This window comes from Nicotiana sylvestris, chromosome 2, assembly GCF_000393655.2.
Source record: "Nicotiana sylvestris chromosome 2, ASM39365v2, whole genome shotgun sequence".
Lineage (NCBI taxonomy): Eukaryota > Viridiplantae > Streptophyta > Magnoliopsida > Solanales > Solanaceae > Nicotiana > Nicotiana sylvestris.
Window position 1 is genome coordinate 154,987,817 of NC_091058.1, and position 72,089 is coordinate 155,059,905.

The 72,089-nt window shown below is 38.7% G+C and overlaps 4 protein-coding genes and 1 non-coding gene across 5 annotated transcripts; 2 read left to right on the forward strand and 3 right to left on the reverse strand.

Moving 5' to 3' along the window:
• The first annotated feature begins 3,294 nt into the window (after positions 1-3,294).
• Positions 3,295-4,770, forward strand: LOC104231193 (uncharacterized). Its single transcript, XM_009784146.2, has 3 exons — positions 3,295-3,437; positions 3,516-3,880; positions 4,351-4,770. The coding sequence occupies exons 1-3, from the start codon at positions 3,377-3,379 to the stop codon at positions 4,597-4,599; spliced, it is 675 nt and encodes a 224-aa protein (XP_009782448.1). The 5' UTR covers positions 3,295-3,376; the 3' UTR covers positions 4,600-4,770.
• A 228-nt stretch (positions 4,771-4,998) lies between these two features.
• Positions 4,999-9,577, reverse strand: LOC104231202 (RNA demethylase ALKBH9B-like). The gene is made up of 6 exons (XM_009784156.2): positions 9,359-9,577; positions 7,037-8,107; positions 6,316-6,401; positions 5,760-6,070; positions 5,614-5,685; positions 4,999-5,515 (listed from the first exon to the last, which is right to left on the reverse strand). Exons 1-6 carry the CDS (start codon positions 9,528-9,530, stop codon positions 5,230-5,232), a joined length of 1,998 nt encoding a protein of 665 aa, XP_009782458.1. The 5' UTR covers positions 9,531-9,577; the 3' UTR covers positions 4,999-5,229.
• Positions 9,578-24,248: 14,671 nt separating this feature from the next.
• On the reverse strand, positions 24,249-25,202 carry LOC138885822 (uncharacterized). Its single transcript, XM_070166806.1, has 2 exons — positions 24,798-25,202; positions 24,249-24,671 (listed from the first exon to the last, which is right to left on the reverse strand). The coding sequence occupies exons 1-2, from the start codon at positions 25,200-25,202 to the stop codon at positions 24,249-24,251; spliced, it is 828 nt and encodes a 275-aa protein (XP_070022907.1).
• A 1,176-nt stretch (positions 25,203-26,378) lies between these two features.
• LOC138886622 (small nucleolar RNA R71) lies at positions 26,379-26,484 on the forward strand. The gene has a single exon (XR_011405672.1). It is a non-coding gene; the product is annotated as a small nucleolar RNA R71 (small nucleolar RNA).
• A 4,443-nt stretch (positions 26,485-30,927) lies between these two features.
• On the reverse strand, positions 30,928-32,147 carry LOC104231211 (L10-interacting MYB domain-containing protein-like). Its single transcript, XM_009784168.2, has 2 exons — positions 31,849-32,147; positions 30,928-31,554 (listed from the first exon to the last, which is right to left on the reverse strand). Exons 1-2 carry the CDS (start codon positions 32,089-32,091, stop codon positions 31,099-31,101), a joined length of 699 nt encoding a protein of 232 aa, XP_009782470.2. The 5' UTR covers positions 32,092-32,147; the 3' UTR covers positions 30,928-31,098.
• Between the last annotated feature and the right edge of the window lie 39,942 nt (positions 32,148-72,089).

A 72,089-nucleotide genomic window follows, 5' to 3' on the forward strand; every position in this document is an offset into this window, starting at 1 on the left:
TTCACTTAGGCATTTTCGCAAATACTTGGTGGCATAAAGCTTCATAGTCCTTATTAATGGTGTTTCTACACCCAATAACCCATTCTCTTGCTCCTAAATAAATTCTAAAGTCTCAAATGGTTATAATCAACATTATTCTTTATCACCCATAAGGTAAACAACACCCTTAACCAATAATCAACAATTAACACCCCAAACCTATAATCATTCATGTTTTTCTATCAAACCCATAAACTCATATCTCATGAACTAGAGTCTATAATCATTAATCCAATGCTAGAATCAATTAGAAGGTGAAGATATTACCTTTGTGACGTTCTATCTTTTTGAATTCAAGTTCTAGGATTTCTTCTCTCAACAATGGTGTCCCAATCGAATATCTAATGATATGGAGGGTTTGCCCATGTTAATAAGATGTTGGAAAATTGAAATTAACTTAGAATCACCATTAAAACTTACCTTGGGTGGTGGAGGGACCCTTAAGGAGTTGGGTTTTTGAGAACTTTCCTTTCTAGGGCAAGTTTTTATGTTTTGGGGCTGTGGGAGAAGAAATAAGTCTAAAAAAATGACTTCCCAATCGTCCATCGCGTCCCAGTTGGCACTACCGTAGTCCCGACCGCAGTAAACGCTGGGACACTGCCTCACCACCGCGGTCGCGGTAAAAACGCGGCAGGACCACGGTGGTCGCACACAATTCTGTAAAACAGGTATAACCTTTTGCACAGAGCTCCGTTTGGGCTCCACAATATATCGTTGGAAAGCTATTTCAAAGGTCTACAACTTTCATGCTTTGAGTTTTCCAAATTCCTTACACATTTTCGCTAAAACCTGATGGAACGCGAACCTTCTGCAAACTTAGTCAATTTTGTCAAATCTTATGCACCTCACTTTCCATCTTGATTTTTAAACAACTATTTTCACCCATAATCATCCCGATAGTACTTCATATGTCCAAAATATAACCTTACTACTTCTTTAACTCATTCATATCTAATCCGAATGTGTAGGGTGTTATAATAGTAACTTATTGGATTTAGCTTTGTACATTATCAATGCATTTTAACCTGTTATGCTAAATCATTTATCTAGTTTTTTAAATTACTAATTCTACTAATGATAAACTTATTATCTGTACAAAAAATCAATTACATGATAGCATTAAACATGCTGAAGTTCAACAAATATAGAACAAAACTTCAGCTAAAACATGCTGAAGTTCAGCAAATAGAGAACAAAACTTCAGCTACTAGAATGTTTAATTTCAACAATTACAAACAAAAACTTCAGCAAATAGAGAACAAAACTTCAGCTACTAGAATGCTTAAGTTCAGCAATTACAAATAAAAAACTTCAGCAAATAGAGAACAAAACTTCAGCTACTAGAATGCTTAAGTTTAGCAATTACAAACAAAAACTTCAGCACACTTGGTTCAACAATTTTTGCTACTTTAGGCCCGTCTACTAGAATGCTGAAGCTTGCGTGATTGCTTTTGCTACTTCAGGCCCGTATGCTGAAGTTACGCGAAAAAGTGGGTACCTTTACCATTTTTTTGGCAAAGCGGGTACAAGTTAAAACGTGACACAAAAAGCAGGTATAGATGAAAATGCCCCAAAATATTACCCTTTCTCTGATGCGTTGTCATAGTAAAAATAGCACGGGCTAGCCAGTTTTCGGACTTGTCATTCAAAAATAGCCAGCGTTTGCAAGGTTATTCAAAAATAGCCACTATTTTGCTTCAACACGGAAAGTTTCAACATAATATACCGGAGATCGATGCACCTATGTATGAACTTCCAGCATATTATGCTAGAACTCCAACACACGGAAAGTTCCAGCATAATATACTGGAGATTGGAGCACCTATGTATGGACTTCCAGCATATTATGCTGGACCGATATATTATACTGGAACTCCAATATATTATGCTGGAATATTTTCTGGATTTTGAACAGTGTTTTGTTCAGATTTATCTTTACATGAAAAATGGTTAAATTTCGATTACTTTTGAAACTGTGGCTATTTTTGAATGACCACTTGTAAATCTGACTATTTTTGAATTTCTCCCGTTGTCATACCATGCCATTTTCCCGAACCGTACACGTAAAAATTGTACGGGGCGCCCTATTTAGTCTCCCCCATTTAACCTATACCTATTTTTTTAAAAAGTTTTAACTTGTACCTACTTTTTAAACATCTTCAGCCCCCTTTCTCCTCTTCCTTCTCCCAGTGATCTCTATATCCCTCCGGAATTTAACATTGATGTAACAATATAATGGCTCGATTTATCATGTGTTTCATTGTTTTGGTTTTTTTACTAGTCTGTTGTGCACACAGTTATGAAGCAAGAAAAGTACTCTTGAACAACATGGAAAAGAAGAAGACTGATCCTAATCATCCTTCTTTAGAAGCCAATCTGCTACTAAATGCCCTTCCCCAAGGCAATGTTCTGCCTTCTAAGTTTCCAAAAAATGGAATTCACGCCAAATTTTTTAACAAGAAGTATCTTAACAGTCATCGACAAATTTAATCATATTTACCTATTTCTGAAGAACTGCCAAGCTTTTAGTATGCATAGGTGATTGTGGCAGGACACCATTTGAAGGAGGCAATCCAATCAAACCAAATTGACATCGAATCATATGGAAAGTCAGTTAAAACTTCAACTCTAAGAAGGCTGAAGTTCGTCAGTTACAAACAAAAATTTCGACAGTTACAAAACAAAAACTTCAGCTCTAGAGCTGAAGTTCGCCAGTTACAAAAACAAAAACTTCAGCAATTACAAATTAAAACTTCAGCAAATAGATAACAAAACTTCAGCTACTATGCTTAAGTTCAGTAATTACAAACAAAAACTTTAGCACATTTGGTTCGGCACACTTGCTATTTCAGTCCCGTCTACTAGAATGCTAAAGTTTTGCGTGATTGCCTTTGCTACTTCAGCCCCGTATGCTGAAGTTACGCGAAAAAGTAAGTACACTTGCAATTTTTTTTTGCAAAGCGGACACAAGTTAAAACGTAACTCAAAAAGCAGGTATAGATGCAAATGCCCCACCGTACACCCCTAAGGCAAAGACTTGCATTAAGTAGGCCAATCAACTGGACCAGAAAAATTACCCAGATTATGCAAAAGCCCATAAAGAACTTTGGGCCTAAAAGGCCTGTAGACCCAATAGCAGGAAACCCATCTCTAAATCCCAACGGCTAGTTAGTATAGCATGCTTCTAACGGTCGCATTTTGTTGCCCACTCTCCAACCATTATTCCACTACTCCTATAAAAATACTCTTATCTCTTTCCACCATTTGAGTCCTTTAATTTCTCTTAATCTGAATACAGCCAGCGCATTAGGAAAGCCAATAATCTGCCATTTTTCTAATGGAGACTCCATCATCAACAAGAAGAGTAACAAGATCACAAGTCCTTTCTGCTTCCAATAGTAATGAAGATTCAGCTTTTTATAGCAAAATTTCTTTAACTTGTTTGTGCCTATACTAATACTATCTTTTTTGTTCAGAGATGAATAAAGAATCTGAAAACAAACAAGTGACCACCAAATCAAGATCAGCTCTCATTGATTTAACAAATTCACCCATTGTTGGGCTAGCAAGTGGGAATTTGGAGACCCCATCATCTGCAAAAGGAAGAGAGTGTTGTACTCCAGGGTCAGGGGAGGCAATATTGAGGTGTCAAGTGAAGAACTTGTTACAAATGGTTGAGGAAGAATCTGAAATATCATTGGCAAAAAGGCAGCCTCTTTTTCATGTAAAAGGTCATTTTGTTATTGCTCCTGCAAATACACCACTTGTGGATCTATCTGGTAATGAGTTGCTGCCACCTGTCACTGCATCTCCTGTACACGACAACTTTGTCATCTCTCGGGTATATTATATCAGCTTTCACAACAATTTAGCTTCTATACATTGATTGATAATGTATAACAAGTTATTGACTACAACGATATATCTATAATATTAGAATTTGTAACCTCGAAATAAGAAAAGCAACCTGCTAGAACAAGTTAAAATTAAACCAATAGTGTAAGGATTCTCTGCATTCAATGTCTATAAGTTAAATAAATGCGAGTCAACAAATAAGTTACTCTCAAATAAGTCATATCATTTTTTGACTAATATCTTTGTATACTATATTTTAAAAATTCAGTTATAATAATATTTTATTTATAAGGCATTTTATGTTGTTTCAAAATATATATAAAAGATGGTATAAAACTCAATGATTTGACTGACCCCATGCACGACAAAAAAAGAAGGTTTTTCTTCATTTACCTCGATTGGTGTTTGATATGAGATATTAAAGATTTTGAATTGTTTGTATATATTGTATGTTAGATAATGAATGAGATGTTTGAAGTGAAGAAAGAAGAGAGTAGTAGTAATATTACAAGATCTCTACTACTGGATTTTACTGAAAAGTCAGAAGAAGAGGATGAAGGAGTAGTTGATGAAGTATGCGAGACAATGAAGAAGATCAATGTTAATGGAAAAATAGGTGGAAAGCACACTCGGTTTGTGTATGATGAGTTTGAAGGAGTAGAAGAGTGTGCTGATTTTGCATTTGAAAGGATTGCCTACTCCTAGAGGAAAGCACTTGCATTTCCCCGAGGATACCGAATGAAAAGCTTTCTTCTTTTTACACCAACATCTGAGGTGTTTTATTATTTACTTTCTCTAACTTCTGGTCCATATTTGATTTGGACCATTGAGAATTTGCTGCTAACTGAAATAATTCAAAAATTATCTCTTTCCCAATCTCTCTCTCTCTCTCTCCCATGACAGTTTATCAATATAATATAGTGAATAAATTAATCTAGGTAAGTATCAAGCTGTGTAGTGCAAGAAAAAATAATTATGAATTATTAAAGATTTAGCATTCGAAATGGAATGGTGAAACAACCAAGCTCACTTAAGCAGATTCTGATGAAGTGGATACGAACAAGTAAATTTTGTGGTAATCATGTTGAGAAAAGAGCAAAAATATCAAACAAGACAAATTTTGCATAGCAAAAAATATCACAGTAGTAAGTAGAAATCAAAACTTCTTTTTCTTGAGGAAACCAATAACTTCTTTTTCTTTTCCATAAGTAGAAATCGACTCTTATGAATATACTTTTTATCTACATCATATGAATTGAACACATATAAGCGTCACTAATAAACAATCAAGATTGGCCTTTCCCCCCAAGCAATCAAAATAGTCACAACATGCATTCACTTATCTACAGCCACCCAGACTTTTCGCGTATCTACAGGTCCTTGTCGATTTCGACCAAAGTAATGTGGCTTGAAATTCCTCTCAATTGATATCTTTACTGTTTCCTTATTCGCTTCTCGTGTTCCCAATTGTTTTCTGGTAGAATGCCTTGGTTTAAACGTGTTTGAATTCTCATATCTATCTGCTTCGTAGGATAATGGCTGAAGACCTTGTAAATCCTGCTCGGGAACATATCCAATTGGCCGTTTAGATTCATCCATTCTCCTAAATGTAATTGAAATCCTGCACATTGTAAAAGGTTAATGAGATGTTATGTCTAAAGCAAATGTTTGACAGAAGATTCACCAACAGGAAACTAAAGTTCCACTTTCAGCATAAACCTTTTAGTAGGAACAGCTGGCACACAATGTTTAGCCACATCAGCTCCATTTCCATTCAAGACAAGAGCAGACCTGTAGGAAGGTTATGTCACAATTGATAGTAGTCGAAATCTTGCAAGGACAAAGCTAAAACCCAGAATACTTACCCCACTGGCAAGGGAATTGCAATTGCACCGGCAAACTCACCAGGAGCCACTGTTTTCAAGTTTGATCCAAACACTATATTGCACTCGCTAAGGAATGAGACAGTACAAAATGGACGAACAAACTCATGATTGTCGATATGAGGTGGTATGCAATCCCCCTCTTCATAAATATTGACTATACAGCTGTCTGGAACACAATTTGGTGGCATAACATGCCATCTTACGAGCCTTCTAATCATGACCTTAAGAAGATTAGGCAATGGATCAACAGTTTCAGTCTTGAGAATCCCTGGGGGGTTGCCTTGCTTATCCTGCCATAAAGAAAATTCAGTTATAGATATCTACATTCCCTTTTTTAAGTGATCTACCCATATCTGTCACAACCTAATTGAATAAAGTCAGAAATAAAGCGAAAAAAGTTTTCTCCAGAGATGGACTAAAATCTAAAGCATACAGGCGATGATTCTGAACCTCCTCTTTTCTTCTTCCCTGGCCCCCTCCCACTTGGAGCTTGGGGGGAAGGAGAGATTAGGATAATTTCAAGTCAAAGACTTACCTTAGCATAGTTGTAGCAACAACCAAATTGGATTGTCACACGTCCTTTACCCCTCATCCACTTCCGTGGCGCTGTATAAGTTCGCTCTAAAACAATCAAAATAGAGCAGGTCAGAGCACGCTAACGCACGGAATTAATAACTGAAGTACAAAACAAATAGGTATTGAAACATAAGGAGGAAGTAGATAGAAAATTTTACCTTCGTCCCACAATCATCAAGGAAAAGGTAAAACCACATCAAATTGATTTGAAGATGTGAGTGGAGACGGAAAAAATCCTTAAATCATTATGATGACCACCAGAAGTGGAATTAAGATTCAAAACTGAAATTTGAAGACAAGCATAAAACATTTGTGCAAAATGCACATGCCTTAACAAAGTAACTGACACACTTTGCACAATTAACTTAAAATCCCCGTAGAGCAACTCTAAATTGATGCCTCAGTCTTTGATTTTGGCTTTGCTTCCCATATTCCATGCTCAATAGAATTCTGGAATACCTTATCTAGTATTTTTTCAATCAGGGAACAATTTCTAAGTTTTAACAGGAAATGAGTAACTAATTGTGTAATCTACTTCATCCAAACGAAACATGAACAAGTTTTCTCTGTTAGATTTAGCAAGGGCTAAGGCCTCATCATAAATTACTGAGTACAACAGTAACTTTCATCTGGAAAAGAAAGAAAAAAGGGTTCGCAAAGTTAATAAAGAAAAAACTGACCTTTTAATTGCCCATTCTTCCCCATCTCCTCAAGCTTCTCTACAAATTTAACAATCCTATTTTGCTCAGCCATGCTAAAGACACCAGTATGTAGCTCCAAGCCATCAAGTATATTCACAACTTCCCCATTAACTCTTTCCAAGCATATGAAATCCTTTTTCCTCTTTACATTACAAAACCGAATGTGCTCTCTTTCCTCCCTTGACAGTTCCATTTTTCGCTTAGTCTCCTGAATAGAAGTTTCCTCTTCATTCACACCATTGCCATTACCTAACTGACTACTCCAGCTAGTCGACTCACTAATATCCTCAGCATCAAGCTCATCCTCCTGAGCCATATCTGCCCATGACATTTTCATCCTCAGGCTTGCTGCAGGTATGGGTGAGCTGAATGCTTTACTTCTCGAGGCCTCTTCAACAGGTCGTGATGAGCGATCTGCACCACCTACATAACTATCTGATCTATTCCTACGCACCGATGCCTCATCAAAACGCTCAGGCCCATCTGCACCGTCTTTCCAACTACCCAATGAGTTTGTATCTGCAGTATCATAAAAGTCAGCACACTCTTTCCAACTCCCAAGTGAATTGTTGTCACAATTGTCAAGTTTTCCGTTACAATCATTGGAATCAGGAAGTTCTGGAGTAAAAACTGTGAAATTCTCTTGTTGCTTAAAATGTTCTGCACTATCTGCGCCGCCTTTCCAACTACCCAATGAGTTTGTATCTGCAGTATCATATAAGTCAGCACACTCTTTCCGACTCCCAAGTGAATTGTTGACACAATTGTGAAGATTTACGCTATAGTCATTCGAATCAGGAAGTTCTGGAGTAAAAACTGTGAAATTCTTTTGTTGCTTCAAACGTTCTGCACTATCTGCGTCGTCTTTCCAACTACCCAATGAATTTGTATCAGCGGTATCATATAAGTCAGCACACTCTTTCCAACTCCTAAGTGAATTGTTGACACAATTGTCAAGATTTCCGTTACAGTAGTTCGAATCAGGAAGTTCAGGAGTCAAAACTGTAAAATCCTCTTGTTGCTTTAATCGTTCTGCATCACCAGCAGCCTCTGCAGTCATAGCAACAAACTCTCTGATCAGAGAACTCACTAAATCTATAATTTCTTCTTTATCAGAATCCACAACATAAGAATGAAAAGATAAAAAAAAAACAGTTTGCTACACCACATCATTATCCACCTAAGAAATTTCAAGCTTTCACAACTTATCTACAAACTATATGCATACTATGTTGAACCAACATGTTGAGCCATCTAATGTTATGTTCCACACTAGATTTATAAGGACATCCAAGTGGGTTCATAAAAGTCTTGGTTACTCCACATATTGTGCTTTAAGCTCTTCCATTGGATGCTCAGGTTCTTTCATATAGTATCATAGTCAACTTTTGTTATTCATGCTTTTACACCCTTAAGTCCCCATTAAAGTCCATACTTGAAACTAGGTCGAGTTATACTTGCAGGAAACTGGTATATAATATCAAATCTCACATTGGTATTTAAAGACACTTAGATGAATTTACAAAGATCTTGAACTACTTCACCCATTGACTAAAATGCTCTAGGGCTACAAAGATACTTATCAAATCATTAACACTACATGAATCTTGGCTGAATTTTGGTACTCTTGGGTAGTTGTAACAGTGTGGAGATCCCAAGTTCAAATCCCAACCACCACATTCAGTGTGAGCTCATATGCTCAAACCTTGGTGGACAAGATTCTTGCTCCCGTGCTTGTGGTAACAGGCCCAAGACAGAGTCAGGAATTTATGCAAGGAGATTTAAAAGGAAAGAAAAAAGCTAGAATGTCACACATGGAATTTGAAGTTGTGACCTAATGCAATTTTTTAACACCCTTTGCCACTACACTAGAATCTAAAATCTTACCTAATGTCAAGGGGATTCAAACAGTTTACATATAACCAAAAAAAAAAACTCATTTTTGCCCTATTTGCACAATATAATTTTTCGACGGAGGGGATTCAATTGAACCCCAATGGCTCTACATAGCTCCGCCCTCCCAAGTTGGCTGGTTCACCAACGTATCAAAAGCCAGAAAACCCATAATGGGGTTTCAAAAAAAAAAAATCACAATAAGGAGGAAAACCTAAAAGCTGGAGAATTTATGCATATGGTGAGCATTGTGTGTAAGTGTATTGAGGTAATGCACAAAAAGCTGGGGAATTTATTATATGCATAATGTGAGTATTATTACTTACACAAGGTACGAAAATTACCAATTCCTTAAACATGTTACAACATTATTACAAAATTTTAAAAGGGATAAGAAGAGAGAGTTACCGAGGTCGAGGGATCGAATGCAACGGGAGAGTGTGAGCGTACAGCTTTGGCAGAGGCCACGAGAGAGAAAGGGGAACCAATTAGATAGAAACTCAGAGGCAATTAGGAGTTCGTCGGCGGTGTAACTGAGGAGAAAAGGGTCGATTTTTCGGCTTCGTTGGTGATCGGACATGGCGGCAAGTTGACTCAGTGAGTTGGGGTGGTCGAGTCAATGAGTATGGAATTGCAAGTAATGCAAATTATTTATTTAAAATAAAGGAAATTTTCACATAATAACAACTACTCGGCTCCCTGCTTTTTAATTTTATAGCTTATATTTCAATTTACAACCAACTAGCCTAAAAATAATAAGCTAAGATTCAACATACAACTCCAATAGGTTCTCGAAATTACTATTTAATTTTTTAAAAAGATTGCTCAGAGCTTTTACGTTAATTTTTGAATAAATAATTATGACTCAAATATTAGTTGAACAAATCAAACACATTTGGGTGGTAAAAATTAGATTTTTAACAAGCTTAAATATGTGGGTTTAAATTTTGAATTTGATTTTGTGAGAAATTTGGAGTGGGTGTTATTTAGACTTGTTAGAAATAGTATAAGGAGGTTGTATATAAAATTTGCAGTCATTTAATGGAGATTTGGACTGGTTTTGAACAAGAATTGCAACTGAAAATTGTATAAAGGTGTATAACAGTGTATAAGATGTGTTTATACACTATTATACATAATTATACAAAAAATTAACTTCGTCTTCTTCCTTGCGTCTGTTATGAAATTTAACTCAAATCATGCTCAAAATCTACTCCAAATCACTTCAGATTTAAATTTTGAACTTCTTTTGATATTTTTAATAAATTGGAACAACACCTAATCCAAACATCTAACAAACTCAAAAAATCCTATTTTCTAAAGCAAAGCTTTGAATGACCTTCAATTATGGACTTCTACTCTTCAATTTTCTTACATTGCAACCAGGTGACACAGGAGGAGAAACAGTAATAGCGGACAACGCCTTGAAGCATATGTAGAAGATGTGAGAAGAAAAGAGAGTGAAAGCAATGGTTGTGAGAATACAGATTTAACTCCATAGGTTTTAGAAACAATGTTTGTAAAAATAAAGATTTTGAATTTGCTAGTGCTTTCAAAATATGTACAATATGGGCTAGGTCAGGTAAAACTTAAAGATATGAAGTTACGAATATTTTCTTGTAATTCTTTCTTAAAATAATTGTTTCAGCTTAATATAGACAGTAAAATATTACTCTCTCCGTTCCAGTTTATGTGAACCTATTTCCTTTTTGGTCCGTTCTAAAAAGAATGACCCATTTTAAATTTGAAAACAATTTAGCTTAAACTTCCAATTCTATCCTTAATAAGAAGTTTTTATAACCTCACAAATATTCTGGACCCCATTTTGACTTGTTTAGGATTACAAATTCAAAAAGTTTTTATTTTTTCTTAAACTACGTGTCCAGTCAAACAGGTTCACATAAATTGGAACGGAGGAAGTATACTACTACTCAAAAAAGAACTAGATTGGAGAGTAAGTTTAACTCGAAAAGGGTAGAATTGTCGGTTCATGTTAGAAAACAGTGGCAGTTGAGGTTCGAAGCACACCCCGACATTGATTTTCGTACCTCGACTAAAGGGCAATGGCCAATGAGAGTTTCTCTTGAGTTTTTATATTTTTTCCACTTAAAATTGAAAGACTTGGATATTTAATCTTAGTTTTCTTAATTTATTCAATTCTTTACTAAATCTTAATTGTACCCTGATTTATATTATTGGTTTAATTGCATCAAATATTACAAGGAAGGTAAGTGTGTTTTATTTCAGAATGAAAAAAATATCTTTACAATTGAACCATACATATGACTGTTCAATGTACCTCACCCTATATGTAAGATTAGCTATAAAGAATAATGTTAGATAAATTGTAGGAATTCAATGGAGAATTCGAGGACTTAGCAGCTAAATCAAGAGCTTTACAGAGAAGCTCGAGAGGATCAACAATGGCGATAGAAGAAGATGATGAAATTAAGAGGCATGAAAGGATTGAGAGAGAAATTATAATATCGGTATATTGATGACTGTGATATGTAAAGTACATTAATTTATAGAGAATACAAGCTCACACAATTCAGTCTTGATTCTCTCCACTCTCAGCTATCAAGTTGACTACGTAATTACTAACTCCAACTAACTTTTAACTAACTCTGTTGGCGTGGCATTCTTATGAACTAACACTAACTAATTTCCGAAAGAACTATATTTGTGTATCAACACTCCCGCTGCAGAAGATCCTTGACTACAAGGATCAAAGGTTGGAAATCCTGTCTCGAGCATATTAAAGTATTCCCAAGTAGCATGATCTGATGATAGGCCTGACCACTTGACCAAGACCTGTGCAACTGCTTTATTACCCTTCTCCATCATCTTTCTTTGCAAAATAAATTCAAGGTCGGGGCAATGAGGCTAGCAACATCAGTGATAGGAGGGTATGAAATCTGAGCAGACACCTCATAACACTTCTTCAATAAAGACACATGTATATGTATCTTTACTGAAGAAGGAAAAAGAATAGTGTAGGCCACAGACCTCACCCTCCTTATGATCTGAAAAGGGTCATAATACTTAGCAACTAGTTTGTGAAATGATTGTGTTGATAGGGTAATCTGTTGTAAGGTTGGACTTTCAAATATACCCAATCTCCTATTTTAAATTGCATGTCACTCCTATGAGAGTCAGCTTGCTGCTTCATTCTGAGTTAGGCTCTCATTAGGTGATGTTCAATAGTTGCAATTTGAATTCTCTATTCAGAAATGTGTTACCAACATCAGCTGATGCATATTCACCTGGAAAGTAAGGCAGATATAGAAGAGGTGGCCTTCCATAGAGTGCCTCATAAGGGATGGTTTTAATAGCAGAATGATAAGATGTATTGTACCAACAGAGGTTGTAGATGACCACTCGAATCCATCTTTCTTCAGAAGGACTGTTAGGGATTTGCTTATGATGGAAAATCCTTGTACGAATCTCCTATAATAACCAGCTAGACCAATGAATCCGCTTAATTGTTTAACAGTAGTTGGAGTTGGCCAGTTTCTTACAGCTTCTACCTTTTGAGGATCAGTTGATACTCCTTCCTCAGTGATAAAATGGCCCAAGTACTCTATTCTGTACTCCAAAAAAATATTTACTTTTCTTAGCAAAGAGCTGATGCTCTTCCATTTTAAGGAACACTGATCTAAGGTGGTATAAATGATCTCCATGCTCTTGCTGTAGATTAGAATGTCATCAAAGAATTCCAACACATATTTCTTAAGGAAAACATGAAAAATTGAGTTCATCAAGCCTTGAAAAGTAGCCGGAGCATTTGATAATCCAAAGGGCATCACTAGGTATTCATTGTGACCTGAATGAGTCCTAAAAGCAGTCTTTGGTATATCTTTTGTTGCCATTCTTAGTTGGTGGTAATCAGACCTTAGGTCTATCTTTGCAAAAACTTTAGATCCTCCTAGTTCATCCAACAAATCTTCCACCACTGGTGTGGAAAATTTGTTTTTTTACAGTGTGTTTATTTAGGTCCCTGCCATATTTCTTCCCAACTAAAATCACAGGTGCAACAAAAGGGCTATAGCTTGGTTGTATTATCCCTTGATCTAACATTTGTTTGACCAAAGACTCTATCATATCCTTTTTACTGAAGAATATCTATAAGGCCTCTTGTTTATTGGTTCAGTTCCATTTTGCAACATTATTCTATGATCAAATAACCCTCTAAAGGGTGGTAGTTAATAATTTCTTAAACTCATTCAATAAGGCTAACAATCTAGGATCTTGATTAAGTTCTCCTTTTGATTCTTCGGGAACTGAGGATGAGCTTGAAGAGAATGATGATGAAGGCCCAGGTCCCGAACCGACGGCTGATTCGCCCACTTTTCCCGGGAGGGGAGGGGCGTAGATGCCTCTCTCCTCCCGAGTTTCAGTGGCGATAATGTTTAGATTTTTCCTCTTTTCTTTTGCTATTTTCTTTTGTACTTTTGTACTTATGCCATTTGATAAATAAAGAAGACTTTTGCTTAAGTATTGCACAGAATTTATTCTTTTTGTGTCGAATTAGATAAGACTTCGGGTATATTTTTGTCCGATAGCTTTTGGTTCCGAGCATAAACCCTTCCAGAACTAACCTTTACTATGAGGGTTTCATAAGAGAGGACCCTCTTATATTTACGGTGCTTTTGAAAAGGATGTCTCATGTTCATTCCGGCACAAGCATTTGAAGTTTTCTGTTAACTTTCAAATGATAAAACTAACCCATCATTTGGACAAGAAATAAAATAAAAACAAAAGGACTTTATTTTATTCCTTCCATCTGTAAAAGTACATAAGTATTCAATTGCTAAAATAAAGAAATTTCCAATACATGTGGCTAAATCGTACAACTTATTTTTACGGAGCTGATCATGCAGTCCTCGATCCCGATAAGACATTGTTGTTCCCGGGTCTCGTAGTCCCGATTTTTGTGAAATCCTTACTGCGTATCAAATATTATTCCCCTTAGTGTTAGAATGCGAAGTATACAAATTGGAACACTGGAGGTATTGCTATGTTGGTTAAACACTTGTGAATGGTTGGATAGTCTTTGGTTCGATGATAAGTTTTGTTTCCCATTAGGAACTTGTCATCGATCCAAAGATTATCTCCTATAGTGTTTTATAATCTCAATGCCTTGTTATTTAAAGGTCTTTGTTGCTACCTCGTTAAAAATTGTGCCAGAAAAAAATCGATTGGGACAAAAACTAGTTCAAAAGAAAAAGAATGCAGCACATACTTTCAGTACAGATAGGATCCATCAGTAGTAATACCTTTTGAGGTGAGCCACGTTTCAATTACTGGGCAATTTGACTCCATCTTGATTCTCCAGCTCGTATGATCCTTTACTGGTGACAACTGAAATCCAGTAGGGGACTTCTCATGTCTGACCCAACTTCCCATCTTTGATTTTCCAAGTGTTCTGAGTCACTTTCCTCAAAACCAAGTTTCCTACTTTAAAGTAGCAGAGATTGGCCCTCCGGTTATAGTATCTTTTCATCTTTTGCTTCTGGGCCACCATCCTCATGTGTGCCAAGTCCCTGCGTTCATCGAGCGGTTCCAACTTCACTAGCAATGCCTCATTATTTGCTTCTTCATCTGTTCGGGAGAACCATAAGGTTGGTTGCCTTATTATTTCCATTTGATTTCTCTAGCTTAATCTTTCAATATGAGTTTTTTTATCTTTTCTTCTTTATTTTCTTCTATACCCACTATAAGTAGCTAGATTTTTACTAGGGTTATGACCCAACCCTAGTGTGTAAACTTTATAGGTGATTGATTTTATGTTTGTTTTTGAATTGGTATTTATTATTTAACTAGGTTTATGCTTCAATTGTGAAATTAATGGTTGCAAATATTGATTTATGCCTATTTTGACTTAGCCTCTTCTCGAGAAAGAGAGACCTAGTCTAGGTTAAATTAGCTAATAAGGAATTGGGTCAATTAAGAGAATGATTAACCCAATTAAAGGATTCAACCTAGAGATAGGAGCAACCCGACTTGAGCTTTTATCAACTGTTTTGGTACATACCCAATTGGTCTTGAGAAATCCAAATTAGGCAAAACCACTCTCTGACCGAGAGGTATTGAGTGGGCAACGTAGTGTTGTAAGCTATAATACATCCTAGTTAATAAAACAGCATAAAAATCTTTCCCATTAGGCAAACACCTAGGTCATGGTCACAATCCTATGCCTTTTTATATCTTTGAAAAATATTCTAAAACAATCATCTCTAGTTTTATACCTTTAGATTTGCAATCCTTAGCTTAATTTTAGAAGTAAAAATAATACCCTATTTGTGAAAGTACAATCTAGATACTTCACTTACTCTCTCCAAATATATACTACTAACTCCCATCTCAGATTCCTGTGGATTCGATCCCGACTCCTTATTGGGTTTTATTATTTCAAACGACTGTGCCATACCTCGTTAGAGGCATGCTTTTGGACGTGATCAAGAACCAATGAATCTGCACCCGGAATGGTTCCCGCACATTCCTTCATGGACCTCTCTCATCACGTGGTCCACCTCCGAGGCTCCTAAATATCGGGCCAATGGGCCTTGGTACGATCTCATATATAATTATCGATCCAAGAGGCTGTAGCGAGCCGGTTTGGTGCATAGTGCAAGAGACGCCTTCGGGTCTTCAGGCAACTTGCCATACCGAAGATACTCGATGAACTCATTCCTCCAGTTCCAGACTAGGTTGGTTATATTTACTTCAAAATAGCCGTCCACATCTAGTACCGAATGCGGAAGTTGAACGACAGTACCGGAATCGAATCCTTTCATCTTTGTAGACGACCCCAAATTAGCCAATGCATCTACTTCCACATTCTCTTATCTCGGAATGTGTATGATTGACCATTCCCTGAATCGTACAAGCAATGCCTGGACTTTATTCACATACTACTACATGCGTTCCTCCTTTGTGTCGAAAATACTATATACTTGGTTTACCACCAACTAGGAATCACAGTTGATCTCTATGACCTCAGAGCCAAGTCCCCCGTCCAGTTCGAGTCTTGCAATCAAAGCCTTATACTCAACTTCATTGTTAGTTAATGGAACAATTTTAATGGCTTGCCTCAGGATTTCTCCCGAGGGCGTGATTAGAACCACCCTGAGCCCGGACTTTTTCACATTGAAAGCTTCATCCGTGAACAAGGTCCAGGTTCCTGATGTTGTTTCCGATACCATCACCGCTACTTTAGTAGCCAGGAGTAATAACCCAGGACTGAAATCGGCCACAAAGTCGGCCAAAACCTATAATTTGATCGCAGTCATAGGCTTGTATTCAATATTGAACTCACTAATTTCGATTGCCCATTTGGCCAACCGACTTGACAACTCAGGTTTGTGAAGAACATTCCGCAAGGGGAAGGTTGTCATAACGGCTATCAGGTGGCACTGAAAATAAGGCGTAAGCTTTCGAGAGGTGACTATGAGAGCTAAGACCAGTTTTTGGGGTGCAGATAACGAGTCTCTCCTCCTGACAAAATTTTGCTAGCATAATAGATAGGAGATTGTGTACAGTCGTCTTCCCGGACTAAAACGGTACATTTGAATTTGTTACCTGGTTTATAGAAAAGCGAACTGATTTGATCCAAAAATGATAAATAAACTAGATTAAAAATAAGACTTAGCATTTAAAATCGAAGAAAATAACAAGCTTGGCTCTAAGAGCAGTGCCTCCGGGGACAGAAATAAAAATAATACAAAGAGCAAGTAAAGTTTTTTGATTTAGCTTCAGAATAGAATGTAGCATAAGTTTTGCCAAGAATTTTCTGTGTTACAATGGCTATTGAGTCTACTATTTATAGCTATACCTAGGGAAACAAGATCTTAGGATCAAGCCCCTCTTAAATGACAATAAAGAGGGCCATTAATGAATATGTAACAGCAGACCATGAATGTAAATATTCTATGCAATGGCTGCCCATTTGATGCCAAGGAATATTCTTCATTGAATGTTATCCGATGACAAGCAATTGATCTGCTCACGTTGATCGTGTTCCCTTCGAGATCTATCCGATGTCAATTGTAGGTGTTGTTCCCGTTACTGGTTATTATGCAATTTACTTTCTACCTGTTTCCTATTTCACGTGTCACGTTGGCATTCGATTATTTAATGTAAACCAATTTTATCCTATACAGTTCGCCAACTTAACGAGAAATTAAGACTACATACTGTTGGGTGGCGACTTAGTTAGGGAATCACCAATATGTTGCGCTTCTACTAATACCCGTTTAAATTAGGGTACTGATATCGCCCAACTATGCCTTATAAAAAGACACGCGAACGTTGCAAATATAATCTGAGTAATTCTACCCAGAGTCGAACCACAGAGAATTATCCTATCAATTACTTTTGTCGGACTTACTAAATTCACAGAGTCAATTTCCCCAAACTTTGTGATTAACAAGTGATAGTATTTCTAACAGCTAAAAACTGAAAATAATTAACAGCTGAAAATTAACTATGCTTGATGTGTAAACAATTGGAATAAGGTTTAAGGTAATGGTTTCCCTCGTTGTTGATTCCCCTGGTTGTATATGTCTTATAACTGTGATTTAGCTGTCTCTATCAATCATGAACTCTCCAGCTATCATAAATCTTTCTCAAGCATTTATGATAGTTTACCAGACGTACTCTCTCAAGCTACGCTAGCTAGATTCGCATTAGAGTTCACTTAGATTGCAACCGAGGTATCGTTATCTCTAATCCAACCTCTAAACCCTCGGTTATGACTCTCGTCTATACTCTGGGAGTGATGTTGTTCAAACAACTACCTAAATATGCACTCTCTCTCAAGCAGATACATACTAAATAGGGACGGATAATTGAGGGCCGTTTCAATTAACCACAATCAAAACATAGATGAACAAATAGAGATTAACAACCAATTCAAAACTATATTAATATAACAACCAAGTCATCCCCAATGGGTTTCACCAAAACCTTACATTAAAGTATTTAGCTACTCATAACAACGATAAAAACTACCAAAGATTTCATAGTCATTGATAGAAGAATAACGTAAGGAGATAAAAAAATTGTTATCCAAGTTGCCTCTCTTGCCTCTTCGCCAAAAACTCGAACCCCTTCTCTATTGGACATGTTAAACCTTTTATAGATTATGTGGATTTGCTTGGACTTCCGAAATTGCCCTTTTTAAAGCATGGCTTCCGCATCTAGACTAGCGCGGGCATGCTACTGCCTGCGCTAGTGGGGTTTAATTCTGTTTTGGATTGCTGAACTAGCGCGGGCTCGCTAAGGCCGCGCTAATGCCCGCGCTAGTGGGGTTTTCCACTGCCAACGAGCTTTATTCCCTTTTTTGTCCATTAACTCTAATTTTTGCCCGGATCACCATCATAAGTCCTCATTTGATTATTGCACTCCTGTGAAACATAAAAGTCACCATTAGAGCCAATTTTTGCATTATTTACACACTTACAACAGTAAAGCATCCTTAAGTTAGAGCCCGAACGTAGGCCAAACTATACATTTTAGCCTATTATCAACACCCCACACTTAAATCATTGCTAGTCCTCGAGCAATCCACTACATCCTACAAGGTTTCTTTTCTAAGCTTTTCCCTTAACGACTCACACCATGAACATTTTACAAAATTTGCAACTAGTAGTGAGCACTTTACCTCAAGAATCAAATCTTTCGTACCATGCAATATTTGCACTTACTCAAACCACTTTATACGAGCGTCAAGACTTACCTTCCCGTTGTGAATCATATGCCCTTACATCACACAAGAGAGTAGTTCCATATACAATGATATTTCGGACAATTAGGAACTAAGATAGAAAAAAAAATTCGCTCGCTCTCAAAAAGAACATTCACATGCCACAAAGATGCACCATAGGCTTGCCCGTAGTGTAGTACTCTACTAATCGAGCCCCACTCAATCTAAGATCAATAGGTCTTTATGTGGTTGTAATGTAGGCTAAGGGACGGGTAGGATATATTTGGATATAGTGACTAACCTCCCTAAGCACTTTTAATACAATTACCTTAAAATTTAAGATCATCATTTTGGCGGCCGACACTCTACCATATTTATTCAAACATCCTCATACATTAGGTGCAATTTGTTTTTTTTTTCCGACTTAGTCCCTCAAGAACTCCGTCGAAAGAGATCCGTCGTCAGGACATGTCATTTACTATTTTCACTTACCTAATGACTATTGTTCTAACACCAACACAATCAAAGCAAGATAAAACAATCAAAGAAAAATAGTTAATTGTTACAATTACAAACATACAATGAAGTATCCCTATCCCCACCCCACACTTAAATTGAGGACATGTCCTCATGGCCAAGTAAATCAAAAGAAGGGAAAGGGAACTTCCCTGACTGATCAATCCTGGTCAGAGACAGAGTCGGTGTTGACATTGCACGCCCGACCCAATGCATGGAGCCAACCCATGATGCATTTTTCTGATTTCTTCTGCTGGGTGGCCATCTCATCAACACGAGTCCCCATGTCAGTCACTGAGGTTCGTATTTCAGTTATCTCCTGCTCCATGCAATCTAACCGCTGTCCCTGACTGGCCCTAGACGGGCCTGCAGCATCATCAGCCTATAGTCGAGCGGGTTGCTCATCACCTACTATCTCCACATCATCGGCTACCTGTTGTTGTTCCTCCTCCTCTACGTCATCACCATCTTCAGAATCATGTCCAATAAATTCCTCATCTGCTACCACTTCCTTGCCTGTGGTGACCCTCTCAGCCGTGAAAGGATTTACCACAGGAACTCGGCCATCTAAAGCAAGGTTTCTCAGCACATTAGCTTGAAGGCACAACCGGGTGACAAGAGACGGGTAGTATAACCCGTAGCGTTGAACCCGGACCTGCTGGAACATTTCATCGTGTATGACTCTGGCCACGTCAAATGGGGCATTATTCATGAAGCACCAAATTAGGCACCCTCGAGGGATGTTCACTTCTGACAGATTCTTGGAGGGTAGGAGTCTGCTATTGATAAAGTACAACCAGCGTTTGGCCTCAAACTTGAGGGCCGAGGAGTGGAATTTATTTCCATATTTGTACCACTGTAGAGTGGCTCCCGGTTGACAGATGGTGTCAGTGAATGTGGACCAGGAAGTATGTTTGCCACTATATGATTGGTATACATCCACGTACCCCTGATCTAGTGGAGGAAGCCTGTATAGAGTCCGGATAGTCTCCAAAGAAGCATTGACCGGTCTCTTGTGCACTGTGACCGTGTAGTCATCATGTTCCGGGAGGTTTGCATAGAATTCTCTAACAAACATGGCATTTGCAGTGATAGGCTCCTCAAAGAATATGTCCAGGTGCCGCCGCCTTAACTCGAATGGTATATTGGGACACGTAGTCCCAAGTGCATTAGGATCCATGGCCTGTTTTCGGCACAATTGTTTTGGCCTCTTTTTTGTTAAACCTGTCCTGCACCTTGGCGGACACGAACTTTTGACTATTGAAGGGCCTTGTATCAACCTACTTTCAAGGCCTTCCCCTAGTGTTGGCTGTAGCCGGGTGGTTGGAGGAGGAACCTGTTGCTTGGCGTTTACGAGGAGCCATGGTACCTGCAAATAGGCCAACGTCAGTTCTATTCAATCGGGTGACCAAAATGTGGCTACTCAGACTTCACCATGAAATGGTCACAATACTTCCTCCAAAGAGGCATTTTAACAAACACATGGTGGCCAATGATTAATTGTAAGCCCCAACTATCCCTTCAACGCAAGGAACACCACCACAATAACCCAATAAACACACCACACATCCACAATTTCAATTTTCAGCCCAACCTAACTACTAACATATGTTTCTACCTAGAATAAGATTACATTCTACTATACAAAGTAAAAAGAAATAAGAAAACTAAAACAAAACGAAATTAGAGAACTACAACAAAATTAAAGGGAGAATTACATACCAGTAGAGGGAATGAGAGAAAAAGTGGAGGGATTGAGGAAGAGAGGGAAAGTGATGCTGTAAATGGTTGGGTATGGAGGAGGGGGAGTGGAGGAATAGATGATGAAGAAGAAGAAGGGAGGGTGTAGCTGTTAGGTTATCGTGTGAGAGGAGGGGAGATTGGGGGAATTAAGAGGGGTGGGGCAGGTATGTGGTAAGTTAAAAGGGTTAAAGGAATAAATAAAAAATAAAATAAAATAAACAAAATTAGGCGGAACTTACCTGGACTAGCGCGGGCTGCACGCGACCGCGCTAGTTCAATGACGCGAGGCAGTTTGAAACCCAACTAGCGCGGGTTGTGCGCTGGCTTAGCACGGCCTGCGCGCTGGCTTAGCGCGGCCGCGTTAGTTGGTTAATGCTGAGGCAGTGTGAAACCCAACTAGCACGGGTTGCGGCGCTGTCTTAGCGCGGCCGCGCTAGTTGGTTAAATTTGAGGCATTTTTTTACATGAAGTTACATACTACACTTAACAACACATTCGTAGGTTACCTCCCACGCAGCGCCTGATTTAACGTCGCGGCACGACGCAAGTATTTGATTATCACTCCTTATTCTCATACTGGGGTTCTTTCAAATTGATCACCACAGTATCCCCTTTTTCTTCAACTATTCCAAGGTAATGTTTCAACCTTTGCCCATTTACTGTGAACTTGTTTGTCCCATCTTCTGATTCGATCTCTACAGCTCCACTTGTGAACATTTGCACCACTCTGAATGGTCCTGACCATCGGGACTTTAACTTACCCGGAAACAATCTCAACCTTGAATTATACAATAATACCTTGTCACCGGGTTTGAAATTTCTATCCACAATGTGCTTGTCATGCAGCCTCTTCATTCTTTCCTTATAGAGCCTCATGCTTTCAAAGGCTTGATATCTAAATTCCTCCAACTCATGCAACTATGTTAGTCGATTTTCTCCAGCTGCATCGGGGTCCATATTCAATTGCTTTACTGCCCACCAAGCTCGATGTTCTAGCTCCACAGGCAGGTGACAAGCCTTCCCAAATACCAACTTGTATGGTGACATACCTATTGGTGTTTTGAATGCAGTCCTATAGGCCCAAAGTGCATCATCAAGCTTCTTCGCCCAATCAGTTCTTGTGGCGTTCACAGTCTTGGTTAGTACACTTTTTATCTCTCTGTTGGACACTTTAACCTGCCCACTAGTTTGCGGATGATAAGGGGTAGCCACCTTGTGGCGTACATCATACTTTGCAAGCAATTTCTCGAAGGCTCTATTACAGAAGTGAGTGCCTCCATCACTGATGATCGCTCTTGGTGTCCTAAATCGGGTGAATATGTTCATTTTCAAAAATCCTACCACCACTCTTACATTATTAGTGGGCAACGCTGTAGCTTCTACCCATTTAGACACGTAATCCACAACAATAAGTATGTACTTATTGCCAAATGAGCTGACGAAGGGACCCATGAAGTCAATCCCTTAAACATCAAACACCTCAACCTCTTGAATCGGGTTCATGGGCATCTCATGGCAACGGGAAATGTTCCCGGTTCGCTGACATTCATCACAACCCTTCACCCATAGGTGTGCATCTCTAAACACTGTTGGCCAAAAGAATCCGGCCTCTAGCACTTTTGCAGCTGTCCTGACCCCTCCAAAATGTCCTCCATATGTTGATGCGTGACAAGCCTGCAAAAGAGAAGATTGTTCTATCTCGGGGACACACCTCCGAATCATATTATCAAAACATAGTCTAAACAAATAAGGCTCGTACCAATAATACATGCGGCAATCACGATAAAACTTTTTCTTTTGGACAGGTGAAAGGTCATAGGAAAGTATACCACATGCCAGGTAATTTGCAAAGTCTGCATACCATGGTGCTTCCTCAAGACTAGTTGTGAGCAGCTGCTCGTCTGGAAAGGTTTCCAGAATCTCTTCGACCTCGACTGCTTTTTTAGCTCCCTCAAGTCGTGATAGATGATCAGCGACTTGATTTTCTGTGCCCTTACGATCATGAATTTTGAGGTCAAATTCTTGCAATAGCAGCACCCAACGAAACAGGCGTGGCTTAGACTCCTTCTTCTCAATCAAGTACCTGAGAGCTGTATGGTCAGTGTATACAATTACCTTGGAGCCAATCAGATATGATCTGAACTTGTCAAAAGAAAACACCACCGCCAACATCTCCTTCTCTGTCACAGTGTAATTGAGTTGTGCACCACTTAGCATTCTGTTTGCGTAGTAAATTGGGTGCATCAGCTTATCCTTTCGCTGCCCCAAGACTGCTCCTATGGCATAGTCACCTGCGTCACACATGAGCTCAAATGGTTGCTCCCAGTTGGGTGCAACAATGATGGGTGCAGTCACCAACCTCTTCTTTAGTTCCTCAAATGCCAACTTCCAATCATTAGAAAACACAAAGGGCTGATCCTTTTCAAGGAGTTTGCATAATGGGTTAGCAATTTTGGAAAAATCTTTTATGAATCGCCGGTAGAACCCGGCGTGTCCCAGGAAACTTCTCACCGCCTTGACTGAAGTGGGCGGTGGTAACTTTTCAATCACGTCAACCTTAGCATGGTCGACTTCAATTCCTTTACTGGACACTCGATGTCCCAGGACTATCCCTTCCTGTACCATAAAATGGCACTTCTCCCAGTTTAGCACTAAATTTGTCTTCACACATCTTTTAAGCACTATTTTTAAATTGTGAAGACAGTCTTCGAATGAATCTCCTACCATGGAGAAATCATCCATGATGACCTCCATAATATCCTCCACCATATCTGTGAAAATGGCTAACATGCACCGTTGAAATGTCGTCGGTGCATTGCAAAGCCCAAAAGGCATTCTCCGAAAGGCGAAAATGCCATACGGATAAGTGAAGGATGTTTTCTGTCTATCTTCGGGGGCTATTGATATTTGATTGTACCCCGAATATCCATCTAAGAAATAGAAGTGCGATCGGCCAGCCAACCTATCCAACATTTGGTCAATAAAAGGCAAGGGGAAGTGGTCCTTCCGGGTGGCTGTGTTCAATTTTTGGTAGTCCATGCAAATCCTCCATCCCGTAACTGTACGAGTTGAGATCAACTCATTGTTCTCATGATGCACAACAGTCATTCCCCCCTTTTTCGGCACACATTGGACATGGCTGACCCAATTGCTATCAGAGATGGGGAAGATGATTCTCGCATCTAACCATTTGATCACTTCCTTCTTTACTACCTCTTTCATGTTCGGGTTCAGCCTTCGCTGATGTTCTCTGGAAGGTTTGTGGCCTTCTTCCAAGAGAATCTTATGCATACAAAAGGCTGGGTTGATACCCTTAATATCTGCCATAGTCTAGCCAATGTCAGTCTTACTTTCCTGCAGTACCCGTAAGAGCTGTTCTACTTGCACATCTAGCAAATCGGATGATATAATAATAGGCAAAGTAGAATCAGGGCCTAAGAAAACATACCTGAGGTGATCTAGAAGTGGCTTCAACTCCAGCTTGGGTGGTTCCTCTATTGATGGCTTTGCTGGAGGTGTAGCACTTTTTTCTAACTCAAGGGACTCGAACTGAGGTTCCCTTGTCCAGAATCCTCGGCCCTCAAGTGCCATGACCCATTCAGCTAACCCTTCACCATCCATCTCTTCTAAATTTGTCAGACATGCCTCTAATGGATCTTTAACAGTCAGGGTCACATCATCTTCTTGCAGGATCACATCTACTGCCTCCATTAGAGAGTAATTAGCATATTCGCTGGGTCTCCTCATAGATTGCTGGACATTGAATATGAGTTATTCATCGTTCAGTCTTATTTTTAATTCCCCAGTCTCACAATCGATCAATGCTCTTCCAGTGGCCAAAAATGGTCTACCCAAAATGAGAGGTATCTCTTCATCTACCTGACAATCCAGAATAACAAAGTCTGCAGGGAACACGAACTTCCCCACTTGCACCAACACATCATCAAGAATACCAGTTGGCCTTTTCACCGTGTGGTCAGCCAGCTGTAGCAGCATCGAAGTCGGCCTAGCTCTACCAATGCCCAGTTTGGTGTACATAGCCAGCGACATCAGATTTATGCTGGCTCCCAAATCACATAATGCCTTTGCAAAGGCATAACTCCCAATTGTGCATGGAATAGTGAAGCTACCTGGATCAGACATCTTTTGAGCCATCGGTCTCGTCACTACTGCGCTATAGGTTTGTGTTAGAGTCACAGTGGAAATATCCTGAAAATCAAACTTCCGTGACATTAGATCCTTCATCATCTTTGCATAACCGGGCATCTCCCTCAAGGCATCCATCAAAGGAATATTTAACTAAATTTGATGCAACATCTCCATGAATTTCTTGTATTGGTCTGACTTCTTTTGTCTTACCAGTCTCTGAGGGAAGGGTGCAGGTATCACCCTTTTGTGCGACTGCTTGCTAGCTTCTCTCTGTTGGAATTTTCTAGCACAAGAGGTGCCACCTGTTCTGCAGCTTGCTCATTCATCTTATCTTTGCCTTTTTTCTCATGACTCTGTTCAACCACCATTTTAGTACGTTCTGTTGGTTCCTCTACCTCTAATGGAACTGGAGTGAATGGCGTGCTCTCCTTACTGGCTTGTATAATCTCCTGCTTTCTGTCTAAATATCTCCCATTCCTGAGACTTACTGCCATCAGCTGATTCGGGTTTTGCTCCTTGGGGTTTATGTTTGTGTCTGCATGCAAGGTTCCCTGAGGGCGGTTGTTTAAAGCCATAGACAGTTGTCTCAGCCGCGTTTCAATGTTCTTTATAGCTGAATCATGCACTGCCAACTTTTCCTGCACTTTATTATTTGTCCCAATGAGTTGCTGAAGCATACCCCTGATTTCCATCATGTTGTTATCTTGCTGCTGAGGAGGTGGTTGATATATTAATTGCTGTTGATTTTGCTGAGGATAGCCCTATGGTTTCTGATATGGTACTGGCACTAATTGGCCTTGAGGGTGCATACCCCCAGGCTGTTGCATGTTTGGCCTGTACTGCTGATTTTGTGGCGGTCTCCACTGCTGTCCTCATTGTTTCTGACCCCCAAAGTTGTTGACATAATTCATATCTTCTCTTGTCCCTTGATTTTCACCTTCTCCGCTCCATTAACACACATAATACTGATTAATACAAGGTGTACACAGTCCTCCATTTGTTGTATCAACAATGTGTACCTGTTTTGTACCCATCTCATCAATCTTCTTTGTCAATATGCTCATCTGGGTCATGAGTGTGGCCATGTTCTCTGCATGCGAATTATTTGGGTCAAGAGGAACTGAATGCACTATGGGTGCCAATGTTGTACCTCTAGTCATCCACCCCGAATTTTGTGACATCTTATCAAGAAGGACTTTGCACTCGATGAATGTGTTACTCAAAAATGCACCTCCAGCTGAAGCATCCACATTTGCCTTTAGATTGTCAGCTAACCCCATGTAGAATCTCTGGCCGAGCATCTGGTCTGGAATGCCATGATGAGGACACTTCACCAGCATCCCTTTAAATCTCTCCCATATTTCTTGCAAGGTTCAGTCGGCTGCTGCTTGTATTGTAATATTTCATCAATCTGCCTTGCAGTCTTGTTGGGCGGGTAGAACTTATTCAGGAACTGCTTTACTAATTCCTCCCAGGTGACAATGGAATTGATTGGGAGAGAATTCAGCCAGGTCTGAGCTTCCCCAGTCACAGAGAACGGGAACAACAATAGCTTGATAGCTTCTGGGGTCACATTTGGCTGCCTTTGAGTCACACAGATTGACAGGAAATTTTTCAAATGTTGTTGAGGGTCCTCAATGTATGACCCGGAGAATAGTCCCTTATTCCGCAGCAGATGCAGCATGTTGTTGGTGATCTGGAATGTCTCCGCTTGAATTGCGGGCACAACTATGACAGTTGCCAGGTTGTCAGCTGTGGGCTATGCTCAGTCATAAAGTGCAGCTTCGGGCACAAAAGGTGCCACTACTCTAACGTTGGGGTTTGCCGGCGGATCCCCAACGTTTCCAATGACGTTTTCTGCGTCACCCATGTAAAATTCGAGCTGGTGTTGTTGTTGGGATTGTTGGTTTCTCTTGTTGGCGCGGTTCAATGCCCTGAATATTTTCTCGGGGTCTGAGAGTCCTTCTAGCAGTTCTCCAGTCCTCAAAGAATTTCTAGGCATACACCTGAATTCCACAAGAGTTCAAACGTTAGAATTTCAATGAAAAGATTGGGTATAGAGAAAACTGACTACACTAAATTTTTTTTTACTTCTTTCAATTGTAATTGACAACACCGTTAATTCCCCGGCAACGACGCCAAAATTTGATATCGCCCAACTATGCCTTATAAAAAGACACGCGAACATTGCAAATATAATCTGAGTAATTCTACCCAGAGTCGAACCACAGGGAATTAACCTATCAATTACTTTTGTCGGACTTACTAAATTCACAGAATCAATTTCCCCAACTTTGTGATTAACAAGTGATAGTATTTCTAACAACTAAAAACTGAAAATAATTAACAGCTGAAAATTAACTATGCTTGATGTGTAAACAATTGGAATAAGGTCTAAGGTAATGGTTTCCCCCGTTGTTGATTCCCCTGGTTGTATATGTCTTATAACTGTGATTTAGTTGTCTCTATCAATCACGAACTCTCCAACTATCATAAATCTTTCTCAAGCATTTATGATAGTTTACCAGACGCACCCTCTCAAGCTACGCTAGCTAGATTCGCATTACAGTTCACTTAGATTGCACCCGAGGTATCATTATCTCTAATCCAACCTCTAAACCCTCGGTTATGACTCTCGTCTATACTCCGGGAGTGATGTTGTTCAAACAACTACCTAAATATGCACTCTTTCTCAAGCAGATACATACTAAATAGGGACGGATAATTGATGGCCCTTTTAATTAACCACAATCAAAACGTAGATGAACAAATAGAGATTAACAGCCAATTCAAAAGTATATTAATATAACAACCAAGTCATCCCCAACGGGTTTCACCAAAACCTTAGATTAAAGTATTTAGCTACTCATAACAACGATAAAAACTACCAAAGATTTCATAGTCATTGATAGAAGAATAACGTAAGGAGATAAAAAAATCGTTTTCCAAGTTGCCTCTTCGCCAAAAACTCGAACCCCCTTCTATATTGGACATGTTAAACCTTTTATAGTTTATGTGGATTTGCTTGGACTTTCGAAATTGCCCTTTTTAAAACATGGCTTCCGCATCTGGACTAGCGCGGGCGCGCTAGTGCCGCGCTACTGCCCGCGCTAGTGGGGTTTAATTCTGTTTTGGACTGCTGAACTAGCGCGGGCGCGCTAAGGCCGCGCTAATGCCCGCGCTAGTGGGGTTTTCCACTGCCAACGAGCTTTGTTCCCTTTTTTTGTCCACTAACTCCAATTTTTGCCCGGATCACCATCATAAGTCCTCATTTGATTATTGCACTCCTATGAAACATAAAAGTCACCATTAAAGCTAATTTTTGCATTATTTACACACTTACAACAGTAAAGTATCCTTAAGTTAGAGCCTGAACGTAGGCAAAACTATACACTTTAGCCTATTATCAGGTGCAACATGCACATTTAGGGGTCGTTTGGTATGAGGTATAAGAAGGTACAAGGGTGGTATACAAATTTAATACCACCTTAATATTTTGTTTGGTTAGCAAACCAGGTAAAAGTTATCCCGGTGTTAATTTTAACACTGGGATAACTTATACCTTATAGAAGATGGGATAATTAGTACCGACATAACTTATACCTTCTTCTTATAAATTATGCAATTGTCATTCTTAATACAACATACCAAACAATGAATAAACAATAATCCCAACATAACTAATCCCAGCATAACTTATCCCAATATAAGTTATACCGACATAACTTATACCGGTATAAATCGTATCCCAACCAAACAGAGTATTAAAGTGGTATTAAATTTTTATACCACCCATATACCTTCTTATACCTCATACCAAACGATCCCTTAGGGGAGGCATAAATTTAATACCGGTATAAATCGTAGCACAAATGCTTTACAGGCCCTGACTGCTCACTCTTTTTATTTTATTTTATCTTTTTGCAGTGGGAATCCAAAAAGAGGCACAAATACTGCTCACTCTGTAGTTAGACCGACCATGTTGTATGGGGCAGAGTGTTGGCCGGTTAAGAACTCCCATATCCAGAGGATAAGAGTAGCAGAGATGTGGATGCTAAGGTAGATGTGCGGACACACTAGGATAGACAAGATTAGGAATGAAGATATTCGAAAGAAGGTGGGCGTCGCTCCTGTGGATGACAAGATGCGGGAAGCGAGACTCAGATGGTTCGGGCACATGCAGAGGAGAAGCCTCGAGGCACCGGTAAGGAGGTGTGAGCGGTTGGCCGTGGTGGGTTCGAGAAGAGGTAGAGGGAGACCTAAGAAGTATTGGGGAGAGGTGATCAGGCAAGACATGACACGATTGCACATTTCCGAGGACATGACCCTTGATAGGAAGGCCTGGAAGTCAAACATTAGGGTTGTAGGATAGGGGTAGTAAAGCTTTCCTTACTTCATTCCGGGGGTGAGGCGGGGTTGGATTAGGGTTGGTCTTAGATGGCTTGCAGTTTATATTGGTCCCACACTATTCTTGTTGTTTGTCTTAGACCCGGGCCTTAGATTATGGTTACTGTTACTGCATGTTATTCATCTTTCGATTTTTATGTTTCTGTTACTATTTCGATTTCTACTGGATTTACTAATGAATTCTCTCCTCTTGTTTTTTTTAACTCTGTTTTCGTCTTATCGAGCCGAGGGTCTATCAGAAACAACCTCTCTATCCCGATCAGGGCAGGAGTAAGGTCTGCGTACATATTACCCCCAGACCCCACTATGTGGGATTTTATTGGATAGTTGTTGTTGCAGTGGGAATCCAACGTTTTTAGAGCCATTCTAGAAGCAAAATAGAGCGAGCAGTGCCATTATGTTGACCGGGTAGCATAGAATGGGATATGAATTTTAGGATGGTTTTGTCAATTGGAGAATCAAATCCACAAGTTGCATGAGAGTGTAGGAAATGCAAACACATCCAGTAAGTACATAGTAGGCTCAACGTACTCAGCTTCTTAATGCAGCAGTTTGCGCTCTTTAATTTCACGATCTTCAAAGTTACCTAGCAAAGTTACGTTCTTGCTATTGAAATTTGGACTTACGTTAATTGGTTATAGCCTTAAAGGATAGTGATGTGGACTAAGTGATGGATAAATAAAAGGCCTAATATTAAAAATTGTGTGTGGATAAGTGAGGCCCAATAACTATTGGCCTGTGATGGGTAGACACTCTTTATAAATAGAGGTCAACCCCCCTTTCCTAGCTATTTAGAAAAACCCTAGCGTATTCCGCCTCTTGAATACGTGGTAACAGTCAAGTTCTCCAGGCTGTGAGAGCGCGTAGCTAGTGGATCGTGAAGTTGGTGTCAGGCTGTGAGAGCGCGTAGCTAGTGAATCGTGAAGTTGGTCTCACGCTTAATCGCCGTTTGTTGTCGCTGCTGAATCCATGGAGTTTAACGGTACGCTTCCTTAGACTCTAACTCAAGATTATGATATTATATCTGTATGATTGTGTCTTCGTCTCTTCTATGGCTGCGATTTAATAATCTAACAGTTGCTTCAGCTCCTTACTACGTACCTTGTCTACAAATCACAAAAGTTGTTGCTTCAGCTCCTTAATTTCACTATCTTCAAAGTTGTTGCACGCAAGTTTTGAACTTAATTTCTCAAGATATATACAGCTCCAGGCTCCTCTTTATCATTTTTAATACTCAAAACACACACACATAACATCAGGAATGCCTTTGAGTAATACAGATTGTTGTCTTCGTTCACATTCCAAATCCTTGTAGGATCATCCAAACAACCACAAATCCACGCACGGGCATCACAAGTTGATTATAAATAACTCCAATGCAGAAATTCAAATATAAATAATGCTGGATTAGTAATGCACAGAAATACATAGGCATACAATTAATGTCTTTGACTAATATATTATTGTCAGATCATAGAACTAAAACTCTTTTCCGTTTCTTCTAGAAAAAACTAAAAGGACCAAACATCATGCAACTTATAATGCCCGCCACAATAAGGTACAAAGCGTTCAACCGACTCAAACACCTGATATCCTCGTTTTCACTGCCCAGTTCCTGTTAAAGTCATGTTTTTCTAGGAATCATGGCCTTCAGCCAGCCCAACCTTTTCTCCATTTTCATTGTCACAAAAGTTTTCCTCCAGGTTGGATTTTCGAACAAGTCCACAGCAGCTTTATATAGACTCTGATTAACTCCTGGTGTGTTATTTAGAGCCACAACAGAATTAGCTGTTGAATATGGTTCATCATCATCAGAAGTGTTGACTTGTTTTGAATTGTCAGGACCAACACTATTTCTCTTATTGTCACCTGATTTTGGTGGCTGATCTGTAGACGACTTGCGTTTGTTTTGCCCACTAGAGTGGCTCGTTTCTGTTAATCCAGGATTGTTGTTGTGGATCTTGTATCCAGTAGAAGAAACAGCAAATTCCCCAGTAGCTTTTGGTTTGGTAAAAATATGACACAACTCCTCACATATAGGGCACCCATATTTTCTATATGGTATTATCTCAGGATGTACCTACAAAAGATTATTTCATTACAAAACAACAACAACAACCCATTATAATCCCACTAGTGGGGTCTGGGGAGGGTAGTGTGTACGCAGACCTTACCCCTACCCTGGGGTAGAGAGGCTGTTTCCAAATAGACCCTCGGCATCCTTCCCTCCAAGAACTCCCCACCTTGCTCTTGGGTGACTCGAACTCACAACCTCTTAGTTGGAAGTGGAGGTTACTTACCATCAGAACAACCCCTCTTGTCAAAACTGATAAAATATTGGATGAAAGTGATAAAATGGAACTGAAAATCAAACCTCAATGTACTCGGCCCACACGCGATCATCAACGTCAACCATCTTTCTCCGATTATCCCAACCAAATCCACCATGTTTGTAAAGTGGTTTCACAATCCGATAATGTTTTCGCAAAACAGACAGATGTTTCTTCAACTCTGCCTTATCAAAATTCAAACCACTGCATTGATTGAAGTCACTGACAACTTTATTCCATGTGTGATCATTGAAACTAGTTGGGATCACATCCAGTTGGTATTTCATTTCTTCAATCAATGAATCAACAAATATTTTTTCTACATGTGGAGGCCAATTTGGCATTGACCATACATCTTCAGCTGAATCTTGACCCATCTAAATTATACATAAATTAGTTGCAAATTTCAGGAATTAGAGAAAGGATACAGAAGCAGCTAGTTATAAGAAAATTGATTGTACTACAGGGAACAATTTGAAGTAGGAGCACCGTTCTCTCTTAGGTACGGTCTGATCTCTTGTTGAAGAAAAGAGATTAGGAAGGCATCAGAGAGTAGCTTGATATGTTTAAAATCACTAGAAATTCTTTATTCTTACAGTAATAAGGTTGACAGAAATACTGTTCTCAAAAGTTAGTAATGCATGAAATTCAAGAGCATAGAATAAATTTGATTTAGAAGATTCATATAGCTGATTGATTGATTGTTTTATCCAAGGAATTCATACGAATATGAACTTTCTACTTGGATCACTCTTATGTCGAAGTTGCATTTCCCTACAAACTACTTTACCTTTTTGTACTATGAACTAGAGCTTTAGTTCAAACATTGTTAAATTCCTAACTCTGAAATAATAGCAGCTCATAATTTGATCTCTCAACCAGTCAAACCAGGCACAGCATAAAAGGACAGTCATAGTAAAAGATTGTATATATGCAGTAATCTCAGAGGACCCATCTAAATTATGCATAATTTATAGTATGCAAAATTCAAGGACTTCATTTAGGAGTTCTTTGCATTCTTTTTCATTTATTTGCATCTTATCCTTTACATTGGATTGGAAAATAGGAATAATCAAAGCAATTAAAAAGCACTACGGACTGCTATTAAAACTATAGCAATATATGCATCTTCAACTCCTTTTTCAACAAGAAAAAAAAACACATGTCGTTTAAGAACTATGCTAAATATTCTGTTTTTTGAAGCATTACTATTTTCTATTGTGCCTTCGAATCATACTATTCCTATTTACCTTATCCAGAAATGATGTGTGTACTGATTTTGCAAATAACCCAGTGAAAATTGAGAACAATGAAAGAATAAGATACCGATCAAGAAATGACTCATATACTATATATTACTAGGAGACAATAGCAAAACGTAAGAAATAAAAGACATTACGAAAATAAATAGTAAATAAGAGTTTCACATGGGAACTGAAAGAAGATATTTGTGATAATCAAAAGGGTAACTCAGCAAAAATGATTAAAACGCAGAGAACGTAAACCAACATCGCAGAGAATGACAGTGTTCCGGCTTGTTTGGTGTTTGATAATGCAAACAAAAAAAACTTATTCTATAAAAGATCAATCCAAGTTAAAAGTCATCATACCCAAGCAGAGGTGGCCAAAGAAGATTGGTAGCCTAAAACCAATTTTTAAACTGGACCTTATAAAAAATTTATTTATATTTTTAATTGAAGTCTATTTTTCTAGCTTTAGTGACTTGACCCTTGGACCGCCCTTGGGCAGGGGTATGGCGTCAATACAGAAACATGTCTTTTTATCTGCTAAGCTTTGGTGCATAGTATATTACCCGATATAATTATTAAAAAATAAGCAAGTTGATCATTTAATAATAAACAAGTGTAAAATTATGGATTAAGCAGAAACAGTTGGTGATCTCGCAATTATAAAGAGTGAATGACGAACCGTGATCAGCTACGAGGCTCAACGATTCTTCTGGCTGGTTTTTCAGCTCCAGATGAGTAAATTGTTTTGAAGCTAAATATAGTCAAAACCCTATATTACAGGACGAGGAATTCTGATGTTGAATACTCAAACTTGCGCGGCACTTTTCCCTCTTAAAAAGTTACCCCTAAAACTTTTGGCAATTTTTTTTTTTTAACTCCTTTTCTGATCAAATCATATTTTTTTGTAAAAACTGATTTTTTTTTGTGGTTGGTTGAAAAAGAAATTGCGTAAAAATGGAAATAAAGTTCCAAAACAAGTTTTTATTACTATATTTTTAGGCAAATTTAAGTTAAATTTGTGATATGAGGGTGTATTTTAACTTGAGCTTATAAAATCTTCAATCTTCCCTAACAAATCTTTAACTTTCACAAATAATATTTCCATTTAAAATGTTAAAATTCGGTATTTGCAATAATAATTTGTCAAATACTAAACTTTAAGACCCGTTTGTCCATACATTTATTTTTTCTTTTTTTTTTTTCTGATTTTTTTTCAAAAACGTGTTTGTCCATGAAATTTTGTAAGTTATTGAAGATTTTTCGAAAATGAGTTTTAAAAAAAACCACTTTTTCAAATTTTTCAGAATTTTTTCCCCACACACAAAAAGCAATATCTTTTCATGTGAAATGTATGTCAAAGCATAAATTCAAATTCCAAAAATAATTTTTCAACTTAACTTCAAATACTACTTTTTCTCAAAAATTATAATTTTTATGTCCAAGCGCCTATTTAGAAAAACTTTTTTAAGGAGTATTTCCAGTTACTTATATAGACTTAATTTATATATGCTTACGCAAATATTGAACTTTAATATTTAAAATATTGGTATTTAATAAACTTATTTAAGGAGTATTCATAGTCTATTATTAATTCGGATTAGCGCCAGATAGATCCACTGATGGGATTAAGATCTCTCCACTAATAAGTTTTTCATTCTGAGGGCCTGAACACCCAGTGAAGAAGTTTTTCAGTAAAAATAGCACGAGCTAGCCAGTTTTCGGACTGGTCATTCAAAAATAGCTAGCGTTTACAAAGTCATTGAAATATAGCCACTATTTTGCTGCAACACGAAAAGTTTCAGCATAATATACTGGAGATCAGTGCACCTGTGTATGAACTTTCAGCATAGTATGCTGGAGCTCCAACACGCGGAAAGTGTCAGTATAATATACTGGAGATCTGAGCACCGGTGCTCCAATCTCCAGTATATTATGCTGGACCGGCAGGGGCGTATTTACATGGTGGCAAGCGGTTTCACAGGACACCGCTTCGTCGAAATTTTTTACTATTTATATATATAAAAATAATAAGTAAAACAGAAATACAAGATAAAACTATTAAAAGTGATACCACTTGCAACAAAACATCTTAGTAGTGTAGTGGTTGTTAGCTTCAAGTATTATGTGAGAGGTCTTGGGTTTGAACTCCCTTGGTTTGCAAAATATTTTTTGACTGTTACGACCCTTTTACTAGAAATAGTGACACCACTTATGAAAAATCCTGCGTACGCCACTGTGGACCGGTATAATATACTGGAACTCTAGTATATTATACTGAAACTCCAGGGAATTCTAGTATATTATACTGGAGTATTTTTCCGAATTTTAGATAGTATTTTCTTCAGATTTATCTTTACATGAAAAGTGGCTAAATTTCGATTACTTTTGAAATTGTGGCTATTTTTGAATGACCACTCGTAAATCTGATTATTTTTGAATTTTTTCAAAGTACTTAGAACACAGACAGAACACCCTCTAATTGAGGGTAGAGAAATCTCAATCATCACACTACAGCTGTCGATGTTACATTTGGTGACGCTTATTTCAACATTTGAGACAAATTCTCTATCGTGAACATCCCTTTATCAACTAGCGACCAATTACCTGTTAATTGTTATGATGTTTCTCTTTGGTCTTAGTTTTTTCCTTTTCCATAGGAAAGTTAAACATTTTTGAACTGCCATTTTGAAGCTAGTTCATCAACGCTCTCATTAAAGCTGCCGCATGTTCCTTAGGCAACTGCTAGTTTAATCCAGATTGTCTTTATCATCCATCTAATTTTTTTTTTTTTTTTTGAACAAACGTCTCCTGTAAAAGATTACTGCCCTACAGCTACAGTGTGAAATTTCATTTTGACTGACGAAGAAAAAACCGTTGTGGAGATAGATACTCAAGATGTCAAGAAATGTTAAATTCTTTTTGGGTAAGGTAATCTCCAATAAAAAGGTTAACTTTGTAGGTATGAAAATTACGATGGCCTTGGTTTTGGGTAAATTCGTATAGCTAGTTTTAAGGTCAACAAACTCGAGACCAATTTCTTTCAGTTTGTGTTTTAGGGTGATGAACATCAACAAGCCATTATCTCGTGGGAACTGGGAAGTCGATTAAATTAGGATTTGAAACAAAATGGATAAGGTTAAGGTACAAAAATTTACCTTAGTTGGGTTTCTGCTATGGTACATTAGGGCATAACGAGAAGAAATGCACTCAAAGAGAGAAAGACGTGCATTTTCTGGTAATCTCAAAAGTGATCAGTTAATTGGCTAAAAGCAGAGAACCATGCATCTTGTTTCTACGGAAAATGAAGGCGTCAAAGGCAAACTGATAGACGTGTTCAACATTTGGTATAGAAGGCACCGGTTCTACAGAAACTCAGCCTGGTAACATTAGAAATGATCTTCTATATAAATATACGGGATAAAATTGGTTTATATTAAATGCTCGAATGATTACATGCTACATGAAAATGGAAGCAGACGGAAGATAAAGGGAATGAAAACCAAGACCGAGGACAATATCTTAAGTTGGTATCAGGTAGATCCCGAAGGGAACATAGTCAATGGAAGCAATTTAATGAACAATATTCCTCAGTATTAAATATGCCGCCGTTGCAGAGAATTTTGGCATTCATGGCCTGCTATTACATATTCATCGATGACCCACATTATTGTTATTTGAGAGGGGCTTGATCCTAAGATCTTGTTCTCTAGATATAGCTATAAAAAGGGATTTCAACAACCTTTGTAACACACGAAATCTCTAGCAAAACTTATGCTATATTTTATTCTCAAGCTAAATAATACAACTTTACTTTCTGTCTAATATTGCTCATACCGTTGTCCTTGGAAACATTGCTCCCGGAGCCAGACTTGCTATTTCCTTTGATTTTTACGCTGAATCTTATCTTTAGTTTAATTTGTTTATCATTTTGGATCAAATCAGTTCGCTTGTCTATAAATCACGTAACAAATTCAACTGTATCATTTTACGGGTAAACAGTTTGGCGCCCACCGTGGGGCTTAGGCAGTTGCATAATTGAGTTGATACTAGCATCTATCACTAACTTGTTTGATTTTTTGTTTCATATCAAAAATCTAAAAAAATGGCAGCTAACAACGTGAACATCGCGCACAACGTTGAGGCACACGAAAATGTGTCTCAACATAAAGATTCAATCAGTGACACCCCCAATGAGGGGGACATAGCAACTCCGGCCCATGGGGGACAATATCCCCGACATGTGAGGGAAATGACTCCCGATGACGCTGAGGACGAGCATGTTGCGGAAACGGTAAGGATCTTGAGAGAGCAACAAAAAGCCATCATGGGCCCTGTTTCAAGGCAGTACCAGGTCATGCCGAAATTGAAGCAGGCATTATCACGCACTTCCAACAACGCAAACGGAAGATGACCATCTCTTACCGGTGTTCCCACAAATCAAGCAGCTCAAAGAGTTGATAACAACACTCCGAGGGGTGAGGTCGGCTTCGACGGAGCCGGGGGGATAGGTAGTGGATCTGGTCACGACAACAACAATGATCCTTTCAAAACCGAACTCATGAGATTCATGAGAGAAATTAACGAGCGGATGAATTAGAACGCGAAAGAGTTCCACACTCGAATGGACCAAATTCCAGGCGCACCACCAGTGTTAAAGGGCCCAGAGTGGAAGAAGTACACCTAATTGCCGTTTAAACCGAGCACATCACCGGAATTGATTCTGAAATGGTCCAAAATGTCGGACATACTGAAGTACGATAGGACTTCTGACCCTCAGGAGCATGTCACAACTTATACGATGACAGTAAAAGGAAACGACTAGGCCCAACATGAGAATGAGTCAATTCTGCTAAAGAAATTCGGAGAAACCCTCACGAGAGGGACTTTGACATGGCATTTGCTTTTACTCAAATATTCAATTGATTCTCTTGAAATGCTCGCAGATTCTTTCATCAAGGCCCATGTCGGGGCCAAGAAGGTCCAGGCCCGGAAGGCGGACATATTCAGAATTTTGCAAGGAAAGTTTGAATTTCTATATGAGTTCGTGATTAGGTTCCAGAAGGAAAGGATGTTGTTACTAGCCGTGCCAGATGAATAGGCAGTTGAGATATTCACTAAGGGTTTGAACCTAAGGAGCTTTGATGCCTCCCGAAAGTTGAAAGAAAGCCTGCTCAGGTTTCAAGCAACGACATGGGTAGACGTCTATAACCGTTATGAATCAAGGATAAAAATAGAAGATGATCAACTTGGTTTCCCGATATCAACCAAGGGTTGGGATCGAGAAATGAATAGGGATAAATTCAAAGATGATTTTCAGACAGACCGACGATCTTCTAAGGGCCGATTCTTAACGTACGAGAGACCAAAGGACACGATAGTAAAGGGTTCTGGTCCATGGATAGGTTCGCCCCTGATAGAAGAACTGACTGTAGCCGGAACAATAGGTCGTTGCAGGACAAAGAGGTATTGGATTCCCGGGATTCCGCTTATCCTAGGCTATTAGAATATAATTTCAACGTTAGCATCGTGGAGTTGGTATCAGCCATGAGGAATATCAAATTGGCACGATTCTCAAAGTCGATCAGATTTGATCTCAGCCAAAGGGAACCTAACTTGTAGGCGAATATCATGGGACTCATGACCACCGAATTGGGGACTGCCGGCATCTTTGTGAGGAGGTGGCAACACTATTGAAGAATAACCATCTCAAGGAGCCCCATCGACTAACAATCAACATGATTTTCGAGGGGAATGATATTAATGGTGTAAATTTCTTGGCAGCCAAGAAGACAAAGGTATCAGTGACTCACATCAAAAGACTCCGGGAAGTCACTGAAGATGACATCACCTTCACGGAAGAAGATGCCAATGGACTTCTCCTTCCGCACAATGATGCCCTAGTAATTTCCCTTAATGTTCTAGATTTTAAGATTAAACGTGTTTTGGTTGACCTAGGATGTTCGGCCAATATCATTTAATGGAGAGTGCTAGAATAAGCCAAATTAGTCAGAAGTATCATTCCAGCGACAAAGCTCCTCGCTGGGTTCAATCTGGCAAGTGTGACAACTCGAGGGGAGATCGTGCTGCCCACGAACACCGAAGGGGTCATGAAAACCACTTTAGTTGGAGTAGTAGACGGTGACAAGGGCTACAACATAATTCTCAGTAAACCACAATTGCATGAGAAGAAGGTTGTACCATCAACTTATCATTAAGTACTAAAATTCCCGACTCTAGAGGGGATTAAGCAAATAAGAGAAGATCAACCGGGAATGAACGCAATATCAGTTTCCAGCAGTAAAGGGAAGGAACCCAACAAATAGTAATTATAGGAACCGACGCCTACTCTTGAGTCGAGCGAAGATGATAAAGATGAGGGGACGTCAGAATCCCACCAGGTACGAAGATACTTTCAGGTACCGAAAGAGACGGATGCAACCAAATCCACGGCGAAAGAGCTCGAACAAGTAGCTTTGTTCGAGGAATTCCTGGAGGGAAAATTTCACTTAGGAACAAGACTCAATTTCGAGCTCAGGTCAGGGTTTATTGATTTCTATAAAATTAACGTTGATTGTTTTGCATGGTAGAACGCGGATATGACAGGTATCCTGCTAGAGGTGGACATGCATAAGCTAAGCATGGACCCAAGAATTCCTCCGGTGAGGCAAAGAAACGCCCAATAGCCGAGGTCAGAAATAGGTTTGTTAAGAAAGAGGTAACTCAATTACTTGACATTGGTTCGATGCGAGAGGTAAAGTATATCAACTGGCTAGCTAACGTAGTTGTAGTTCCAAAAAAGAAACAAATTTGAATGTGCGTAGATTACAAAAACTTGAATAAGGCATGCTCGAAAGACTTGTTTCCATTGCCAAACATTGATCAAATGATTGATGCAATGGCCGGGCACGAGTTGATGAGTTTCCTCGATGTCTATTCCGGGTACAATCAAATTAAGATGAACCCGGAGGATCAGGGAAAGACTTCATTCATAGCGAACTTTGGCACATATTGTTATAATGTGGTGCCCTTCGGGCTTAAAATGCCGGAGCCACTTACCAGAGGCTCATGAACAAGATTTTCGAAAAACCAATAGGTAAAACAATGGAGGTTTACATAGATGACATGTTGATCAAGTCTTTGAATGCACATGACCATTTAAAACAGCTCCAGGAAACATTTGATATATTGAGGAAGCATAACATGAAACTCAATCCCGAAAAATATGCGTTCGAGGTTAGCTCCGGTAAGTTCTTGGGTTTCTTGGTTTCACAAAGGGGAATCGAGGTAAATCCCGACAAGATCAAAGCCATCGAGGACATCCCAAACCAGCTGACAAGCATGAAGAAGTCTAAAGGTAAACCGGGAGATTGGCTGCTATAAGCAGGTTTATTTCTCGATCTCCGGAAAAATATCATCACTTATTCTCAGTTCTAAAGATGAAGAACAACTCCGAATGGACTCCAGAATGCTAACAGGCCTTGAAAGACTTGCAACATTATCTATCAAGCCCTCCGCTACTATCAAAACTGGGGGAAGGCGAACAGTTGTTGATATACTTAGCAGTCTTGGAGGTAAAGGTAAGTGTCGTTCTAATCCAGGAGGACGAAGGTACACAATCTCCTGTCTATTATGTTAGCAAAATTTTGTCAGGAGCGGAAACTCGTTATCCACACCTCAAAAAACTGGTCGTAGTTCTTGTAGTCTCATCTTGAAAGCTTACGCCTTATTTTCAGTTTCACGTGATAGCCATTGTGACAACCTTTGAATATCCTTCACAAACTCGAGTTGTCGTGTCGGTTGGCCAAATGGGCAGTTGAAATCAGTGAGTTTGATATGAATATAAGCCGAGGACTGCAATCAAATCACAAGTTTTGGCTGATTTTGTGGCCGTTTTCAGTCCCAGGTTACTGCCTTTGGCCACAAAAGAAGCGATGATGGTGTGAGAAATAACATCGGGAGTTTGAAACCTATTCACGGAAGGAGCTTCCAATGTGAAAAGGTATGGGCTCAGAGTGGTCCTGATCAAGCCTTCGGGGCAAACCTTAAGGCAGGCCATAAAGAATATTCCGTGGACTAACAATGAAGCCGAGTATGAGGCTTTTATTATAGGACTTGAACTAGCCTGGGGGCTTGGCTCCGAGGTCATCGAAATCAAATGTGATTCCAAACTAGCAGTAACTCAAGTATATGGAATCTTTGACATAAAGAAGGAATGCATGCAACAATATGTGATTAAAGTTCAAGCATTGCTCTCATGATTTAAGGAGTGGTCGATCACACACATCCCGAGGGAGAAAATGTAGAAGCAGACGCATTGGCCAATTTGCGGTCGTCCATGGAATAAAAGGGGCGGACTCTGGTACTTCGTTACGCTCATGCATTCGGTATTGGACATGGACGGCTATTGCGAAGTAAATACAACCAACCTAGTCTGGGACTAGAGAAACGAGCTTATCGATTACCTTTAGCACGAAAAACTGCCCGAAGACCCAAAGGCATCACGAGAACTGCGAACCAAAGCGGCTCGCTACAACCTCTTGGGTGGACAGTTATTTAGAAGATCATTCAAAGGCCCGTTAGCCCGATGTTTAGGAGCCTCGGAGGCAGACTACGTAATGAGAGAAGTACATGAAGGGATTTATGGGAACCACTCCGGCGTAGATTAGTTGGTGATAAAATTTGTTAGGCCAGGATACTACTGGACCCAGATGGAAAAAGACGCAAATACATTCATTCAAAAATGTAACAAGTGTCAGCGCCATGCACAGTTGGTGCACCAACCAACAGAACTCTTGCATTCAGTATCGTCGCCATGGTCATTCATGAAATGGGGGATAGATATAGTTGACCCGCTGCCACTGGGTCCCGAAAATGTAAGATTTCTTTTAATTTTAACTCATTACTTCACTAAATAGGTTGAAGAATGTCCTTACCAAAAGATCGGTGAACGTGAAGTGGTCGATTTCTTGTAGGAAAACATAATTTTTCGGTTCGGAATAAGGAAGGAGATTGCCTGTGACAACGGACCATAATTCATAGGCTCTAAAGTCATAAAATTTCTTGAATACCTGAAAATTAAAATAATTACATTTTCACCATACCATCCGAGTGCAAATGGGCAGGCATAATCAACCAATAAGGTGATTATTCAAAACATCAAAAAGAGGTTGGAAGCAGCCAAGGTCAAATGGCCCAAAAAGTTACCAGACGTGCTGTAGGCATACCAGGTGATAGAAAAATCAAGCATGAGAGAGATACCTTTCTCTCTCATATATGGTGCAGAAGCCCTAATCCCGGTAGAAGAATCAGAACCAACCTAATGGTACTTTCGGACGGATGAAGAAGCAAATAATGAGGCATTACTGGTCAAACTGGAGCTACTTGATGAATGCATGGACTTGGCACACCTGAGAATGGTGCCTCAAAAACAAAGGATGGAAAGATACTATAACCGGAGGGCCAATATTCGCTACTTTAAAGTGGTAGATTTGGTTTTGAGGAAAGTGACTCAGAACACTTGGGAGATCAATGCTGGAAAGCTGGTTCAAACGTGGGAAGGCCCCTACCGGGTTTAAACTATCACCGATGTCGCATCCCGTTTTCTCGCGAAATCGGGTTTTGACGTATGACAACTCTTTTAAATGGAGTATTAAAAGAGAAGAGTCACTACCTAACGAATTTTAAGGTGCGTTCGGGCACCTATTTGTGGATAACTCTATTTGACTAGTCAAAGCCACCAAATATTGGGTAAAGGCTATAATTACCTCGAAGAGAAGGTGTTAGGCACTCTCTGAGGTCCACAAATATGGGTCCACCCCAAACTTTAAACTATGTGGATTATGTAATTATGCTAAGTGATCGAATAAGTAAAGAGAGGTTAGAAGTTGAAAAGTCTTATTATAGCATATGAGAATCGGTACAAATCTTAGTATGACTAAAAGGATACAACTACATTAGTCTATATTAAACGAGTAAGTGTGAATATCAAGTATATAAAAAAAAAGGGTCCTAAGTTTTTTAGCCTAAAGGATCACCCCATGCAACATAAATAATACTTTGCAACTTCCTTTAGGTAGGTGTTGCTTATATTATTCAGCAGGCACAGACTATCATCTCATATTACTCAATTACTATGTTGAAGTTGTTTACCTAAAAGCGTTCTAATTCAATTTTGGTCGTACCCCATGCGTGCACTACCCGTCCCATACCTATGGTCCAGAATGCTTTGGACCTCTATTTGGGTGGTTCTAGACTTTTCTTAGGGTGCTCAAAATGATAAAAACTAGGCGACATTCAAAACAGGTAGGACTACACATAATAACAATGAAATACTCAAGTTAGCCTCCACATATAAGCACAAAAGCACGCGATCAGTCACAGATTTTTAGATTATACAACACATGATGTTAATCGTTAAGTCATATAGGCAGGATTTCTATGTGATTTTGATTTCTAGTATTATATAAGCAACACACAGGCAGGTTAAAACACTACAAGTCCTATATGCATGATTTCTAACTGTTAGTGAGGTAATAAAGCGATACGAGTGATCAGATTACTAATGCTGATTTTATTAGCGTGCACCTCAAGAAGACATTAACGTCCTATGGGCATGGTTCCTAACAGTTGCGTGATTAGGTAGTGACAACTTTGAGAGTCTAATATTAACAACATTGATCTCATAAATAGTTCTTATACACAACAACATCCTATAGGCAGGAGTTCTAACAATTGACAATTAAGTTGATTTTATCACACTTTATTCCTATAGGCATGCTATCTAAGTGAAGCAGTACAAAAGCAGCATGAAGCAATTGACTAATTAGTTAGGACCCTATAATCATGGTATCTAGATAAGCAAAGGTATTGCATTGTTGTATCCTATAGGCATGTTATCTAAGAGCGTTGGATATAAACAAGTGTAGCATATTTTGACAAGTGAAGTGTGTGCGTGATTTCTATAGGCATGCTATCTATTGGTGTACAACACGTTAGACTAAATAACATATAAGACATGCTGAACAAAATATCAAATAGACCACATAGACCCTATAGGCATATTTTCTTCTCTTTTATGCAAGCATTAGAATATATTGTTCCACAATTTCACTAGCACCCCAATTGTTTAGTTACAAATTATTACAGCCCAAGATTGAAATAATAAAGACCGTAAAATAACAAAAACATAGGCTAAATCGAATACGATCCCACTAAAGCAATTACACGCCCAGACAAAAGTAACCCAGGGATATCCCAGGCCTTTAATAGTCTTACTCTCCAGACAAACAACAGGCCCAAACCACAGGCTCACAAGACAACTAGAGTGCGCCTGAATCCAGTGCCCAGGTCAAACAAAACACACAAACCATTTCCAGGCCTAATGAACCACTTGCTTACCCAAATGGATGCTAAATTTTGGCTCGGCAGGTGACACAATATTCACAAAACAACCTAAACACTGTTGTAACCATCAACGGCTCTAGCCAAGACACATAAATAAGATCATGCTAAATTGAAAGGCACACAAAAATACATATGAGGCAAGCTTATGCTTTGTAATTCCAAAAGCAGAGTTTGATAGTGACAAGGTTGAGAATCATAGAATAGCAAACCACTTCAAAAGGATTCAAAGTAAAGTATGCTCCATAAAAAACCTAAAGATCTTTAGATAATAGTCTAGCAGAATTATGAACAAGAAGTAGGTAGAGTACAGTCCTTATATAAAAGTTTTAAAATGAGAACCTAATGAGAATGTGGCTGCAAACAGCATAACAACATGCTAGTGGATACAATTTGGCAAACATATCACTTAATTAATCATGAAACTTAACATGATGGAAATTACTATAGCACAAAAACTCTAAAGAACTCATAGTAGGTAAAAGAACATGTCAATTATAGGTTAACAAGACAAGCAAACATTAGGACTCCTGTCAGTCGATCCCACATGAGAGAAAACTACACATTGATATTTATCCTAAAAGTAATGCTAAGAGTGCAGGATTGACAGGTCAAGGAACATAACCACTAGAGTTACAAATTGCAGATAAATAAGCTTGGTTATATATTGAGATAATGCTATAACATGGGAGAATCAAGAATCAGTTTGCAGGAAATAATAGATCATTCCTAAAAGATTCAATAGGAAGAGAATTATTAAGCAGATTCTGAGCAAGCAATTTCTACAAAAGATCCCAGAAATCCAAGGCGTACATGTGAATTTATAACATGCAAAGAACATGACATTAAGGATAACATGAACATGATCAATAAGACAAAACTTAAGAGGGCCAGAAACTATTCAAATCAAATACGTAGAGTGAAGGTCTACTACATATGTTGAAACTTATCAAGTTCGATACTAGAGGTCATGTAACTACAGAACATCATTGTGACAATAGAATTACAGAAAGCACACAATAATATAAAGTTGAGAGTTCACAAACAATAGAGAAGCTTAAGGCATGCTTGTCTAAAAGTTCAGCCAGAGTTGGGATACAAAGTACAGATACATGAGCGAGTAAAAGAGTAACATTTAAGGCTATGAAAGTCAAGAATGCTAACCAGTTGCGAAGATAAATGAGCAGAGAGTGAGTAACTCAAAATCTCAGTAGTGAAAACAATAGAAAGGCAACAGTGAAAACCCCCAAATCCTAGTGCGTTAAAGTTCACAAGAGCTTCAGTGAACCCCGAGTAATGCTCGCACTAGGTAGGTTAATAGAGAAGATTCCGGTGGCCTTGGCTTTCAGCCGACCACAATCAAGAGAGTATAGAAATAATACAAGAGGTGAAAGTAAGAGATTAACAGTAGTTCTTAAGCGATTAGAGTCTGTCCAAAGGGAATTAGGGGAGGGGTTTATATAGTTGTAAAATCAAGCATATAAACAAGGAAAGAAATTAATTAAACATGAACAAAAAGAGTAAAATCTCGCATGCAAGTCAGTAGAGTAATCGGAAAGGAAAGAAATCAAACTCCAGACCCTATTTAGGGTTTAAAACTCAAAATCGGCCAACTGGTATGAAGAATAAAGCTTTCCTTCGTGTATATGGACGAGATTTTGTCCAAATCTCCAAGATTGAGTTGAACGGGCCCGATTCTGAGAGATAGTACTTGCCAAGTTTAGGAAAGTACTAAGTAACGCCATTTTCATGTAGATACTGATGCGGTAACACAAATAAGGAAGGTGAATCATAAGGGGATTCCATTGTCTAGCCGGAACGAGAGGTATTTAGAGATGAGGCGGCTAGGGTTTCTTAGGGTAGAAGAGAGGGTGTAAGGGTAGCTGTAAAGAGATGAGTGAGGCTGTAGGGTTTAGGAGGAGAGGAGTAATTAAAAGTAAGGGATCGATCGTGGGCCGTTGATCTTTTAAAATCAATGGCCAACATTTTAAAGAAGGCGGGGCGGGTCGTTTCTAGTGGGTTCCGACCGGGTTGGTCACAAGGGTCATTTGGTTTGGGCTGGAGTTATTGGTCTAAGGATTTTGGGGTATCTGGGCTGCCTATTTGGTCCGAAAACTGGCTTGGGGATTGGGTTGGCTTTTAAATACAAGAAATTAAAGAATACATAATTTAATAAAATAGTTAAAAATATTATTTATACAACATAACATTTTAAAATAATATATGAAGGTTAAAAAATTATATGAAATTATTTCAACTTTGAATAAAATGACAAAGTGCAATTGATTGTAAAATATAGGCTATTATTGCAAAATTGTGTAATTAGCATAAAAATACATATGTAATTATATAAAATAAAGTAAAATATTATAAAACATATACGTGGAAGCAAAATAATAAATTTGGATAATTAAATCATCACATAATAATTTAAAGAGATAGTTAATAAATAATCAAGTAATTTAAATGCAAGAAAATCAATTTTAAAGCTCTAAAAAATATGAAAAATTCTAGAAAATACTTGTATAACTCTTGTAAATTAAGTAATAACACAAAATGACATTTGGAAAGTATATATACTTATTTGAAAAATATGAGGACAAAATTGGGTATTAACAACCGGGAAGGGATCATACGAACTAGAGAATCGAGATGGAGTCAAATTGTGAGCAACTGGAACATGACTAACCTCAAAAGATATTATTGCTGATGGATCCTGCTTATATTAAAAGTATGTGTTATACATTTTTTTCCTTCGACCAGGTTATGTTCCAATTGGGTTTTTCTGGCAAGTTTTTTAACGCGGAAAGCATACTACGAAGGAAATGTCATCACTAGAGTTATGACCTTTAAATGACAAGGAATTGAAACAACAAACCACTGCGGGATTGTTAAGTAATCTTTAGCTCGATGGAAACATCATCAGCTGAGTTAAGACCTTTAAATGATAAGGCATTGAAACAACAAACCACTGCGGGATGGTTAAATAGTTTTTGGCTCGATAGAAAATTCCTAATGGGAAATAAAACTTGCTATCGGACCAAAGGCTATTCAACCATTCACAAGTGTTTTCCTCAAAGGAACAAGACTTCCAGTGTTCCAATTCGCTTACCTCGTATTCGAACACTGAAAGGGGGGGGGGGTAATAATATGAGAATACGACAACTTGATTGCCACAAAAATTGGGAGTAGGAGACCCGGGAACAATAATGTCTCATCAGGATTGGGGACTGCGCAGCTAGCCACGTAGAAACAAGTTGTACAAATTAGCCACATATATTGGCAATTTCTTTTCTTTCAGCAAACGAATGCTTATGTACTTTTGAAGATAGAAGGAATAAAATAAAGTCCTTTTATTTTTATCTTGTTTCTTGTCCAAACAATGAATTAATTTTATCATTTGAAAGTTAAATAAAAACTTCAAATGCTAGTGCCGGAATAAACATAAGACTTCCTTTTCAAGAGCACTGTATACATAAGAGGGCCCTCTCTTATTAAACCCTCATAGTAAACGGTTGGTTCCGGAAGGGTTTATGTCCGGAACCCAAAATCTATCGGAAGAAAACACACTCGAAGCCTTACTTAATTCGACGCAAAAAGAATGAACTTTGTGCCATGCTTAAGCAAATGTCATTTTTATTTGACAAACGTTCTAAGAAGCATAAGTACAAAAATACAAAGAAAAACAACAAAAGAAAAGAAAGCAAAAAGGCCAAACTTCATCGCCACTGGAACTCGGGGGAAGAGACACATCTACGCCCCCGAGGGAAGTAGGCGAATCTATCGTCAGCGCAGGATCTTGGACTTCACCATCATTCTCTTCAAGTTCATCTTCGGTTCCCAAAAACTCAGAACTGGGACTAGAAGTGTCAGTTGCATCAGGCTGAGCCGGGAGATGTTCACGAGCAGTTAACTCCGGCGTTCGGCCTTTGGCAATCTCATTGTCGATATCAATAACACCCGTTTTGGCCTCTTCCAAGGTTTTACTCCATATATGGTACATAGAATATGTTTTTTAAACAATGAGGAAATTCCCTTGGTGCTGAAGTTTTGCTTTAAGCCTATCAACCTCGGTCAAAAGACCATCCTTCTCGAATCTCATAGCACTGATGCTAAGATCGAGATCACAAATTGTAGTTATGTGAACCATATTTTGATCCATGATCTACTTATACCTACCTTTCATCCAGGCCCGCTTCTCCTCGGTAGTAGCAGCCTCTTCAGTTTTGCAGTTCAAAGCTGCCTCTAAATTATTTGCTCGTTCAATGGAGGCAGACTCGCTCTCAGTAGCAGCAAGAGTAACATCTTGAGATTTCACCTAGCCTTTGCATCTTGAAGTTGTGCATGTAGCTGAGTGGCTTCTTGACTATGAGCCATCACCTCCTGCTCACTCTGTTGCAATCGGGCCTCAAGCTTGGCCACTTCAGCAGCTTTCGCCTCTAGCACCGGGAGGCGCACGACGAGTTAATTCCTCTCGGCCAACATTTGATCTCGCTCAGACATAAGTCCCTCTTTGTCAAGGATCAATCTCAGAAGGCCCTCGGAAGCGAGGAAGTTGGCATGCGAAACAAATATCGAAGTCAGAAAGCGTGTTGTAACAGATGAATAGAAACAAGCAATAAAGAGAACAAGTACAATATCACTGCTGCATTGTGCATGGTGTTATTTAACTTACACTCCCTTGAAAGAGAGTGTATTTTCTTATTATCATTCTCTAAAGCCACCGGCTTCAGGTAGTTGGTGAGCTCTACCGGCTTGGACAGTAGGTTACACTCCTTTGAGATCAAGAGAGAGAGAGACGTTTTTCCTCCCGTATGGATCTGATGAAGATCATTGTCTCCTTTGGAGAGAAGCCTCTTCATTAATAGCTTCCCCGTCATCGATAATAACCACAGTGACTGCGGATAGCTCGGGCGCGGCCTTCTTTACTTTCTTATTTTTACCCCCAGCTAAGGAAGAACGCCGCCTTTTTGTGTTACACCCCATTTTTTTTTACGTGAAAGTACGCTATAAATAAATTGATGAAAGCTCGGAAATAAGGTGTTACATCCTGCATTTTTGTACGTTAAAGTTTCGTCGTAAGTTAATCGACGTAAGCTCGGGAATGAGACTATTTTGGGATTATAAGTGTTATTCTATTTCAAACAAGGGATAAGTAAATTCGTGAAGGAGAAAGGATAAGCAAATCAAAGGAAATTAATTTCGTCGAAGTTTGATAATTTGGGATAAAATACGGTCCGAGCTATAATACCCGATATTTATGGACTAGTACCATACAAGGTACCTCATGGACAACATAGTAAAGTGTATAAGGTAAGTTAAAGTGAGTAGTATTTTAAGTAATTTGAGATATTTCTTAATTATATGGGTAATTGGTTAATTATTGATTAATGGGAGATTAACAAGTTAATCAAGTGATTAGTGGATAATTAATCTAAATATTTGGATAGGTGTTACATCTTGAAACGTGGCATCCCATTTAAAGACAAGTAATGACTCTTGAATTGGGATTGAGATGTGTCAAACTTAAGTTTACTATGTGGCTTAGTCACTAGTTAGGTGGGGTCTACCTTAAAGTAAGGATAAAAATTAGGAATCTTTTAAGGAAGGATTGAAGAAAGGTGATTTTTTTTGGCCAAGTGTTTTCAGCCATTTCCTTGCATAATAATACTATTTTCCATCTCTTAAAAAGGAGATTCCACCAAGACTTCTTAAGAGCAGAACGCTACTGCCAATTGTTTAAGGAAAAATTTCAGCCAATATTATCGTTGCATAGCAACATTGTTGCTTCAAACTTTTCGTACGACTTGTTCCATGTTGACGCAATTGACGTGTGTTAGAGGGATTATCAATAGAATCGACTCAGGTATATTAAGGTTATCCCTTCTTTCTTTTTGGCATGATTTATACGACACGAACGAAACAAGCAAATGCACAACTTCCATAAACGACTCTATTCATAGAAATATTAGAGATGCTTAAGTTATTGATTTCCCATGTGTCATATTATTCTATCATTTGTACATGGGTCTTAAAAATACGTAAGTTGGTAAAGTTTATTTTATGATATTAATCAGAGGCATAATGGTCTTATGACGTACCGAGAGATTTTATTAACGTATTTTATATGCATTTCATGCATTTATACATATACATTGACTCATGACCAGATGGCATTATATACGCGTATATATATATATATGTGTGTATGTGTGTGTGTGTGTGTATGTGTGTATATATGCATATAGGATATGGGAAAGATTATGGCATTATATATGCACCACCACCTCATCAGCTGGTATATGTTGATGATTTTTCCCACAGTGGCCGAGATGATATGATGGGATGCCCTCAAAGGCCTGATGATGTTATGAAACATGTACCTATGCACGACATGACATTCATACGCATATGCATGACACCATAATTATTTCATGAATTACAGAGTTATCCAGACTTACAGGTTGAGTCATTTACTCTATATTTCTTCCATGTCGGTTATGTATTTATTTATGTGCCGTACATACTCGGTACATTATTCGTACTGACATCCCTTTAACCTAGGGACGCTGCGTTTCATGCCCGCAGGTCCCGAGAGACAGGTCGAGAGCCTTCCAAGTAGGCTATCAATTCAGCAGAAGATGTTGGTGCGCTCCATTTGCTTCGGAGTTACTCGTTTGGTTAGTATGATTTAGACGTGTATTGTTTGGTATGGCGGGACTCTATCTCGACCCTTATAAAAGAATTATGTATTCTTATAGGCTTGTAGACATATGTCATGTACATAAAAGATTGTATGGCCTTGTCGGCCTATGTTCAGTATACGAGTGGTTATTTTGGTCCTATAAGCATGTATGTCTTATGTATAAGTTGGTATCACATGTTTTATACGATTTATCTCACGGCAGCCTTCCGGCTCAGTTATCTATGATAGTATGACATGAAAAGATATGTTATGTTGGTACTTGGTTAAGTAAGGTACCGGGTGCCCATCGCTTTCCATTGGTTTGGGTCATGACAAAAGTGATATCAGAGTAGTTCTGTCCTAGGGAGTCTACAAGCCGTGTCTAGTAGAGTCTTGTTTATGGGTGTGTTGTGTACCACACTTATAAGCAGGAGGCTACATGGCATTTAGGACTGTCACTCTTTCTTCCTACTCTAGATCGTGCGGTAGAGCTCAGTTATAAGAAATCAATTTCCTAAACTCTATCTTAGTCATAGTACGACGATGCGTACATCAAGAAAAATAGTTGGTAAGAGATATAGTTGTGGAAGAGTTGAGTCAGAGGAACTCGATTTGGTATCATTCTTACAATGGATAAGTGTGAAGTTTTTAGTAGAACATGGGTGTACTAAGACGTGTAAGCCTTTTGATAAGGAGCCTAAAGGCGGGAATATCTCCACCCCTATGGTAAAAGGAAATGAAGAGATTCAGAAGATAGATACAAGTTTCAACAAGTAAAAGAAGCAAGACGAAGAAGGGTACGAGATGCCCAGTTAATGAAAATTGTCGATATTTACAATTCGTGCAGAGGAATATAAGCCTTTTGAGTTACCTTCAACAATAACAGAGGTATGTATAATTGGCAACACCCATCTCATTTATGCCCAATAAGGGATAACAAGAGTAGTATAAGAGAAGGACAGATATCAGGACCTGGCTGGGGTTAGAGAGTAACCCAAAATAATGAATGGATTGTTTGCGTTAGTTGACACTTCCGAAGGATATTGCAAGTGTGCTAATAGATCTTCTTGTGAGATAACCAGATGGTACACTCTAAAATAGTGCAACCAGATATGAGTACTACTAATACATGCACTAGAAGCCTTGAAGGGATAAATATTACCTTAGTGTGGCTCGCGTCCCTAGTAAAATGAAAGTGTTAAGAAACTTGAAGAGCCACTGGATGGAGCAAAGGGAAGCTAAAAGCAAAAGCATGTCTTGTTCAAGTCTTCAGAATAAAGTGATAGGCATAAATGTTAGCGGGAAATAAGAAAAGAGTTAATGAAGAATTATGAGTAAGATGTGATACATGGATGACAACGATATACCAAAAGATGACAGTACTACAAAATCTATAGTCAAATGAAGGAAGAAACGAGAGGTGACATGCCTTAGGAAAACAAAAGTGTATAGGCCATACAGTCATGTCCTCATTTCGAGAAATAAGTTCGCAACTCTAGTGCAATCACCAAGAGGAAAAGTTAGATCCCAGAGTAATAGAACCAGTATGGATTGGTGAACAAGATAAACTAAACATGAATTAAGGACTGAGTGATTGATAATAGTCGGCTTCATAAGAATTTCAGATTTTGCTCCGGCAATAATAAAATGGACGACAAAAGAAGATTCATGAGAAATTCAGAGAATGGTCATTCAGGGAGATGCTTCCCTAAAGCAAGCAATGTGAGCAAAGTTCAGCTTAATAGCCTGTTTGGCCAAGCTTATTTTTGGCCAAAAGTGCTTTTTTGGCCAAAAGCACTTTTGGCCTCAATTTGAGGTGTTTGGCCAAGCTTCTGGAAGGAAAAAAAGTGCTTTTGAGGAGAAGCAGAAGTGGTTTTAGAGAAGCAGAAAAAAGTAGCTTCTCTCCAAAAGCACTTTTTTGAGAAGCACTTTTGAGAAAAATACACTTAGAAGCAGTTTTTTAAAGCTTGTCCAAACACTAATTGCTGCTCAGAAGTACTTTTCAAACTAATTAGCCAAACATAAACCACTTCTCACCAAAAGTACTTTTGAGAAAAACACTTTTGGAAAAAAGCACTTATCAAAATAAGCTGATTTTTGCAGCTTGACCAAACGGGCTATAAGGGACTGTATGTGCCAGTTATACTAAGTGTCACCCTCGTAAGTAAGGAATTTCACTATCCTTGGTAGGAAAGGATTACCGCAATGCGAGTAAGGGTTATCGATGATGTGAAAGGATACCAAAGATGAAGAGGTAAAACATTTATAGGTAGGCCATCGAAGCTCTAACTCTTAGTACTCCCAAAAACGGGGGAATATGGAATGATGTGGCATTAAGCCAGAATTAAGTGGTTTTAGTAATTATGGAATAGTAAAGGAAGAATGCGAAAAAAATGAAAAAGGGATGAGATTGAAATTATCCTAAGCCTACATATACGCTACTAGCCCATGACATTATGCGAACACGGCGTCAAGGAGGGGAAGTCAAGGTTTCTGCCCAAAATGTTATTGATAGATAAGGAGCCTAGTTATGGCTAAATAGGAGGTTGCAGACGAGTCAGCAAATCATGCAAGATAAATATAGTAAAACCCAATATAATAAATTCAGCCTTGCAGTAACGTCATTATAATACTTAAGAAGTATTCAGATAGGAGTTGGGGTTGTTAAAGGTACAATATGAGTATTTTCGGAATAAAAGATAGTGTCGTTGGGAAGACAGTCAAAATATCAGTTCAGAAGCAGCCCTACAAGCATAAAGGCATGGAGGTAAGTAACTACGGATAATTGTAGGCGAGGAACGACATCAAAATTTTTATTGGGTATACGATGTAATAAGCTCGCAGCTTTACAAGAGTCAGAGGGTCCTCCCTAAGTACTATAGTGAAAGGCTAGCTGAGAAAATAAGGAAGAAGGCTTCAAACTAAGCATAGTAACTTGAAGAAGAAATGGTCATGTAAAAATAGTCCCACCACAACATTGTATGCACTCCATAAGAAAGTGGCACCTGCCGTGGCTAATGAACGGGAAGTAAAGTCAAAAGTAATATTCGAGATTATGTGAGTTGCACAAAAACTCTGGCATGCGTGAGAACTAAGATTAGCTAGGTATGCACGCAACAAGAGGGTAAAAATACTAGAAAAAATAATAGCCTACGTTTAAAGAAAGCTGAGATGGAACGAGAGGGATTATTCGATCAATGATCCAGAGTTAACTATGTTATAAACGCACTTAAGATTTCGGATAATTATCCATACGGCATATATGTTGGCAATTATACAACCGTAGAAGATTCTAATACAAGTTAAAAAGAAGATTGAGCCAACTTATAGACAAAGAGTTGAATTCTTAGAAAGGGTAGTATCATGGATATTCCATAGTGTCCATGAAAGGCTAAAGTAATAACTAATACCATGAGTCACATATTGGAAGATACATTAAGCCTAAAGGCTGATCAGAAGGAAGAAGAAAGTAAAGAATTACATCAACTAAGTAAATCAGGATTCTAATTATTGGACCCAGAAAATTATAGACCCCGTGATAGAGAATATTGCAGGATCAATCTTAAATATAAGAGAGATGGTATAGTAGGCATATTCTATAATGACTCTACGATAACACCAGTTAGAAGAGTACCAGCCTCATAAAAAGTCAGTAAGAAGCTCTAATCGAATTATGTATGCACCAGAGGTGCAAGTATTACAATAGAGCTTCAAGTTGTCGATGTGAATTATACCTCTATGGAAGGGGGGTCATGAAAGAGATAGAGGATTTGATGCGAGATTTCACGGTAAGTAAGATAAAGGTGAACAACGTACGAGATACTCAAAGGTAGAAGATGGTGAATAGTCTATACTTCGAATAGGAGGCTAGAAGCGCTGGGATTCGGTATCCATGAATGATGGAGGCAGCAGCAGTGGCATATATCCTCCAGCCTATAATTTCTAGGTAACGAGAGGCCTAGTTAAAAGAGTAAAGAAGAGTTTGAGACGATGTGATGTCTCGCTTGATATTCCAAAATAACACAAGGAAATCTATGGTGCAAGCAAGTTGAAAGAAGGTTGTGAGTAGTATAACTAGATATATGTAGGTCGCAAGCTAAGGTAGGGTAAAGTGATAAAGTTTTAGGAAGACATGAGTAAGGATAAGAAAGGGCAAGTAAGAAGGTGATGAGAATGGATAAGTCCTTAAGATTAAGCCCATGAAAACAAGAGAGATGATGGTTTCTCTATGTATATAAAGCCAAGTATAGCCTGAATGAACTCAAAGGAGTCTGAGACTAATAGTATTTAGAAGAGATGGAATGCTGCCCTGGTAGTAGAATAAGGGTGTGATGTAACGACCCAGCTAGTCATTTTAAGAATTTACGTCCCGATCCCCTATTAACTGCTTTTCCCAAGTTTATTTTTGCTATTTTGATTTGCCGGGATGTTCGATTTTGAGTTTCGGAGAGTTTTGGGACACTTATTCCCTAAATGAGAGATTAAGTGCTGGAAAGTTGGTTGTAGTCGAAACAGTTTGAAGATAGCCTCGGAATGGAAATTCGATGGTTCCGTTAGCTCCGTTGGGTGATTTGGGCTTAGGGGCGTGTTCGGATTGTGTTTTGGAGGTCCGTAGCTAATTTAGGCTTGAAATGCCAAAAGTTGAATTTTTGAAGTTTCCGGTTCGATAGTGAGATTTTGATCTGAGGGTCGGAATGGAATTTCAGAAGTTGGAGTAACTCCACCATGTTGAATGTGACGTGTGTGCAAAATTTCAGGTCATTCGGACGAGGTTTGGTAGACTTTTTGATCGAAAGCGTATTTTTTGGATTTTTTGGAATTCTTAGGCTTGAATCCGATGAAAAATAGGTGTTTTGATGTTGTTTTGAGCGTGTCGAAGGTTGGAGCAAGTTTGAATAATGTTTTAGGATCGGTTGGCAGGTTTGGTAGAGGTCCTGGGGACCTCGGGTGTGTTTCGGATGCTCAATGAGTCATTTTTGGACTTAGAAGATTGCAGAAAATGCAGCAGGTCTCCAGTTCTGGTTTCCTTCTTCACGTTCGCAAGTGGAGTCTTGCGTTCGCAAAGAGGAGCTGGGGCTGGTGGAAGTTAACGCTTCGTGTTCGTGAAGCTAAGAGGTTGTTTGCCTACGCGTTCGCGATGAGGGTCCCGCATTCGCGTATGAGGGAGAAGTTCGCTACCGTGTTCGCGACAGGGGCATCACGTTCGCAATGAAGGAAATCTGGGCCAAGCAAAGTTGTGCTTCGTGAACACGAGGGTCCTTCCGCGTTCACGAAGAAGGATTTACCTCGGAGATATAAAATTTCACAGTCGAGGGTTTAGTCATTTTTGTAAAAACTAAAGCTTGGGAGCTCATATTTGAGCGAGCTTTTTAAGGATTTTCAGAGATATCGATTGGGTAATGATTCTTAACTCCTTTCTTCTTGTAACCCATTAATCTACACATGAATTCATCATTTAATTTCGGATTTGAGATGAAAATTGGAGAAAAGTTGGAAGAAAGTTCTTAGACCTAGAATTCGACTTTTGATTGGGAATTTAACCTTAGATTTGGATAATTTTGGTATGCATGAACTCGTGAGAGCGTGAGGATTCTGAAAATATAAATTTTACTCTATTCCGAGACGTCGGCCCGAGGGGCGTTTTGGTCATTTTACCTAATTTCGCGTATTAGCTTAGAATTTCTTTGTAGAATCAGTTACTTGAAGTGCTATTTACATTATGCAATTTAATCGAACATATTTGGGCCATTTGGAGTCAAGAACTCGTGGCAAGAGCGTGGTTTCAGGTTGATTTTAAGCCGGTTCGAGATAAGTGGCTTGCCTAACCTTGTGTGGGGGACTTTCCCCTTAGGATTGGTATAGTGATAATTGAAATGCCTTGTACGTGAGGTGACGAGTGCGTACTTGTGGTAATTGTTGAAAACCCGATTTTTATTAAGTAACTTTAATTATGCTTTCCCTCTATATTTATTCTACTTGCATTTTTAAATATGTTGTTAGTTAGAGAAGCATGTCTAATTGACTTAATTACTTTATTTGCTTTAACTGCCTTATTTGTATTACATGGAGCATGCTAGGTTAGAATTGTCTATGTCACCTTGTTATGGAGTTGAGTTTATTTGAGTATTCCTTGTGTCATTGTTGTGTGTTTTACTTTGAGACTACGGGACGGCATCCCGGGAGATCCCTTGTACGCATTTACAATTTGAGCTAAAGTGCGGGATTCCGAGAGTTCCCAGCATGTATATTGAGGATACCAAGAGATCCTTGGGATACCAAGAGATCCTTATCATACATTGAGGATACCAAGAGATCCTCGGGATACCAAGAGATCCCTGGCATATATTGAGAATACCGAGAGATCCTCGGGATACCAAGAGATCTCTATCATACATTGAGGATACCAAGAGATCCCTAGAATATATTGAGGATACCGAGAGATTCTCGGGATACCAAGAGATCCCTAGCATACATTGAGGATACCGAGAGATCCTCGGGATTCTGAGAGATCCCCGGTTATTTCCTTGTGATTGTTTTGCCTCTGTTTCAGTTATTAAATTTTTTGATTTCCTATATTAAATTCGTATTTCTAGCTTTCAACTGTACTACTTATATTATACTGTCATACCTTATATTTTTATTTTATCTCAGTAGGGTCCTGACCTTCCTCGTCACTACCCGATCGAGGTTAGGCTTGACACTTACTAAGTACCGCTGTGGTGTACTCATGCCCTTTCTGTGCATGTTTTTCATGTGCATATCCAGGTACTTTCACTCTGTCTTATCATCCTTGAGGCGAGGCGCTTCCGTAGAGACTTCGAGGTATATATGTCGCGTCCGCAGACTGAGGAGTCACTTTCTATCTTTCTGTAATAGTATAGCTCTTCAGTATTCCCCTTTCGTTAGACATTTCTGGAGTTAGAGCTTCTTATGTATCTCTTAGCTTGTGATTCATGGGTTTTCGGGTTTTGGGAAAGTGTATTGGTTTTAAGAGTTAATATTGTGTATGCCGAGCAACACTTTTAAACGCTGTTTTGTTTCTCTATTTCTGTTTTAAATTATTTTATTTCGCTCTTTGGTTTATCTTCCGCAATTTAGGCTTACCTAGTCATGGAGACTAGATGCCGTAACGATGGTTCACAGAGGGCGAACCGGGGTTGTGACATGTAATTATAACGTTTGGGCCATCACGATGCCTTATTTGTATTATATGAAACATGCTAGGTTAGAATTATCTATGTTACCTTGTTATGGAGTTGAGTTTATTTGAGTATTCCTTGTGCCATTGTTGTGTGTTTTACTTTGGGACTACGGGACGACATCCCAGGAGATCCCCTATACGTATTTACGATTTAAGCTGAAGTGCGGGATACCGAGAGATCCCCAACACGTATATTGACGATACCAAGAGATCCTCGGGATACCAAGAGATCCCTATCATACATTGATGATACCAAGAGACCCTCGGGATACCAAGAGATCCCTGGCATATATTGAGGATACCGAGAGATCTTTGGGATACCAAGAGATCCCTATCATACATTGTATCTCTTGGGATACCAGGAGATACCTATCATACATTGAGGATACCAAGAGATCCCTCGCATACATTGAGGATACCGAGAGATCCTCGGGATATTAAGAGATCTCTAGTTATTTCCTTGTGATTGTTTTGCCTCTATTTCAGTTATTAAATTCCTTGTTTTTCTGTATTAAATTTGTATTGTTAGCTTTCAACTGTACTGCTTATCTTATACTGTCATACCTTATATTTTTATTTTATCTTAGTAGGGCCTTGACCTTCCTCATCACTACTCAACCGAGGTTAGGCTTGGCACTTACTGAGTACCACTATGGTGTACTCATGCCCTTTCTGCGCATGTTTTTCATGTGCAGATCCACGTACTTTCACTATGTCTTATCATCCTTGAGGCGAGGCGCTTTCGTAGAGACTTCGAGGTATATCTGCCGCGTTCGCAGACTGAGGAGTCCCTTTCTATCTTTCTGTAATAGTATAGCCCTTTAGTATTCCCCTTTCGTAAGACATTTCTGGAGTTAGAGCTTCTTATGTATCTCTTAGCTTATGATTCATGAGTTTCCGAGTTTTGGGAAAGTGTATTGGTTTTAAGAGTTAATATTGTGTATGTCGAGCAACACTTTAAAATGTTGTTTTGTTACTCAATTTCTGTTTTAAATTATTTTATTCCGCACTTTGGTTTATCTTTCGCAATTTAGGCTTACCTAGTCGTAGAGACTAGGTGCCGTCACAATGGTTTACGGAGGGTGAACCGGGGTCGTGACAAGTTGGTATCAGAGCTCTAGGTTCATAGGAGTCATGAAACACAAGCCGGTTTATTAGAGTCTCGCTGATCGGTACGGAGACGTCTGTACTTATCTACGAGAGGCTATGTAACTGTTAGGAAAATTCCACTTCATTTGATTTCCTTATCGTGCGAGATTTTGACATTACAATTCTAAACTTCTGTCTTCTTTTCTCTCACAGATGGTGAGGACACACGCTACCCGAGATGATTAGGCACCCGCGCCCCTACTGTGAGAGCCGTTAGATGTCGGGACTGGAGTAGAGGCTGAGGACGCGCACGCGGTGCAGCTAGAGAACCCGCGCGAGCCGCCACCAAGGAGCCACCAGTAGTTCCAGCCAGAGCCCAGGCACCGGATATGCCTATTGTTATTACTGCTCCAGCACTTCAAGAGACATTAGCATAGTTCCTTAGCATATTTGGTACGTTAGTTCAGGCGGGGTTGATTCAGGTTGTACCAACTACTTCACAGATCGGGGAAGGGACCCAGACTTCAGTCACCCCCACTCCAGAGCAGCGAGTTCTCATTGGTCGGGTTCCATGTGTCATAGCGACACAACCATTGGTCCCAGTTCAGCGGGTGGTGTAGACCTCTCGCCGAGTAGAGGACAAGTGGGTCCAGGAGAGAGAGGACAGATGAGGTCAGGAAAGAGAGTATAGGGAAGTGAGGAGACCTCGTAGACTGGAGAGACCCACTGGTCCTTATTTTGGAGGAAGAGTACGGCTTGGTAGAGGTTTTGTGGGTCAGCCAGCTCAGTTTGCATCTCAGATTTCACACAATATTTCAGGTATTCAGGTGTCTTGGAGTACCCATACCGTACAGTTTCCACGGCCACGTCCTCCCAGAGCTTGTTTGGAGTGTGGTGACACACGCTATGTGGTGAGGGATTGCCCTAGACTTGGGAGGAGTGCACCTCCACAGACTTCTCAGCCACAGCGCGCTCTGCAGAGTTCTCAGGCTATGATCAACGCACCAGTTGCTACCCCACCTGCTCAGCCATCTAGAGGGAAAGGCCAGGCCAGATATTATTCCCTTCCTACCCGTACAGAGGTTGTCACCTTCGATTCTGTCATCACAGGTATTGTCTTGGTTTGTCATAGAGATGCATCGATTTTATTCGATCTAGACTCCACCTATCCTTATGTGTCTTCTTATTTTGCTCTGCATTTGGGTGTACCTCGGGATTCTTTGAGTTCCCATGTCTATGTTTCTACTCCTGTGGGAGATTCTCTTGTTGTGGACCGCATTTATCGGTCATGTTTGGTTGCTCTTAGTGGTTTTGAAACCAGAGCCAATTTATTGTTGCTCAGCATGGTAGATTTTGACATTATCTTGGGCATGGACTGGTTGTCGCCCCATTATGCTATTCTTGATTGTCACGCCAAAACCATGATGCTGGCTATGCCAGGTGTACTGCGTGTTGAGTGGAGGGGTACTTTAGATCACACTCCCAGTAAAGTAATTTCTTTTCTTAAAGCTCAGCGTATGGTTGAGAAGGGGTGTGATGCATATTTAGCTTATGTGAGAGATGTCAATATTGATACCCCTTCAGTTGATTCAGTCCCAATAGTACGAGATTTTTCCGATATGTTTCCAGCTAACCTTCCAGGCATGCCGCCTGGTAGAGATATTGATTTTGGCATTGATCTGTTGCCGGACACTCAGCCCATTTCTATTCCTCCGTATCGTATGGCTCCTCTTAAGTTGAAGGATCAATTGTAGGAATTGCTTGATAAGAGTTTTATTCGGCCCAGTGTATCACCTTGGGGTGCTTCTATCTTGTTTGTGAAGAAAAAGGATAGTTCTATGCGTATGTGTATTGATTATCGCTAGTTGAACAAGGTTACAGTGAAGAACCGTTATCCTTTGCCGCGTATTGATGATCTGTTTGACCAGCTTTAGGGCGCACGTTTGTTTTCTAAGATTGACTTGCGCTCAAGTTACCATCAGTTGAAGATTCGGGAGCTATATATCCCGAAGACTGCTTTCAGGACTCGATGTGGTCATTACGAGTTCCTTGTCATGTCATTTGGGCTAATCAATGCCCCAACAATTAAATTAGTCTTACAAAAATTAAAAATTACAAAAATAGGCCTTTTTTGCATTTTTAGCATTTAATGTCCAAATATACAATTTTATGCTTAATTATTACTTAATTGTGCGTTAATTGTTATTGGGAGTTAATTTGCGCTTTTATAACTTAATTTAGTTCTTAATAATAATTTAAGTATTTTTATAATTTAGTTTTAGAAAATAAAAGAAGAAAAAATAACAAAAATACAAAGAAAAATCGGATTGGGCCACTTCTTCAAATTTCAACCCCAAGCCCAAATAATTGCCCAGTCTTCCCCATGATCCGGTCCACTTCAAACCGGGTCGACTCGGTCCGCCCCATTAACCCAAATGCCCAACACCTTTCTTCATTTTTTTCAAAACACAAAACAAAAACAAAAAAATAAAAAACCAAAAAACCCTAAAACTAAGAAAAGGATCCCCCCCCCACCTTACCTTCTTCTCCTTCTCCTTCACCTCTGCAAGACCAGCTCCCATGGCTGCCTTTTTGCTGCTTCGTCTTCTCCATGGCGAGCTCAAGCTCGCCCATGGACTGCCCGCTGCCTCCGTCTTCTTCGAACCAGCGACGAGCCCTCCGTCGAACACCTTCATTGTTTCTTCTTCTTCGTCCAGCATCCATGGATGCCTCCTTCACTGCCCCAGCTGCATCGTTGCACCCCACCAAAACTAACTGAAAATCAGTAGCGACAGCCGCCTAGCCCGCCGGATGTCCATCCCTTCAACATCCATCGTTGCGCCTTTTTCTCCGGCAAGTCGACGCCACTGTGTCGCGCTGCTGCCCGCGTCCAGCTACGACGAGCAGCCATGGCTACTCCAAGCAGTCTGCTGCTTCTGTTTCCTTCCAGGATCCAGCCGCTGACTTTGCTCGCCGCTGTCCATCGCTGCTTCTGCTCTATCACGTCCAAACAGTTGCTACGTCCATGGCGTTTGATGCCTTTTCCTCGATGATCTTTCCTCGTCCAGCTTCTGCCTTCATCTTCTTCGTTTGCTTCAGATCGTCTCCATCGTTTGTTCGTCGTAGGTTGGTCGTTGTTCGTCATTTCAATCCGGTTGGTAGATTTTGAGTTTTATTTTTGTCCGTATTTTGTTTTGATATTTTCGAATCTAAAATCGGCAAATGTTTGTTTTGTTCATGTCTATCGTTTGAATTAATTTTTTCAGTTTGTTCATGTGCTTTGTTAAATTAATTTTCAGATTTCAAATGAAAGTTTAATTAGTTGTTTTTCATGTTTGTAATATTGTATAGGTAAATATTTGTTCGTTTAATGTTTGTTAGATTCAAATTGAAATTTAATTAATTATTTCTTCAATTTGTTTCATGTGTTGTTATGTATTTTCCAGAAATTATTAGCGTTGTTTGAATCGTTTGAATCTGTCATGTTTGTTGTTTAAAAAATAGATTTAGTTCATGTTCATCTTTGTTTGAAGTTCATGTTTAATGCAGTGATTTAATGTGAGTTTATGTGTGTTTTTGATTTGTTGATTTAGTTTGAATCATGTATTTTGTTGTTTGTATTGTTGTATCCTTGCTCATCCATTTTTGGTCTAAATTAACCAGGATTGGTTCCCGATATGGTTAATTCATTCCATTAATTTTGAGTTGTGTTGTTCATCGTGTTCATGTGATTTGTTGTTGAAGATTGTTGAGAAATTGGTCATCTTGGCTATATTTTGGTTAAGTTATGATTAATTGATTGTTTAGAGCTGATGGAGGTAGTTTGGTAAATTGCATTACATCCAGGGGTAGAATGGTAATTGCAATAAGGTCGGAGGGGTAGTTTGGTAATTGAACATTATTATAATTGTTTATGTAGGCATGGGGGACAAAATATAATGGGGTGGTGTTTGATATAATTGTTTAACATAATGGGGGACAAAACATAAAGTAGTGGAGGGGAATATTGCATTTGTTTATGTTAGGCATGGGGGACAAATTGTAATGGGTTGGGGTGAATGTATTTATTTAATGTAGGCATGGGGGACAAAGTTTAAAATAAAGAAAACATTAAGTAGTGGGGACAAAGCATGCATTGGGGGAATATTTTGGGTTAGGGATTCAAGACTTGTCTTGCTATATATATAGGGTCATTTGACACATTTTAGGGACTTGAACATTAAGAGGGAAGGAGACCCGATTTGAACATTAAAAGAAAACAGATTTTTACACTTGAGAGCGGACAGACTTGAAACATTTTGAGAGTAAAAGAGAAATGCAATTTGAACTTTCACTCGAATAATTTCCGTTTGCTTTTCTCGAGTGTTATTCAAAAATCATTAAACTACTGCATCTTGTGTCGTTTGCTCTTCTGCTTTGACTGTGATTGCACTTTGGTATTGTTGGGTTTTCAATCTGTTACTGGGTTATTCTACTGGTTGTTGCTGGTTTTGCGGTGTTGCTGAATCTGATGTTGCTGTGGTATTATTGCTGCTGACTTCTACTTCATTTCTTCTTGTATTGCCATTTCCAGGTACACATTTGTACACTCTCGGTTTGAAGCGAAATGAAATATTAATTAGGCTCCTGTTCCTGTTGAATTCCTTTTGTTTGGATTTGTGTTTGAATAAAATTTTCCTTCCTTTGTATAAAAATGTAGTTGACTGATTAATGAGTAATGGGGTTGCATATGTATAACTTCTTCATCTAATAATATTAGTTTAAATTAATCAAGGTTGTTTTGATATTATTATCTATCTCATGTTCTAGTATTATTGAATAATAGAATATAGAATGAAAGCAGTTTTTCTTTGTACAAACTCGATCGCAATTTTCCATTCACATTAGTCGTAACTTAATAACTAATAAGTTACGTTTTTCAACATGTAATTAATTGAGAAATTTTCTTTTATTTTTAGAGACAAACTTAATAGAAGAAATGTAGTCACTGTAGGTTTATCCTTTTAAATAATAAATGAGACGAGCCTCGCCAAACAAAAAATGCACAAGCTGCGGGGCCCTCTAAATGTATATATATTAAAATATTTAGAATTCGGGACATGCCGTTTAGCGAATTCCACGGCCCTTCCCAAAATAACAATACGTTAGTTGCTTCAGGCGCGCCTTTAACAATTTATTTTCCTTAACTTGGGTGTGCATTTCATGCGACCCAAATCCAAATCCCAAAACGTCAAATAAAATGTGTTCCGGATTGTGGGTGCATTTCATGTGACACAGTCCAAAGACGTGTTTTAAGCGATGTTCACATTCCTTTTAAAAAATAATAATAATAAAGTGGTAAAAGTTAAAATTGGCACAACGGTTCATAATTGTATTAAAATCAGATAAATAAGCCGAATATGACAGTTGAGCGACCGTGCTAGAACCACGGAACTCGGGAATGCCTAACACCTTCTCCCGGGTTAACAAAATTCCTTATCCGGATTTCTGGTACGCAGACTGTAATATGGAGTCATTCTTTTCCTCGATTCGGGATTAAAATTGGTGACTTGGGACACCCTAAATCTCCCAAGTGGCGACTCTGAAATAAATAAATAAATCTCGTTTTGATTGTCCTTTAATTGGAAAAAACTCCCTTGTACCTCGCGGGTGCGGAAAAAGGAGGTGTGACAGATCTGGCGACTCTGCTGGGGACTCATGTAACCCAGAACCACTGGTTCAGGGTTAGAAATTCGAGCTTAGATAAATTGTTATATTTGGCTTTATCTGATTTTTACATGTTTTGAGCCTAATGTGCTAAATGCTGCTTTTAACGCTTTGATATTATCTGAAATGTATATAATGTAACGCTTTTATATACATTATCTGAAATGTATATAAATGATATTATATGAAATGTATGAGTCTTCTGAATCATGAAGAAGGGTGTACTTCGTACGACTTCTTTTCTGTATAGTGTCAAGTCCCAATTTAGAACGAGGTTTGGATAAGTCGCAAAACCGGTGAAACTTCTGTATTCCCGGACTGCCGCCTCCCCCTCGGCTCGAGCTGTCTGCTCGGGTAAGCCAGGTCTAGAACAAACACACAGGTTCTGAACCTAGTATAACAAAGCCACATGCGGGATCCCTAGTAGGAACGCTTATATGCATCATGTGCATCTGACTTTGGAGGCTCAACGCAGGGGTTGGGTCTGTCTAGGACAGGTGTACCAAAAAATGAAAATGACCATCCTGATGCATCTTACTTGCTACTACTTGCGCATTTATTTGATTCGGACTTGTGTGCTGACTGACTTGTGAATATCAGGAATAATATTTTGAAATTGAAAAAAAAAGAAATAGCGGTTAGGGAATTGATTGTTTATTTTTGAAAAGAAAACAAATGCCCAAATACTGTCAAAACTCTGCCGAAATTTAAAGAAAATGAAAAAAAAATGTCTTATTAGTTTGTTTTATTAAAAGCTAATAAAAGAAAAAGAAGTCGTCGTTCTGTTTTTTTTTTCAAAAACAAAATTGAAAAAATATATAGTTTGTCTTGCCATGAAAATAAAAATGAAAAAGAGTCTTATTTTTAAAATGGTTTTTTTTATTATTTATTTGCTTATGAAAATGCAAAAAATAAAAAAATAAATAAAAAAAGAGTCTTTCATTATTTGTCGCAATATATATATATATATATATATATATATATATATATATATATCCGAAAAGTTTTTTTATTTCCAAAAGATATATATATCTTTATTTGTTGCAAAGAGTATTTGTCTTGCCAAGAAAATTCAAAGTAAAATTCCAAAAAGATATGTCTTGCAAAAATAATATAAATATCTTTATTTTCCATTGTTGATAAAACAAAAATAATAAAAATGTTTTCTTTTTAAAAAAAAAAATAATCCGAAAATATTTTGATTCTTCTTTCAAAATTGAAAAGAAAATTCAAAATTCAAAAAATATTTTTTAGAAGCATTTCTTTTATTAAAAGTAAAATTCCAAAAATATTTTCTTTTTTCTTTAGAATAAGAAAAAAAAACAAATGAAAATTCAGAAAAAAAATATATCTTCCTTTTACTTTTAATATTCTCAAAGTTCAAATCAAAAGAAAAGGAATTTTTACAAGTCTTTCTTTCAATAAGAAATCAATCGAAAAAAAATATATACTTCCTTTCTTCTTTTGAAGCAGTTTCTCTCACAAATTCCAATTAAAAAAAATAAAATAAAATGTTAGGCCCGAACTACGTGGGTCTGATTCTCACCGGATGTGAGATACGTAGGCAAACCTCTTCGGTTCCGGCCCACCATATTCAAAAAAAAATCCAAAAAATATTTTCCATTACTCAGTCTTTTAGACCTCAATTAAAAAAAAATAATACAAAAATATTTCCTTCTAATCTCTCTCAAAATCCAAAATATTTTTTAAGAATTCAAAAGAAAATTCAAATTTCAAAAATATTTTTTCTTTTCTTTTGTAGTATTTCTTTCAGAAATTCAGAGTAATAGTCCAAAAATATTTCCTTTTTCTTTAGAAGATTTTCGAATTTTCCAAAAAAAAGGGGAGTTAGTTTATTTACTCATGATGGCCCGAACTACGCGGGTTTGATTCTCACCGGATGTGAGATACGTAGGCAACCCTCATCGGGTCCAACCCCACCTTTTGCTAAAATAGCCAAAAACAAATAAATAATAATAAATAAAAAAAAACGTGTCAAAATTTCAACTCTATCATAAAGAGGTCGGGTGATGCTGTTTTGTCATAAATAGCCGAATGTTCCCGAAAGGGACGCCGGAAGGCTGACTTTGCATAAACAGCCACCTTTGGGTCATTTTCTAAGATTTGGTCCGGTTGACCCACACAGCCTTGAAAATCTTCGTCCCCGAAGCGTTGAAAGGCCGTGTTTGCAATATTGAGTTTTCTAATTTGAAAAACGATAAAAAGAGTCATAAATAAGTCAGGTGATGCTATTTTGTCATAAATAGCCGAATGTTCCCGAAAAGGGACGCCGAAAGGCTGACTTTGCATAAACAACCACCTTTTGGGTCATGTTTAGGATTTTGGTCCAGTTGACCCACACAGCCTTAAATATCTTCGTCCCTGAGGCGCTGAAGGGTCGTGTTTGCAACATCGGGTTTTTATTGTAATTTAAAAAAAAAAAAGAGTCAGCGGTCAGGTGAATACCGTTTGGATTTTAGCCAAAAATAAGCCGAGCCAACTTCGGCAGTGTCTTAAACCGTTCTTGCCGAAATAGCCTTAGAGTATCTTTCAATTGTCAAAAGGTTATTTTTGTAAAAGAATGGATAAGTTTGTAAAGTGCCAAAATAATCCTCCCCGACCTCAAAATTCATGTGAAATTTGGAAGGGGCCACATTTGCAAAAAATAACCGTTTGGTTGCATTTGTCAAACGGAGAAAGGGAGCTGGCATTTTATTTTTGAGTTTGTAAATCTTTTGATTAGAATATGTGGGTTGTTTGATTTTCGAGTTTGTAGGTCATCTTCAAACCTTTGAAACCCAGTTTATTTTAATATGAAAATTGAGAAAATAAATGTTTAGTATTGTCTATCTTTTATTGGTCAGAACTACGCAAGGTCTGATTCATGCGGGGTCATGATACGTAGGCAATCTCCATAAGATTCGACCACGACAAAAAAAAAGCAAAATGAAAAAAGCAAAAAAAAAGAGAATGAAAAAAAGAGAATGAAAAATGAAAAAAGAGAAAAAAAATGAAAAATGGAAAAAAGAAAAAAAAGAAAAACATCGAAAAAAAAGAAAAAGAAAAAGATGTTGTTAATAATGAGGACCGACTGAGTCCATTCTAACCTGTTTGGTTCGCAAATAAAGTTAAGGTGGTTGGTTTGTGGTAAGCCGGACAATGACACTCAGAATCCTTTACTTGCACCTCATGATACACACTCTGCGGGGATCAGGCCTGATAACAGAAGCACTTGAATCCTATTGGGAACTTGTTGACGAAGATGAATGATATTGAAGCTGATAATGGTCTTGGCAGTATTGATGCGAAGCTCAGTGGCTAAGATGCCAGTTTTGATAAAGTGGGAGGACGCTCCGTTCCTTGGTTAACAAGAGAGAAGCTTGTGGTGGCTTATTTTGTTGTCATTTCTGTTTGTTCGGATTATTAGGATTGTAATTCGGATTTTGTTTTGTGTCAATATCTTTCCGCTTATCTTTCCGTTTTGTCATAGCGGTTTGTTTAAGTTTGTCCAGGTTGTTTTAGGATTTTATTCTGGTTTGTTTCGTTTGTCTTGTTTTTTAACCATTTCACCGGTAGTCCAATGCAAAATCCGGTCTTTTATTATTTCCAGTCATCTCTTTTTTCTTTTATCGTTTTTTGTTCAGTGCCGATTCTAGTGACATGACATGCACACACAGTTTGGGCCTAATCTTAAAAGTTAATCATAAAACCCTGGAAAGACGATCAGACCATTTAAAGGAAATAAGGACGGTTGAGATTATTTAGAGCTCGAGTCATATGGAACTGGGGTAAGTAAAATATAAAGAAAACCGTTAAAAGCAAGATTCGCCAAATTGGCATGATAATAAAAGTGTCGCCCAACGGTGCTTTAGAAATGACAAATGAAAAATCAAATGCGAATATAATTGTCAAATCCAGCACCATCAGAAGAGACTGCAAATCTTTGTTTAATTGTGTTGCTTGCACTTGGCATGTTTTGAAGATTGGAATGACGAAGGCATTTTGTTCTGCTACCTAAACACTTTATCCTTCGTTAACCCCTTTTGAGCCTTATTGTTTTTCTTTCGTACCCCTCGTTCGGAATCGGTAGAAACGACTAGAAAACGCAAGCATGACAGGTAAAGAAAAAAAAAGAAAACAACAAAATGAAAAAAAGAAAAGAGAAAAGAAAAGAAAAATGATAACAAAAACAAAAAAAAACAAAAGAAAGTCAAATGAAAAAGAGGAATTAGGAACTACGTTTGACCTGATTCCTCAAAGAGGATACGTAGGCGCTTCACGGCTCGGTCATAGTTTTGAAAAATGAAAAAAAATCAATCAATTAAGATATCCCCAAGCAAGAAACTGGGGCAAAGGTTGCGTTTGTTGTAAATAAATCTAGTTCCGAAGGTTGTAATTAATAACCCAAAATCGATGCGTTTTGAGCCTTTAATACCCTTTCTTTCTAGCCCTATCCAAAACCCACATTACGGTCCAAAGAAAGACCTTCTGATCAGTCTTCAAAAGATGCCAAGTCAGACAAATGAAGAGTCTTACCGGCGAACATAACATTCTGTTCCACAGCAGAAAGGACTCTAATCTCCAACAGAAAGAGTCATACCAGAAACACTCCAAAATCCCCAGCTGGAGAGAGATATAAAACGAGAGAGTCTTATTGGTGAAAACCTTCACAGGCACCATAAGGCGATGAAAGCTGAGAGAAAACCAAAATGAGAGAGACTTGATAGTGAAAACCCTTCGGGCACTACAAGTCGAATAAGATTGAGAATCAGAGGGGGAATCGCCAATGGAAGATCTTAAAAGATGATTGACGGCAGAGGATAGGCCACATACGCATGTCATGGCCATTAGAGTCGGTATCTGCGTTTGATAGGTTTTTATTTATAGTTTCTTTTGTAAAAGAGTCATCGTTTCCTTTGTCTTTTATTTTGTTTCTGTTATCTTTCTCCTTTCATAAAAAATTTCCCCAATAGAGTCTGTCCGGTCAGAACAAGTATGAAATGACTTCAAAATATGCCATCATCTTTCCAAGATGAGATCTGACTAGTATATCCAAATGGTATAGTCAGCAAGGAACAAGCGCGAGGCCAGTGTCAAAAAGATATCCCCAGCAAAGGGAATTGACAGAAGGATTGACGAGCGTCAAGAGAGATATCCTTGCCAAAACCAAGGTTATAAACCTCAAGGCCAAGGCCCGTAAACAAAGCAAGGAAAGTAGTGAGCATGATTTGGGAAATTCATACTAGACTAAAAGATCGGGGAAATGCCAGTTTCCGAGCTATGCCACAAAAGAAGAGGGATATCCCCAGCAGAAAGGGATTATCCCCAGCAAATAGCATCATCCCCAACAAGTTGTGGAGCACAGAGCAAGGAAGGAGAAAGGGAAAACCATCCCAGTAGGAGTATCACAACCAACCACCGCGTTTTAGACTAACGAATTTTGTTTGATTTGAAACAGGTAAAAGCATTGATGCCAGAAATGCATGCACAAGGGATTATCAAACTGGGGCAGAAAATTTTCCTTCCATTTAGAAAATTTTCTGGAAGTCAGGTACCCATTTGGGGAAAAATAAAGATAACACCAGTCTCAAGGGAAGTGGTCTTAGAACCAGTGTTGCCCCAACATAATAAGTTTCAATGGAGGAAGTTATTCCCCAGCAGACAGAATAAAGGGATGAAACTTGAGCTCAGAAAAAGCAAGAGGCCAGCATCATTCCCAACAGCCTTCCGAAGAGTGAAGCACTAGTTCTGAAGGAATCAGAATCCCCCAGCAGTGTTATTCTCGACAGCGTTATCCCCGGCTGATAACATTTTATCCCCCAACAGGTAAGTAAATAATTCCCCAACAGTGTTATCCCCAGCAGTTTCGAGGCGTCCAACACAAGTTTTGTGAAAATCGGTATCCTCAGAGGTTCCTTTCGGGGAAAGGTAAAACGAGTCTTAAGGGAGTTAGTCTTTAAAGGAAGAAGCTAATAATAATAAAAAATAAAAAATATATATATATAAAACAAAAAAGGGAAGTATTTTGTAGAGGAATGAAACATCCTACTTAAAAGGAAGTAGTTCTAGAATGAGTAAGATAACATATTTACTCAGCAGAGTTATCCTCAACAGTGTTATCCCCAGCGAATCATCGAGATGTAGAAGCATCTTCGACAGATTTTTGACCAAGTTTCAAGAGGGTCGGACAACCCATAAATGGGGAAGGAAGAAAGGGAAAATTCATCCCCAGCAAAATAATCCCCAGCAAAATTTCGAGGTAAGACATTTTCAAGTTTTAAGGATATGTCGGGTTCATCCGCCCTCGAATAGGATATGTCGGGTTCATCCGCCCTCGAATAGGATATGTCGGGTTCATCCGCCCTCGAATAGGATATGTCGGGTTCATCCGCCCTCGAATAGGATATGTCGGGTTCATCCGCCCTCGAATAGGATATGTCGGGTTCATCCGCCCTCGAATAGGATATGTCGGGTTCATCCGCCCTCGAATAGGATATGTCGGGTTCATCCGCCCTCGAATAGGATATGTCGGGTTCATCCTTTCATTTCTGTTCTAGGTCGCCCACCAGTATAATGCGGGAATACATTTCTGTTCTAGGTCGCCCACCAGTATAATGCGGGAATACATTTCTGTTCTAGGTCGCCCACCAGTATAATGCGGGAATACATTTCATGTTCTAGGTCGCCCACCAGTATAATGCGGGAATACATTTCTGTTCTAGGTCGCCCACCAGTATAATGCGGGAATACATTTCATGTTCTAGGTCGCCCACCAGTATAATGCAGGAATACATTTCTGTTCTAGGTCGCCCACCAGTATAATGCGTGAATACATTTCTGTTCTAGGTCGCCCACCAGTATAATGCGGGAATACATTTCATGTTCTAGGTCGTCCACCAGTATAATGCGGGAATACATTTCTGTTCTAGGTCGCCCACCAGTATAATGCGGGAA

Bases quoted from the DNA above. Each gene is read 5' to 3' on its own strand.
- LOC104231193 (XM_009784146.2), top strand. From the start codon at position 3,377: ATGGAGACTCCATCATCAACAAGAAGAGTAACAAGATCACAAGTCCTT. The intron at 3,438-3,515 runs GTAATGAAGATT...TTTTTTGTTCAG, and splicing joins AGTCCTTTCTGCTTCCAATA to AGATGAATAAAGAATCTGAA. The intron at 3,881-4,350 runs GTATATTATATC...ATTGTATGTTAG, and splicing joins ACAACTTTGTCATCTCTCGG to ATAATGAATGAGATGTTTGA.
- LOC104231211 (XM_009784168.2), bottom strand. From the start codon at position 32,091: ATGAAATACCAACTGGATGTGATCCCAACTAGTTTCAATGATCACACA. The intron at 31,555-31,848 runs GTTTGATTTTCA...AATCTTTTGTAG, and splicing joins TGTGGGCCGAGTACATTGAG to GTACATCCTGAGATAATACC.
- LOC138885822 (XM_070166806.1), bottom strand. From the start codon at position 25,202: ATGGATGCCTTGAGGGAGATGCCCGGTTATGCAAAGATGATGAAGGAT. The intron at 24,672-24,797 runs GTAGATGAAGAG...TTCAATGTCCAG, and splicing joins TTGTTATTCTGGATTGTCAG to CAATCTATGAGGAGACCCAG.
- LOC104231202 (XM_009784156.2), bottom strand. From the start codon at position 9,530: ATGTCCGATCACCAACGAAGCCGAAAAATCGACCCTTTTCTCCTCAGT. The intron at 6,402-7,036 runs GTCAGTTTTTTC...TGATTGTTTTAG, and splicing joins GAAGAATGGGCAATTAAAAG to AGCGAACTTATACAGCGCCA. The intron at 5,686-5,759 runs GTAAGTATTCTG...ACCTTCCTACAG, and splicing joins GCAATTCCCTTGCCAGTGGG to GTCTGCTCTTGTCTTGAATG.